The 72,089-nt window shown below is 46.0% G+C and overlaps 2 protein-coding genes and 2 long non-coding RNA genes across 4 annotated transcripts; 3 read left to right on the top strand and 1 right to left on the bottom strand.

The window, feature by feature from the left end:
* Nucleotides 1-9,329: 9,329 nt before the first annotated feature.
* LOC136461956 (sugar transporter ERD6-like 8) lies at nt 9,330-15,066 on the bottom strand. The gene is made up of 9 exons (XM_066461353.1): nt 14,898-15,066; nt 14,706-14,768; nt 14,538-14,618; nt 13,998-14,347; nt 13,823-13,898; nt 13,567-13,631; nt 11,497-11,543; nt 11,364-11,426; nt 9,330-11,289 (listed from the first exon to the last, which is right to left on the bottom strand). The coding sequence occupies exons 1-4, from the start codon at nt 15,060-15,062 to the stop codon at nt 14,246-14,248; spliced, it is 411 nt and encodes a 136-aa protein (XP_066317450.1). The 5' UTR covers nt 15,063-15,066; the 3' UTR covers nt 9,330-11,289; nt 11,364-11,426; nt 11,497-11,543; nt 13,567-13,631; nt 13,823-13,898; nt 13,998-14,245.
* A 10,203-nt stretch (nt 15,067-25,269) lies between these two features.
* LOC136457971 (uncharacterized) lies at nt 25,270-26,903 on the top strand. Its single transcript, XR_010759858.1, has 3 exons — nt 25,270-25,736; nt 26,487-26,613; nt 26,884-26,903. It is a non-coding gene; the product is annotated as an uncharacterized lncRNA (long non-coding RNA).
* A 1,315-nt stretch (nt 26,904-28,218) lies between these two features.
* Nucleotides 28,219-30,606, top strand: LOC136460417 (uncharacterized). Its single transcript, XM_066460121.1, has 3 exons — nt 28,219-28,475; nt 28,977-29,305; nt 30,122-30,606. The coding sequence occupies exons 1-3, from the start codon at nt 28,219-28,221 to the stop codon at nt 30,604-30,606; spliced, it is 1,071 nt and encodes a 356-aa protein (XP_066316218.1).
* A 2,657-nt stretch (nt 30,607-33,263) lies between these two features.
* Nucleotides 33,264-35,357, top strand: LOC136457970 (uncharacterized). Its single transcript, XR_010759857.1, has 3 exons — nt 33,264-33,440; nt 34,652-34,819; nt 34,907-35,357. It is a non-coding gene; the product is annotated as an uncharacterized lncRNA (long non-coding RNA).
* Nucleotides 35,358-72,089: the final 36,732 nt, after the last annotated feature.

A 72,089-nucleotide genomic window follows, 5' to 3' on the forward strand; every position in this document is an offset into this window, starting at 1 on the left:
ATGCAGCGCCTGGTGGCTGCCACGACACACGTGCCACGAGCTTGCCGCGCTCACTGAGCTGGAGTAGCCGGCGCAGGCGCCAGCGCCAGCGACGCTGCATCAGGGAGCAGCAGGGCTGAGTGCGCGCGTCGCGTGGCTAGGCAGAAAGTGGAGCGCCTCCGCGTGTCCGTCATGTGGATGAGAAGGAGCCACGTTGCTAATTAAAGCACGGTGTGGACAAAGTGAACGTGGAAGCAGGCCAGTGGGTTGGTCAGCAGGCCCAGCTAGGAGCGTCTAGGGGCGCAGACATGGGATAGACGCCCGCGGAGGAGTATTAGCGAATATAGTATTATGGAGAAAATGCCATGTATTTTTTCCCTCTGTGTACAATGAACTGTATTCGTGACACGAATCACTGAAACTTGACATACAGTATGCAGGGAACCTACTATTTCAGCTAAACAATGCAAGCAAAACTAGCATTTGTGGAAGGGTGTCAAGGACGAGTTCATGGAGGCTTGGATCTCCTCCGAGGTTCGTCCTTTCGTCTCTGGCACTAACCGATGCACAAATACGACTGTGAGTCCGCAAATGGTCGCGAAGATGAAAAATGTGCCTGCATCATCCAAGGTACATACAAACATACATCAGCAAAGTCGTGGAGTAGAACAAATTTGTTTGGTGATACTAAAATTTGACCGAAATTGTCTTGTGCTTCCCGCCTTAATTTGAATTACCGTAAGAGCTCCGTATCAGGAGAAAGTTGAAGGCGTACGAGACAACCCACGATCCGAGCCAACTTACTAAGGTCACTAGGCTTCCTGCTGATCCTTTCATGTTTATAGGAAAGATCTGCAAGTTCAGAGACGAGTGTGGTCAGACTCGTCGCTACTACAAGTATTCTGTGTGGTCCGTCGGTTCTAAATGTTCTGTTTTGGTCAGCAACTAATCTCATGTGTGATATATAAGTTAGGGTAGAAAATTTACCTCTGACATTATAACCCACAGTATTCCCCCCATACCCAGTGAAAAAGAGCCGATGAAAACCTGATTTGCAGACGACAAAAGGCTTCAGAACAACAGCTCTGAGTGTGTGTTTGTGTGCGTCGGAGAAACCTCTCTTTGACGGTAATGGTGAATAGCAGTCACCAGTGTTTACTGTTAAAATAATCTAATGCTTCCTTGTGTGAATACACAGCAATGGAAAGACGATGCCGAAAAGGCTCTCTGCTGTGATACTGTAGCCGCTGTAGGGACAGACGTCGAACGGCTCACCTGCAGCACTGTAGCCACATGCAGAGACCGACGCAGAGTCAGCCCTGTATTTATCTAGTTACGGTTACAACATGTGCGTTGTACTAGGACAAGATGGATAGAGTTGTATAAATAGATTACCACGACAACTCAGTAAAGAGAGTTTAGATTTGTCATCTCTCATATAGGGCTTTGGCCAACGCTGGTGTCTTTGTACTGTGTGTGTATGCTCTGTTCTCCCTCTTCTTCAATCTCTAGCCATAGTGTGTGGGACGGACAACGCTTGTTCGTGGTCGGATTAGCTAGTGGGTGCTTGGCAACACTAGCAGGTGCTCGGTAAGACTGGTGAGTGGTTCACTCACCTGAGCCGATGATCCTATAGGCCAACAAGTGGTATCAGAGCCGTACAAGCGTCGTCGCCAGACTAAACGCTAACGATGACAGGCGGTTTGGAGATGGGCGACAGCAGTGGCACTGCTGTGGCTGCCCAGCCACAACCGGAGGTCGTTGTTTGCACGGTGCGAGAGGTCAGCGGCACTAGTTGACCGACGATGACTCGCACCAACTATGCAGAGTGGTCGGTGACCATGAAGATCAAGCTCAGAGCCCGATGGCTCTGGAATGTAGTTGACAAGAGCACCAACAATGAAGAAGATGACATGTCAGCATTGGAGGCTATCCTTGCTGCTGTACCGACGGAGTATAAGGAGCCGTTGGGGGGAAGAGCTCGGCTAAGGAGGCGTGGGAGGCTATTGCGGCGATGCGCGTCGGTTCTGACCGCGCAAAGAAGGCGACGGTCCAGCTTCTGAAGCAGGAGTATGCCAACCTCAAGTTTAAGGATGGTAAAATGATGGAGGACTTCTCCCTCCGCCTGCAGACGCTCATCAACAAGCTGAAGAGCCATGGCGTCACCATCGACGAAGAGAAGGCAGTCTCCAAGTACGTCCACTCTATGCCGACAAAGTACATCTAGATCGCTCTCTCTATAGAGACGATGCTGGACTTGTCCACCGTCACCATTAAGGATGTGACAGGCCGTCTATGGGCGGTGGACGAGCGCCTAGAGCAGGCAACACAACAAAGGACAGTGGCAAACTGTTGCTGATGGAAGAGGAGTGGGCTGCTCGGAGGAACTCCGGGAAGGCAGCCTCCTCCAGTCGCGGTGGCAATGGCAAGCGCCGCGGCAAGGCTTCTTCGGAGAAGAAGAAGCAGGTGGACCCCAACGCCTGCCGGCGCTATGGGAAGATGGGCCATTAGGCACGGGAGTGCCCAAATCGCAAGCAGAAGAAGAAGGCTGAGGCTCATCTGGCGCAAGCTGATGATGAAGATGAGGCCACTATTCTGATGGCGACATTCTGTAAACTGCACGACGTTGAGACCGAGGAGAGGGAAGAGGCGATGACGGTGGAAGGACCTAGGAAGGCCCTAAAGACTGCCAACCTCGACGAACCACGCGCCCAAGTTCACCTCGAATGTGTGGGTGCCGACCAGGAGCAGCGGTGGTATCTGGACTCTGGTGCTAGCAACCACATGATGGGCTCCAAGGCATCCTTCTCCGAGCTCGACGACGATGTTACCGGTACGGTGAAGTTTGGTGACGGCTCAAGGGTGTCTATCCAAGGGCGCGGCACCATCGTCTTCAGGTGCCAGAATAGGGAACACCACACGCTAACGGATGTATATTACATCCCGCAGCTGCGTTCTAGCATCATCAGCATTGGTCAGCTGGATGAGCGCGGTAGCGAGGTATTGATCAAGGACAGAGTCTATAGGATCAACGACCGGGAGCAGCGACTTCTCGCTAAGGTGAATAGATCTATAAACCGGTTGTACCTACTCGACCTGAAGGTAGAGCAGCTGGTGCGTGGATGTGGCATGCCTGGTTCGGACATCTCAGCTTCGACACGCTTGGTCGGCTGGAGAAGACGGTCCAAGGGCTACCCCCACATCAAGCATGGAGGCGAGCTGTGTGACAGATGTCTGGCCGGGAAGTAGAGGAGGCTACCATTCCCAAAGGCGGCCAAGTATCGCGCGAAGGACGCTCTCGAGCTTGTCCACGGTGACCTCTATGGGACGATCACGCCTGCTACAAATGGTGGTCGGTAGTACTTCCTCCTACTCGTGGATGATTGCAGTCGCTACATGTGGCTACAACTCCTGACGAGCAAGGACAAAGCGGCGGCGGCAATCAAGAAGTTCAAGATGCGCGCGGAGGCTGAGAGCGGCAAGAAGCTCCGCGTGCTGAGGACTGATCACGGTGGCGAATTCACTTCTATGGAGTTCGCTGTTTACTGCGCAGATCAGAGTGTGGTGCGACACCACACCGCGCCGTACTAGCCACAACAGAATGGCGTGGTGGAGCGATGGAACCAGACAGTGGTCGGCATGGCCTAATCCATGATGAAGGCCAAAGGCATACCGACAAGGTTCTAGGGAGAGGCGATGACCACGGTGGTGTTCATCCTCAACCGTGCTCCTACCAAGGCCCTAACAGGCAAGACGTCGTTTGAAGCTTGGTATGGGTGCAAGCCGAGCGTGTCCTTCCTTTGGACATTTGGCTGCATCAGCCACATCAAGAAGACGAAGCCAAACCTCACCAAGCTGGAGGATAGGAGCACACCCATGGTATTCCTAGGCTACAAGGAGGGTACCAAGGCGTACCGGCTCTACAACCCACGCGGAGACAAGGTACTTGTCTCGCACAACGTCGTGTTCGATGAGAAGGCGGCTTGGGACTAGAGCAGTCCGAGCACGGGGGAAGCTGGCGGCTTCACTAGCACCTTCGTCATTGAGCACTTGGTCATCCACGGTGGTGGAGACGCTGGGGAAGAGGTGTCGAGCACTCCGGGAGGAGTGCCGAGCACTCCTAGGGCAGTGCTGAGCACTTTGGGAGGGATGTCAAGCACTTTGGGAGGAGTGCCGAACACTCATGGAGGGATGCCGAGCATGCCAGGAGTGGTGCCGAGAGGTTCTACAGTGGTGGCGACCACTCTAGGACAGGTGTCGAGCACTCCCATGGAGGGGCCAAGAGGTCTTGCAGTGGTGCCGACCACTCCAAGACTAAGGCTGAGAACTCCTACAGTGGTGCCAAGCACTACAGAAGTAGTGATGAGCTGTCCAAAAGTAGTGCCAAGCACTGCAACCAGGGTGCCGAGCACTCAAGGTGCTGTGTCAAGCACTTTAGTGGAACAGGAAACTTCGTCAACACTAATTGAGTTTGCCTCACCCCCAAGTGACATCACTGAGTTCGTGGATGCCTTCCACGAAGGTGAGGAGGTGCGGTTCTGTAGGCTCAACGACATCATCGACGGCATAGGACCCTCAGGACTGTCTGGTCAGCTGCTTAATGATGCAGAGCTGCTGCTCATCAATGTAGAGGAACTACCCACGTTCGCGCTAGCCGAGTGGGATGGAAACTGGCGATGAGCGATGCTGGAGGAGATAAAGGCGATTGAGGAAAATGAGACATGGCAGCTCGTCGATCCACCTCTAGGATGCCATCCGATCAGCCTAAAGTGGGTGTACAAGGTCAAGCTGGATGAGCTCAGCGCCATTGTCAAGCACAAGGCGCGCCTCATCACTTGAGGCTTTGTTCAATGCGAGGGCATAGACTTCGAGGAGGCCTTTACGCCAGTAGCACGCATGGAGCCGGCCCGTTTGCTACTAGCCTTGGCAGCAGCAAAGGACTGGCGTGTCCATCACTTGGACGTTGAATCGGCCTTCCTCAACGGTGAGCTAGCGAAGACGGTCTTCGTCAGGCAACCTCCAGGTTTCGCCGCCATGGGAGAGGAGCACATGGTGCTCTAACTGCGCAAGGTGCTCTACAGGCTGCGACAGGCCCCACAAGCATGGAACGCCAAGCTTGACGCCACGCTAGGTGAGCTTGGGTTTCAGCGATGCGCAACCAAGCACGCGCTTTACATGTAGAGATGGGGAAGGAGGAGCTCGTTGTTGCCGTGTATGTGGATGACTTAATCATCACCAGTGCGCACACGGATGACATCAACAGCTTCAAGCATGAGATGGTGGCTCGTTTTCGTATGAGCGATCTTGGTGCACTCACCTACTATCTCGGCATTGAGGTGAGATAGGGGAAGGAGAAACTCATGCTCGGTCAGAGCGTGTATGCCTCCAAGCTATTGGAGTGGAGCGGCATGGCTGAGTGCAAGTCATGCGTAACTCCGATGGAGGAGCGGCTGAAGCTGACAAAGGCCAGCACCATGGTGAAGGTGGATGCAAAACTCTACCAGAGCATTGTCAGCGGTCTGTGCTACCTAGTCCACATGAGGCTGGACATTGCGTTCGCCGTGGGCTACGTTAGTCGCTTCATGGAGGATCCTAGCGAGGGTCACTGGGCTACGGTGAAGCGGCTACTGTGCTACATCAAAGGGACGGTGGATCATGGAATCATCTTCCCAAAAACCGGCAGGAGTAGGCTGCACCTCACTGTGTTCAGCGATGCAAACATGGCGGGGGACATCGACGGATGATGGAGCACCTCTGGCATGCTCGTCTTCCTCGGGTCAGCCCCAATTTCATGGTTGTTGCTGAAATAGAAGGTGGTGGTGCTATCTACGTGCGAGGCAGAGTACGTAGCGGTGGCCATAGCAGCGTGCCAAGTTGTGTGGCTGTGCCGACTGCTGGGTGAGCTGACCGGCATGGAAACTCACCCACCAGCACTAATGGTGGACAACTAGCCCGTCATCTTCCTCACGAAGAATCTGGTTCAACACGACCAGAGCGAACACATCGATGTGAAGTTCCACTTTCTCAGGGACTGTGTCGATGGAGGGCAGATCGTCATCGAGTTCGTCGAAACTAGTTGGCAACTCGCGGACGTCCTTGCCAAGCCGCTTGGACGTCTTCAACTCACGAAGCTAAAGGAGATGATCGGCATGGAGGGGGTACAAGGGATAGCAGTAGGATTAGGGAAAGATTGTTAGATTAATCTACTGCTTTTATATGTGAACACACAGCAAGGGGAAGGTAGCGCCGAAAAGGCTCCTTGCTGTGATACTGTAGCCGCGATAGGTGCAGACGCTGAATGGCTCACCTGCAGCACTATAGCCACATGTAGAGGCCGACGCAGAGTCAGCCCTGTATGTTATCTAGTTACTGTTATAGCATGTGCGCTGTATTAGGACTAGATGGATAGAGTTGTATAAATAGATTACCACGGCAACTTAGTAAAGATAGTTCAGATTTGCCATCTCCCATACAGGGCTTTGACCAACGCTGGTGTCTTGTACTATGTGTGTATGCTCTATTCTCCCTCTTCTTCAACCTCTAGCCATAGTGTGTGGGGACGGACATTGCTTGTTCGTGGTCAGATTAGCTAGTGGATGCTCGGCAACACTAGCGCGTGCTCAGCAAAACTAGTGAGTAGTTCAGTCACCTGAGCCGGTGATCATGTGGGCCAACATTTACCAGAAGTCTGGCCAAAGCCAACACGTTCAGGTCCCTTTCCCATTGCTGTTCCTATTCAATGAAGAGAGATATCACTGGTTCAGCGTAAAGATGGCAACGGGGCCTCGATACCCGATACCCGACGGGTATTTGACCCATTAGGGGACAGGGATGGGACGATCTCTCTCCCCATGGGTACGTAAATAGGCAAGAATCCATACCCAATGGGGATGACGGGTATGAGAACGTTCTCTATATATCCGTACCCGTTACCCATTGGGGAACCCGCTATGATGCTATTATACAAATTTACCGAGGCAAACAACGGCTGCGTGCGCCTATTTTCCCGCGCCGATGGCGACATCCGCTGCAGCACCGGCCCCACCTCACCTCATTCACGGAACCGATCTTATACCACTGGCGCCACCCATAGTTTGGGCAAAATAGCCGACACGTGGCACAAAACCAGTGGCCACACCCTCCTACTGCCGCACAAATGGCCATAGAGACACTCCTCTGTCTCTTGTCTTCGTCTCGTCTCTCATCTCGCGTACGCCAGAGTAGCTCCGGTCTCTACTCCTAGCCTCCTAGTGACCCAGCTTGTGTCGCTCATCTCCCTCTCCAGTCTCCACTCTCCACTTCACTGCTCGGCTGCTCGCGATGCTCGTCTCCACTACGGACCCGGGCACCCGGCTGTCGTCGCCGCTTGCCGCCATGGAAGTTGCCCGGTGAAGCCCTTCTTCCTCCTCGATGAATTAACCCCATCATTTGCAGTGTTCCTCTGCTGACCCCATCCCTCCTCAAGGGACGCCGCTGCTACTGAGCCACCGCCGCCGCCGGATCCGATCGTCTCCGACTCCCTACTGTCAGATCCGGTCATCATCGACTCCCTACTGTCGAATCCAACCCCCGGATCCAAGACCAACGAAGCTACAGCCGCATCCAAAGAGTTGGTGGATGCTCCATCTACACCTACAACCGGGAAGAAGAAAGTTCCCCCTACACCTGCTACCAAGAAGAAAAAAGCTCCCCCGCCGTCGTCGACCAAAGCTGCCTTCATAGCTGGAGACCCCAAGCAGCTTCTCCGACCACCACAGGCGAAAGGTTCTGACCCCAAGCGCCTCCGCTTGAAGATATCTGCAGCTGAGAAGCCTGGACGTAAAATTTTTAATTCTCCAGGGTCAGTACTCAGTAGACCTAAAGCTTTTAAACTTGATGAATATTATTTGTCTCATTATTATGTACAAGTTTAGTGCTAGAAGTTACCAATTTAGTGTTAGCAGTTAGCATTATTTGGAATTTAGTGTTAGCAGTTAGCAGCAAGCAATACTCAATAGACCATAAGCAAGTTTGATGTGTGATATACCATAAAAATATTTCCTGATTTATATACTATTTTGCAGTAGCTTATGTTTGAGGCTTTATGCACTTGTAACCTCATGTTGTACTAATTAAATATTTATGTGGTTAATTAACTACAGGCTGAAAAGAAATGTTAGAAGCTAGTGCAAACAGCAGCCAGGCTCCTATGTCTCAGGGCTCTCAGCCCGAGTCTAAATCGCATCTATAATCTGTCAATGAATCAGAAGCAATTGAAATAGATGATGATGAAGAGGAGATTGAAATTGAACCATCGGATGAGGAAGATGGTGCTAAGGTTGGGTCAAAGAGAAAGCTCACATCTGTTGTTTGGAAGGAGTTCAAGAGAGTTAGATGGCATGGCAAAATAAAGGCAAAATGCATTTACTGCAACACCAAGCTTGGAGGAGAAACAAGGTGTGGGACCAAGCACCTTCACTGTCACTTGAAGTCATGCACTCTTAGGAAGATTAAGTTGGGAGGAAAGAAGACACTGTCTCAAACATCATTGAGGTTTAGTGCCACAGATGCAGGGACAGTTTCTATAGAGAATTACACCTTTGATCAAGACATAGCTAGAAAGGAACTTGCTGCTATGATTGTGCTACATGAGTATCCCTTGAGCATGGTTGACCATGCTGGTTTTAGAAGATTTGTACATGCACTCCAACCCTTGTTCAAGATTGGCACCAGAAACACATTAAGGTATATATAGTGTACATGCTTTTGTATGTAGTGTGCTTATGCAAATTACAACCTGGTTTCTAATCTTGTGTGCATATATTTCATTTACTTTAGGAAGTACATACTTGAACAGTATGAAGCGGAGAGTAAGAAAGCCATTCGATATATAGCTGCAATCAAGTCTAAGGTGGCAATCACTAGTGACATGTGGACTTCTGATAACCAGAAAAGAGGATACATGGCTATCACAGCACACTTTATTGATGAGAGTTGGACTCTAAGAAATATTATCATGAGGTGGGCCTAATGATTGTTGGATCTGGTTGCATTTCTGTAGAGTGCTGTAATTTATAGATTTTTTGACATGCTGTTCATAAAGTCTGCTGGCCTTTTATAGGTTTATTTATGTGCCAAGTCCCCACACACATGAAGTCATTGGTGATGAACTGTATGACTCCCTTGTTGACTGGAATATTGATGAGAAGGTATCAACCATCACGCTCGACAATTGCAGTTCAAATGATGCTACAATTCCTTACCTTGTTAGAAAGATTGGCAAAACTAAGCTTATGGCTGATGGAAAGTTTTCACACATGCGTTGTTGCGCTCATATCCTTAATCTGATTGTTAATGATGGACTAGAAAAACTAAAAGATGCCATTGGAAACTTTCATGATAGTGTAGCTTACTGGACAGCCACCCCAAAAAGGGTAGAGAAATTTGAGGAGATAACTAAGTATGTGCATGTCAAAATTGAGAAGAAGATAGCACTGGATTGTAAGACAAGATGGAATTCAACTTACATAATGCTTAGTACTGCATTGCCCTACAAGGCTGTTTTCATGAGAGCAAGCCGTGTAGATAGGCAATATACTTGCTGCCCCACTGAGGAAGAATTTTAGTTTGCTGCTGATGTGATTGCAAGGCTTAGATTATTTAATGGCATTTCTGTCCTGTTCTCTAGAACCGACTATGTGACTGCAAATATGTTCTTCTACAAGATTTGTGAGGTTAGAAGTAAAATTAGGGAATGGTCATCTTGTGGCAACCCATTGATAGAAGAAATGTCAGATAACATGGAAGCCAAATTTAGGAAATATTGGACAGAAATTCAAGGTCTCATGGGCATTGCCACCCTTCTTGACCCTAGATTTAAAAATTAAATGCTTCTATACTGCTTTGAAGTGTTGCAAGTGACAAACTCTAATGAAGAGGTTGGTAAAGTGAAGGACACATTGAGTGATTTGATGCTAGAGTATCACATAGATGAGGATGCAGGTACAAGTAGCAGTACCATCAAACCCACAGTAGAGAACTCAGGATTTCTGTCATCCTTCACTGCACGTGTTGCAAATTCACAGCCATCAGCATTGAGGTTTAAATCTGAACTGGATCGGTACTTAGAGGATGAGATGGTGGACATACAAACCGAAGGCTGGAATGTTTTGGACTGGTGGAAGGTTGCAGGAACACGCTATCCTACTTTGAGGATGATAGCTAGGGATATTTTTGCAATTCCTATTACAACTGTTGCTTCAGAATCTGCGTTCAGCACAAGCGGGAGAGTACTTAGTGAGCACCGCAGCAGGCTCACCTCTCAGATGTTAGAGGCTCTAATGTGTTCACAGGACTGGATTAGAAACAAATACAAAGGTCTGTTGTTGAGCAATTTATAATTTCTTTCTCATGCAATTCAATGTTTTATAGGAAAAACATGAAAGTAATTATCTTTTTTGTAGGAGTCCTTACTGATGAAGGAAAACCTGCTAGCTTCTGGTCTTGTCTCAATGAAGTTCAAGAGGGGCGTCAGGTAATTGTTCTGGACTACAAAAATTACATTTCTGCTTTTCTGCTTTGTTTCATTGCATATACTTCATTGTTTAAGATTGCCTACTCAACTACTCATTTGTCATGCTCATGCAGGAGCTGAAACTCTGAGTCCATCGCTCCAACCTTCACTAGATGGTTCCCTTTGGCAAGATCAACAATCAAGCTGGCGTGCAATTGCAAGTGCATTTTGTTATGTGCTCACACAACCCAACCACTAACTATCTATGTAATAGTCTGGTTTGTAATGTGTGATAACAATGCGGTATTGTGTTGCTGCTTAGAATTTGATGGCATATGCCTACTGGCTGCTGCTATGACTGTGAGCGACTAAGCCTATGGGCTATAACTATGTCTGTATTTTGATGTTGAATTGTTGAAATGTTGATGCCTTGATGGGATCGAACTGTCAGTAATCAGTACTAGATAGTTTGTTGTGTTATTGTGGCATGTATTGTTGATTGTACATGGGTTTGTACTTGGGTATGGGTACCCGGTGGGTATGAAATCCCCGGTCAGGGACGTTAACGGGGAAAATCTGTCCCCGCGAGCGGGGACGGGGACGAGGACGGGATATATTTCAGTTCGCGGGGATGAGAACGTTCTACCAATATCCGTCGGGGATGTATCCGTTGCCATCTTTAGTTCAGCGAGCCCAAGAACGGCAACTTGTTGTCGACCTTCTTACAAAGACGCAAGCAATATCATAAAAATTCAGACCTTAGACAAGAATGACAAACCAACTAGTAGGCAACCCCGGCATGTCCCAGCTGCAGAGATCTGGAATGTCACAACATACATATTACTGTCATAACTCATTGTCGATTATCAAGTTTCAAGCACAGCTTTGTTACCATCAAAAGTGGCCTCCTTCCGGCCCTGTCCATCAGAAGCACCCCTAGTCCGACCATTGGAACCTGAAAATTCAAAACTCTAAACAGACGCCTGAATTCGGCAACAAGCATGGATAGGGTCTGATGAAGAAACCTGTACTACTGCCATGGCGATTGTTCCTGTGTTTCCTGACGAGAAACCTGATTGATCAATCATGAATGTTAGTGCAGTGCCCCAGTATGACCCCTGTCAAACATTTCTTTTGTGATAACAGAACCCTTTTTTTTTTGGGCGAAAGATAACAGAACAAGCTGTCATCAGGGGCGGACACAGCGGTGGGGTGGGGGCTCAAGCCTCCCCTACCCATTTCGCAGCAGTGGAACCTCTGTGGAGCCCTCATGAATTTTTAGGTAAAATTCTATATTGTAGGGGGGCTGAGACTTAAGATCGAATAGTAGTGTTGTTCAGCCCCCCTGAAATATTTTCTGGGTCCGCCGCTGGCTGTCATTGTTCATATCATTACCGGCCGAAACGAATACTTCACTAGCGTAGAAGAGAATGCCATTTACACCCCCAAGCTGCTGAAGGGCCATAAGCCCAACTCCAGCCTGAGCATGGAGCCCAACTTTAGAAAACAAGAGAATCTATGTAGAACAGGACAGCAGGTTTTTTAGATGCGCACTGTAACAGCACGAATGTAATCCTTCTAAAACAGATCTAGCATCTTTGACTTTGGTAGGCGCTGAAGCTTTTCTGTGAAAACCTGGATAAATAGACTATAGAATTAACAAGGGAACATGGTCAAAGAATTAATTGAAGGACTGTTTCTAACTCTTGACATGTTCTTGCTTTTATTTCTGAGGCCTCTTCAGAGATATCAGTTCCATGTCCCCTTAGCGTCTGCAGCGCTACTACAAATGCACCTTGGTGTCCAAACCTAGCCTGAAATGCTTCATTTTTCTATCAAAGTTCATCCCAAGGCAAGAACTTATACTCTTGTGCTAATGAAAAAAGAGCTTAGAGAAGAGGCTGGGCGTACAGGAAGAAGGTGAAACTAGGGAGATGACCTTGCTGCGCTACGTCAACCTCTTCAAAGGCTCGATGTCTGACCTTGTCATCAAGTCGCTAGAGGATCTTAGTGGCCTCGACGGACCAGCCATGTTGGACCAGATCATGACGTGATGCTTCCTTGCACCATCTGCGCTGCTCGAGGACTCGTTCACACCATGCTAGGCCAAGTTGTTATAGAGGGGATACTGAATGACTATGAGAACTCGAAGCTGCTCTTCTCCTGTTTGTGATAAGCTCGGCAATGAGAACATGCGGTGAGTGGGGTTGTTTTCTGTGTTGCCTTGTGTGTAAAAGGGTTGTCGTGGGGTAGTCGTAAGAGCTTTTATGTTCTAGGGGGATCAGTGGGTCTGTAAGTTTTTTAGGCCTGGTTTTTCCTTAAAAACTAGGCCAATTCTATTCTAATTAATTGAAGGCAAAGCTCTTGCCATTACATTAAAAAAACAACAACCATGATCACTAGGAGCAAAATTCTACATTTTATCGGTAGGTCTCTGCCCAAATCTTATCATGCCTGCTTCTGAATTAGGGCTGGCTAAAAAATTATACTACACAACCATGTGTTTTATGCAGTTTCAACACATGAATTTTTTTGCACCATGGGATTAAGATCCAATAACCTCTACCCTTCTTCTACCTCCAGCCTCCAGCCTCCAGCCTCCATAGATTACAGATCACAAATTATAATTTTTTTTTCCTATGGAAGGACAAATCACAGATCCGCCGCCACCGCCACTGCCATGGCCGGCGCGGGCGTAGGTGCCGGGGCGAGCTCGCCGGTCACCGTCGCCGGCACCGGTGGTCACCGGTGAGAAAGAGAGAGGGAGAGAGATAAAAAAATCCATGTGTTTTTTTGTGCTAAAACACATGTGTGTTGTATAGCATTTCTGAAAATTATATGTAATAATTCCTTAAAGTCCAAAAGTATGTTCCTTTGCATATGACCCTTGTGTAATGTTCAAATGAGCGATCACCATGACCAAATGACCATCTTAATTCTTAAGTTTGTCAGTGCCACCAAAAACTTGTCTCTTCTATTAAGAGTGGTCTTTGAATTACAAATGGGAATCTAAGAGTGGTCTTTGAATTACAAATGGGAATCGAAGTGAAACTAAACTTTAAACAAGTAGTAAAAGTTAAAATGAGGCAACTTACCAGCCATGTAGGGGATTCATGTATCAAAAGAAGGCCAAACAGCTGCAACAAACATGGTGCCACTCCTACATGCATACATAGTAGTTCACATGTGCATATTTTGAAGCAGATACTATATTAGAAAAATAAAGGTGAACTAAATTGGCTCTTCATATACAAGTGGACTAGTACTATGTATTCTCATTTTAATTGCAGGAATTGTAGACAGGTATACCTAAACAAACTACTTTACATACAACCAAACAAAATAATTTACCAACAATCGCCAAGGTACGCCAGGCGATAAAGGTCCCAAGAACAAATGCAAGCGAGCCTCCACAACATATCATAAACTGCATGTGAATGGATGAGTTTAGTTTGTGTTTTCTTTCTCTTGAAATAAACCATTCTCTGAACAATCAGTATTACTTTCCCTCGAGTACAGAAAAAACCTGGTTTACAGTTGCAAAGCCTCCTCTAAGGTTCTTTGGCGTTATCTCTGATATATAGACCGGAACTTGTTCAGATACAACAAAGTTCAAACTAAATTCGTTAAGAAAAAATGTAACAACATGGAGTTGCTTATTGGAATCACCACATATGATAGAATCCCAATTCCACATCCGATAAGCACCCTTCCAATGTCAAGCCACCAATAGTTCTACCGGGGAAAAAAGGCAAACACAAAATATCAGATGAACTAATAAGCAAAATGATACATCCGAGATAAATGAGGGTTGAGCAGAACCTGGGAAAATCCTAGATACCCAAGAGCGCAGAGAACATCTGATATCGCCATTGCCTGCGCACCGTGATGTTGAAGAAGTTATATGAAAATGGTCGACCGATGGAGAACATATATACATACAAATGAAAACAATCTCTCTGGTTGGCTGTTTGGCTTTGGCATTTCAAGCAGGTGAAGTTTACTGGTGCACCTAGCTCAGTTCTAGCAGAATATGGGGGGGTGCTGGAATTGGATTAACACTTACGCCTCTTCGACCTGCTATGGAGCCACAGACAATGGCACACAGCACTGCTCCGATGGTCAGGATCGAGCCAAATACAGAGTACTGCATCAGGTGTGCATGTGCATGAGCAGGTCAGCATATCATACTCCTATCCCATACTCAAGAGTGAGCTCGATCAGCTGTGGGCACCTCAGCTAATGAGAGGTGGAGATCACGCATGATGCCCAGCCGAGTCGGTGATGAGTAGCTGATCTGCAGCGCACAGCGTATTTAATTAAGCAGCCGAAATGAAACATCAAATGTTCGGAGAAAATTCTAAAAATTAACGGTAATGTAATCTCAAACATAACACAGAATTGATAAACGCAGGGCCGGGCTTACCGATACTCCGAACTCAAAGGACCCGGTCACGGCGATGGCGGTGCAGCCGACCACCACGGCAACCGAAGAAGAGGAGCCGCTGCCGCCCTGGCTGTCACCGCTGCCGCTGCCGACCACCCTTACCAAGAGAGGCTTCTCGGCCGCGTCTCGTCCCTCTCGCTCCATCGGACTGGCCATGCATTGTTTCTCCCTCTCAGCCGGTCCTCGTTCGTTTGGTTTTGTTTGGAGCTGCTCTGAGCGGGACCAGTGGACCACCAGCGGCTGCCCGGGCGGATCGGTCCAGCGCGTGGCAGTGAGTGACCAACCAAGCAAACTGCATGCTTCTTCCGGCCATGCTGATGCTTTATCCCCTTGTTCCTCCCTTGTCCTTTCTCTGTCACTTGCACTCTCACGAATCACGATCATCCATCCAAACTTCAGCAATTTTGGGGGTAAAGAAAAGCACTTGGCACACCACATTAATTAAGCAAAGATAAAATAGGTTGGGGGTTATACAAGCCTAGGGATATACTTTGTGCATGGTAAGTGAATACTTCCGAGCTTGACCTGCAGCTGTTGGAGCTGTGCGCGAGTGAGGAGCCTCCCGCGTGGGTCGACCCAATACTGGAGGAGCTCGTCGCCTTGCTCGTCATGAGCCGGCCAGTTGGAGCACCGGCGACTAGGTGCCCACCGCCTCTGGCGACTGCCTCCTAGGATGCTGAAGCTTCATTGGTGGACACCTGTTCTCCGGCGAAGACTACCCAGGGGACGACGGACTCGCCTCCATTGTCGCCTGTGCAGGGGCAGTCACTTGTCACGCCACCGCAGGAGCGACAGGCTGACGTCGTGGATGCCGAGGCGTGTCCAGAGAGGTCCGATGCCATTGCTCTAGGCGCGGATGCCACCACCCCTCCCCGACGAACGATCGTGGTTGCGGCGGGCGATGTCAACCGCACCCCTTCGCCTCAGACAACCTCAGCCGATAGACGCCTCAAGCACTTCACTGAACGAGATACAAAAGCGAGGCAGCCGCCACTTCTCGAGCTGCCCGGAGATGAGGCGGCACTCAACGGACGTGCACCGCCTTCGCTCTCGCTCCCCAAGCGAAGCAGACGGATAGCGGCATAGGCCACAACTCATATCCCGGCAGCCAAGTGAGGTGAGTATGTTGTCATGAAGCGCCTGGGACTCTCGAGCGGGATGCCGCCTCCGTCGGAGTCGGCGATGACGTACGATGAGGTATTCAATAGCGACCCCGCTCATATGCAGGTGTTGCTTGAGTTGTTCCCTCCGGTTGGCGACGTAGGCCCGCACAAGCGGCGCCGCTGCCCGGCATCTAGGGCATAGGCCTCCTTGCCGGCGTCGTAAATTTGGTTTGATATGTGTCCAATATAACAAGTTAGCTCGCAGTACACTAGAGATGGTCTGAGCTTTCATGTAAATCCTTAGAGACCTCCTAGGGCGTCCGAAGGCGTGTTGTATTGAATTTTTTCTCTACCATAATACAAAGACGCGCAAACCTTTTGCGTGATCGAGAAAAAATTTGATTATTTTGAATAGTAAAATCTACCTTTTCATTTTATATGCCGTACAAAAAAAGAGATAGGTAATAATTGGCTTGTTCTCTACGTGGAGTTGATTGCCACTTTGCAAGATTTATTTGGAATACCGTTTATATCATCTTTGGAGTTCAGCCTCCTTCTAGCTTTGCGAACATGTTTGATTCTTGGTCGAATGCCATTCAGCCGAAACTTAGAAATCAAATATTTGAAGGAGCTACTGCTTTATGCTGAACTATGGTTGAATAGAAATGATATGGTATTTAATAATTCTAAATCTAATACATTTCTGCAGGTTATCTTTATAGGGCAACATATTAGATTCGATAATGGTCCCTACACATAAATAAGAGGTGAGATCAAACCTCGAGAATGGATGCAAATTGTTGGAGACGGTTGTTTTTTGTTAAGTTCGGTTGGAAATTTAGGAATAGAATTGAAGCATAGCTTCTTTATTCTCCTTTTTATTTGCAGTTTGAACTCTTGTGGAGTTGGAGCTTATGTGTTTAGTTTTGTATTGAAAAGCTGTGTACTTTCTCATCAGAAAGTAGAAGCTGGAACTTTGTTCTATTATTAGAAAAAAGATAGGAATATTTTTGTCAGTGCCACCATGTGATTATTCAACCGTGCTCATTTCAAAACTCCATGCTACGTAAATCAGTTTTAGTACTAGTTTCAACCATGGCTAGTTCCTTTTCCTTCCCCGTTGCAACTCACTCAACTCCTCGTGTGCTAGGTAAGGCCTCAATTGACACGACTTCATTTCAACAGTGGAGCCGTTTTTTAAGCTTCAGCTTCACGAACAACTCTCTCAATAAAACTGAAGCTGTTTTGGTAAATCGTTTGGCAAAAACAGCTCCTCATAGTACATGAAATTGCTAAAATGTCTATAATAACCTTACTCCTCTCTTTCTTCTTTCTCCCCTCATCTTCTTTCTCTTGGAGTATGCAACCTCAAGCTCTCTATCTCTCTCCTGGCGGCCTACACTCCCTCCCTTAGCAGCCCATGCTCCCTACCCCAGTGGCTATGCCCCTCCCTCAACGGTCATCCGCCATGGCGGTCGCACCCCGACAGCCGTGCCCTGGCGCTGCACACTCTCCGTGGCTTGGGGCAAATCCAACATACTCACACGATGGGGCCCACGGGCGTGGGTTGGACCCAAATGAAACCACTATTGTTGCATCTCGATATCTGTTCTATCGGGAACCAATACCGAAGCCGATGGGGTTGTTGAATCAACAACACAAGACCCCCAGGAGCGCACATAGCAACTCCTCTTCAAGACCTTTGCGCTGAGTTACACACAAATTTCTAGTACAATGCAAACCAGACAACTTAATCACATACACACTTCAATCTCCCACTCACGCAGAAAACATAGTTAATAAGATATAGGATTCAGAAGCATAAGATTACCGCTAAGTCTACTACTTCATAACTATACTTCTATACTAGGTTGCCACTCTTATCACTCATCTACTCGTCGAGTTACACGTAGCTTATCTTGGAGAACGCCTGCTCCAAGGTCTGCTAACTGTCGTCTTCACCGAAGCTAGATCCGAGAAGATGCTCCGACTACCTGCAAAAACAACTTAACGGTTGCACCGTGAGTACATTGCGAACTCGCAGGACTTAATTCCAACATATAGTACTTGGTGGATGCACAAGATAATTATCAGGCATTTGTATAAGTGCGGAAAGCAATGATGTTCGTTAAGAGTATGACATGTTATGCTCAACATTAGAAATAAAAGGTATTCATCATTATAAGAAAGTGCTCATAGTCCATTACTCATGCTACCATGGGTATAGAAAGAAAGAACAACCAAATAGTTTTGTCCCAAAGGACTCCATGCTTTCAAGACTCTACAGAGGTGTACAAACTGTACCACACGGAAAACAGGACTAACCACCATACACCGGGTCCGGTAGTAAGGGTTGCCTCACATTCTGCAACCTTTTCCTAATCCGACCTGATTGTCCAACGAAAGGTTCGAGCGGTTGCCCGGTCAATGTCCCGAACATTCCCGACCGACGCCAACCCCCTTGCTAGTTTCATGGATAAACAGGTCGCAACTAGTTACTTGGCTTGTCGACCCCATTCATGACATGTGGTCTTTACAGGTGGTTACTAGGACTTACATATCCCAATACACGGTCCTTATTGCTCCATGAGCTACGTTGCCTGAGATCCCACACTCACGACGACCTACCCCTCACATGAGCAAGATATCCAAGTTATCCTCAAGATTACCATATTAGGAGTATTAGTCCTTAGCCAGATTAGTTAGGTAAGTCAAGTTGTATCCTCATTGGTTTTAGTAGTTAATTATCTAGGTGTAGCATCCTACACACGCGAGTATGAGTTCCCTTCTCATGCTCGACTTCTACCATTGCCCAAGCAACTAAGCAATAAGCATTAAGCATTCCCATTCCCATTGTTTAGATGAGAGGCTTCTACAGATTATTAAGCTACTCTAGGTGTAGTATAAGAGTGATCATTATCCAAGACTACATGTAATGCATAACTCATAATGCAACTTGATAAGTATCTAAAGTAGGGTTTATAATAGTGGGGTGCCTACCTGATAGTGCTGTCATTCAGACAGCTAGGGACTGACAACGATATCCTAGACATGCTTCACACTGAGATGATTCCTGAAAAGGACGAGGGAGATCTGATTGGAAAGATTCACCAACGGTTCGGAACGATGCTAAGGAACATGAATAGATCACCGTTGGATTCTAGGATGAGTCATCTAACAGTAATCCTACCACTGGGTTGTTGGCTTGGGTTACTTACTAGTAGGGTTGACTGTTGGGTAACTTGTTGGTTAAACTCACACTCTCTGTGACTGTTGGATACTCTGTTATGACTGACAGACATTCCGCTATACTGGGTACCAAGGTGGGTTGACTTTGGGTGACTCTGTTCGGCTCTAGCGGATGCTCCGTGGGTTTTATGGATACTTCAATGGGTTTTGGGCACTCTTGGGTTACTAGGTTACTCCATGTATATAATTCCTTGGATGCCCCAAAGTGTGTGACAGACGATCCAGTAGGAACTAAGTTCTCTCGGGTTCTCTGGCTGTGAGTCTTTATAATTCAGCGGATACTCCGATCGATAGTCGATCCTTTCATTGTTCACGCTCAAAGTAGTCTAGGTGCCTCTACTGGGAGATTTACTAGATTAGGGAGGTTTATCGGACACTCCACCGTATCGGCGGACACTCCGCCAACTGGGCGACAGAACCTATGCTCTATGTCTTAGGGTTGGTTAATTGCTATTTTGGGGTGGTGAACATCCATGCATGTGTGCTAGACTTCTAGGAGGGTCTTAGGGATATGCTAGGGTAAGGCTAGTTGAGTTCTTGGCTAACTAGTGCATCTAGTGGCTTGGCTAAATCTCTTCCCATGATCCACTTGTGACCAATACATGTGATTGAGTAAGAAAGCTTACTCCAAGATTGGGATTCTTGAGATGCTAGACTCCATGATAAGGGCTTGAACACATCTTGCCTTTGTGGTGAATGAGAGGTCACCACACTCCATGATCCATACATGCATGAGACATTGAGATTAGGGTTTGAGAGAAATCTTCATCTAAAGAGATGAGAGCTCATGAGCTAAGCATGATCATGAGATAAGGATGGCTTGACCTTGATGAGTTGATGGCCTTGGGTTGAATTCCTTCACTTCATCTTCCACCTTCATCTCCACTTCCACCTTCATCTTTGAAAGCTCTAGTTTGGTTTTGGTGAATTGATGAAACCCTATGTGCTAACCTAATTTATCAAAGTGATTATGAGATAGGTGGCACATTCCAAGTGGTGAAGCAAATGAAGATCATGATGTGATCATGGTGTGGACATGATGATCAAGTGCTTGGACTTGGAAAACAAGAAAGAGAAAAACAAAAAGCTCAAGACAAAGGTGAAACTTGATAGGAGCTTTTTGGTTTGGTGATCGAGACACTTAGCGAGTGTGGTCATATTTAGGATCGATAGCGGTACTCTTAAGAGGGGTAAAACTCGTATCGAAATGCGGTTATCAAAGTGCCACTAGATGCTCTAACTCATTGCATATGCATTTAGGATTTAGTGGAGTGCTAACACCCTTGAAAATGTCTGTGAAAATATGCTCACACATGTGCACAAGGTGATACACTTGGTGGTTGGCACATTTGAGCAAGGGTGGAGAAGTTGGTGAAGTGAAGGAGGTGATCGTCATAGTCTAACAGTGACTAGACGCTGCTCTCGATGTGACCGGACATAGGATCGATAAGTCCGGTCATTTATAAATCAAGGTTGGAGCACTCGAGCTATGACTTGGGCAGTGATCGGACACTGGGTCAACATGTGACCTGATGCGCAGAGGGTGCGTCTGGTCATTCATGACGTACGATGATGTAAGCGGCTGAGTGAGCGCTGTGAAGATCTAACGCGGTGGCGCATCCGGTCGCGTACACCTGACGTGTCCGGTCATGATTTTGGCGTATGGGGAGCTCTCTAGAAATGACCTAACACTGGGAGGCCGAGTTGATCGGCACATCCAGTCATCTGTTGGTTGCGTGCGTGGTTTTGTTGATCTAACATGGTCGCGGCATGTCTGGTCTCTAGATCGGCGCGTCTGGTCCTTCATTAACTCGCGCGAGGAACTCAGTCGACTGTTGGCACTCAACGACTAACGTTAAATGAAGGTGACACATGGATGGCATCGGATGACCAAACGCTGAGGTGTGCGTCCGATCACATCTGATCGGCAGATCCGGTCACCCTGAGAAGTGTGCAGTGAGGAGCCCAATGGCTCTATTCATGTGGGCTCTCTAATTAAGCCCTATGGTTGGCTCAAGCTCACTCTCTTGGCCATTTGCATTGGCATAGTAACCTTGTGAGCTTAGCCAAAGTCCTCCCACTTATCTCCATCATTGATTCATCATCTTTGTGAGGTTGGGAGAGAATCCAAGTGCATTGCTTGAGTGATTGCTTCTAGAGGCACTTGGTGTTCATATTTCACTGCGGGATTCGCTTGTTACTCTTGGTGGTTACCTAGACGACTTAGAGCATCGAGGATCATCGAGCGGAGGTTGGTGATTGTCTCTGGCTCCGATCGTGGTGATTGTGAGGGGTTCTTGACCTTTCCCTGGCAGAGAGTCAAAAGATACTCTAGTGGATTGCTAGTGGCTTGTGTGATCCTCATCTTGTGTTGGTTGTGCGGCACCCTATTGAGGGTTTGGCGTGTGATGCCAATTAGCGTGTGAACCTCTAAGTGAGTGAATCGCTACAACGAGGATTAGCTTGCCGACAAGCAAGTGAACCTCGGTAAAAAATCATTGTGTCATCATTTGATTCTGAGATAATTTGTCTTCATTGGCATTCATTCTTTGTGATTGATTGGCTCATTCCTCTATACGGCGGTATAAACACTCCATCCTTCCTGTGTATTTACGTTTCTTAGTGTAGCTTAGCCCTTTAGTGTAACTAGTTTTGAGGGCAAGGAAGTGTCGGTCTAGTGGTTAGTGAGGCTCTTTAGTTAGCCTTTGAGAGCTCACTAACTTAGTGTAGTGACTTAGCAAATTGTGTGCTTAGTGATCATAGTCACTGGAATTGTGGTAGGTGGCTTGCTCTTTTAGTAGGCTAGCGCAACACTCGCTTCGCCGTTTAATTGTCTAACATATTTGCTAAGTGTTGTTATAGAAATTTTCAATAGGTTATTCAACCCCCCTCTAGCCATTAGAACCTTTCAATCTTCTCTCTAGTTCTTCCTCACTCTTGTTCTTCTAGAGAGAGATAGATGATGAGAAATGGGAGAATGAAATGAGTTGGTGTTGCATTAGCTGAGACTTGATATTTCCTTTTCGTGCATATGATAGGTGGGGCCAAGGGTTGAGTGAAGGACAACTCATTCCCCACTCACCGCATGCAATTCAGTTACCGGTGGATGATCCGGTATCACATCAGGTTGTCCGTTGGTCTCTAAACTCATGGACTTGATCCAAGCACTCAAGGTTTGATGATTAGGGTTACTTCCATTGTTCCAAGGGTTAACAACCTGACCAATGACAACTTAGGTTATGATAATGTGCTTCCTAGTGAGTGCGCTGACTATTATTAACTTCATGCTCGTTCGATTTGTGCAAGGACTCTATCAATTATCCAAGATTGAGGGTCTGGGTGGTTGTACCGAATTCGGGTCGTTACAACTATTTTCAGCTCCATCTCACCCGAACCCATGTGAGACCAAGATTTATTGTTTTACCCCGTTTGGCACTAATGACTAACAACTCCAGGAGCTTGTAGAGTTGTGCCAAATAGGGCATAAATATATGTGAAATCTCAATAGGAACACGCCTTGTGTAAAAAACCTAAAGTTTATTACTCCCTCTATTCCAAATTATAAGACGTTTTGGCTTAAAGTTTGATCTTGATCTAATCTCTACTGTTAGGTAATTGCAATCTAAAATTGTGCATACACCATAATCTAAAATTGAGTTGGATTCCTACCTTATTTGGAATTTGATCTTGATCTAATCTCTACCGTTAGGTAATAGCAATCTAATTAAAAAATTAGAGTTTAAATTGAACGATGACCAACTATTGAACTAACACTTGCCATGTTACTGCATCACTACCAGATTCAGATCCGGCAGAGATCAATAAAAATACATATTTCCACTACACCACAACACCGCTTTACCATCAGACATCTGACGCTAAAAATTATATTTGGCGATGGATGATCTGACGCTAAAGATAACTCAGAGACCATCTGACGCTAAATCCTCATTTAGCGATTTGTTGTCTGTCGCTATAGATGTTCATGTTTAGCGTTAGCCCATTTGTCGCTAAAACCAAATATAGCGTTGATCTGTCTGACGCTAAAAAAATGGGCCCCACGCCCAGCTCACGCGCTATGTCTCCATAAGCAATTCGTGCACAAATTTTTGCCTAGCCCACAGTACAGTGACAAACCCTAGACTCTTCCCCCAGATCCCAAATCCAAGAGCGCCATCGCCTGTTCTTTACCCTCTCCCACGGGCCACCGCCCAATCTTTTCACTCTCCCGCCGTGCTCCGCTCTCTCCCTGCCCTTCAGATTCCAATTCGTGCCGCCAGTCTTCATCCAGCACGATCGACCGCATGCCTATCCCTCCCAAATCCATTGACACCCACCCAAATCCCCTCGCGCCCACCTCGCCCCCCAGTCCCCACGCCACTCGCCCTCACTGCTCCCCGTGCTGCATGTTATGCACAACAGAGCACCGCCCAGTCCTCCACTCCGATAGCGCCTTGCACACCCCTAAATCCCCCGCCCTCTAGCTCCCGCTCGCAATCTCCTATAGCTCGCCCGCCCTGCCCACCTCCTGTTTCGCTGCGGCCTAGGCGCATCGGCTAGCGGCTTCGTCGGCGTGGACCCCGCGCGGTGGCACGCCAAGTACTGCCTGGTCAGTCCCCTGCCCACGATGTCCTTCCCCTCCATCTGGTGCCGGTGGATCGAGAATCCCCATCCCTGGAGTACGCAATGGTGGACAACGCCGCCCCCTAGAGCACGCCGCCCCCAAAGCTGACCACGCCACCTGGAGCACGCAAGCAGGAGTGCTTCGACGGTGGTGCGACAGCGCCCACAGGCAATGTGTCGATGCCTAGTTCAAGATCAGAGGCAACAAGTAAGTCCCAGTCCATGAAACTCTTGGCGATTCAGTCGGATTCAATTAGTTCATTAGGAGCAATGTGCAAATTCATCATTTTCTTTTCCTTCTGAATTTGCCCTCCTAATTTCTAAGTAGGAGATACACAATGCAGACACAATACATTAAGCGCATGCTAACCAACACCCACCAGCCCTGCCGGCCTACACCCTATGAACGCAACACAGATTTTCAGGGTTTACTGACGGCAGATATAGGTTTTATCTGAAAGGTAATGCATTTGGTGGTGCATGAACACATGGTTAAGGAATCTTAGCAGGTGGCGGTTGTTTTCATTCGCTTTAGGTGGCCAAAGGTAAAGGCAACAGATGGGGGAGGAAAAGGCTAAGTAAATGATTAATTAGTAGGCTTGTAGGATTCCGGAATGTTGAGTTGTTGAAAAGGGTAAAGTTAGCATTTGTTCTTTCAGTCTGTTTTCTCACAGATTGTGTGCATTATCTGTTTGCTCTTGGAGTGCTCTGTTTTTCTTTAAAAATCTGTAGAGCTTATGGAGTGTTGTGTTGACCAAGTGTGCTCTTGATAGATTGTCGTGGTCTGGTTTGAGTACTTGTGATATGGGTTTTTTGTTTGGTGCCATAGGGGGTAGTGTAGTTGTGTCACTTTGCACTACAGAAGGTATATGCTTTCATGAAATTGTTGTGGGCAGACATCAACAGTCAGCAATCATAAAGTGTTGCTAAGTGCTGAAAAATAAGCTTCTTCAATTTCTTTTGGTGGTGATTGGTGATTCTGTGCAGCGGTTATATTCCTAGCTATTTATTAGAGATTGTTAGTTCTGAATGTATGTACGTATGGTAGCAATTCTGAGGCTGCATCACACATGCAGCTATGTGCAGCTTTGGCTGGAATCAGTAGCTAGTTTGTGTGTTCTTTTGTTAAAAAAAATCTTGTTGACGACGTAATGATCACCAACTTTAGTTGGCTGCTATCTGTTTCTGTCAAGTTCAGTTCGGTCACTCTATGCAGCCAGAGTCAAGAGTCAGACATGAGTTTTGTTACTTTGTCCTTCATTGCTGAGACTTTTCTCTTCCTATATGTTGTTTGAGCTATCCTTACATGGTTTTGAGTTTATGCTAATGTTGAGTTATGCTTCCGCTTTCCAATGCAGGTGGCATGGAGATTTTCGCTGCCAATGTTGTCGACCTTGACCTGAACTTAGAAGCTCCTGATTACCCACACCTATAAACCTACCAAGACATTACTCAGAAGCTGTTGACCTTCAGAATTTTTAGCAAGTCTTGATCTGAATTATACTAGTCTGTATTTTTAGAAAGTCATTTTTTAGTACTGAAAATTAGCAAACTTGTCTCGGTTTTGCATAATCATTTAATTACAAGATAGACCTTTGTTACATATCGGCCACCATTAATTCCATAATCACTTAATTAATACTAGCTGTTTATTTTGAACTCATGTTGCTTGTCTGGGTTTTGCATTGAATTGGCTTCTTTGTTAGTAGCAGTATGTTCTTTTACATATGCAGTCTGTATGCACACATGAGTATTTAATTCACTGAAATTTTATAAACCTGACAGATGCTTGGATCTGAAATTTTATAAACCCCAAGTGGATGCTAGTTTGTCATACTGCGAGGTAATTGCATGTCCTCAGCCCTCCCTTGAAGCCTCCCCTTTCTTCTTGCATGGATCTTTCTTCTTGCATGGATCTGATGACCTCCCCTTTGGCTGAATCAACATACTTTTTAGTGATTAAATAGGAAACCTGAAAAGAGAAGGCTGTGAAGATATAATTATAATTAGTGTTGCTCTTGGGTTTATTTTTCCACATGTTAACTAGCTTTCATTAGCTAGTTAATTAGTTAGCGTTCATTTCCTTAGCTATCAGAAGATTAGCACTAGTCCTTTCATTAGCTTACCAACATGTTTATGCTTCCTTCAGTGATCAAAAGGCTTACAGTGTTCAGTCTCTAAACCATGTGAGCTGTAACTGAACATTATTAGTGGGCTGAATTTTGCTTTATTGTCTTTATAATTTTTTCTATTTAATTTTCTAGTCCAATGAGTGAATTCAAAGATGAGAAACATTATCCTGTAGAGTAGTGTGTGTATTATGTGGTAAGCTATGCAAAAGCACATAGATCATTACTTCTGTTTGGCCAAGTAACCAATTATCACGGTTGTGTTATATATTTTGATCAAGACAGTTCGAAGTTGAATGCAATATTATTTTCTATACAGAACTATTCTTCTGTCTGCCATTTCCTTTCTTAAACTTTTATTATTTTGAACTAGCATGCTCCCTAATCTCTTCATAGCATGTAATCTCTACATTTTCCCTTTGCCTTTCTCAAACTTTGTGTGATTGTTCTTGTAACGATTTCAGCTCCTGCACTGCTGGGAAAGACCCATGATCCAGCTTTCAAATGGAAGTTCTATGGCTTCTCAGCTCTACTTGATAGGGGGGCTGTATCAGCCAATTCTGCCATTTTTCGCTGTTGTGGATATGGTTGGTATGTACCATACTCGAAATGAATCCATATTAAGCAGGCACCATGCACACACTCAAAATCTTATCTAGTTTATTTGGGAAGATAACATAGTTGTCTGTCAAAAATATTAATTAGACAGTCAGGTAGTCACAAATGATGTTTTAGTAAATGTAAACCTCATGGCTGTAAAGTTTCAAACTCCCCTTCACAGTCCTCAAGAAAAGCCTTTTGTTTTCTGTAGCATTGATTACTAATCTGAGTAACATATCTGCTCATTAATTCATTTAACAGGTTCCTGCAAGTGAGCCCAACGTTAGCTAATCTACTGTTACCTTGTGTGAACACAGCAAGAGAAGGCGGCGCCGAAAGGGCCCCCTGCTGTGATACTGTAGCCGCTGCAGGTGCAGGCGCCACACGGCTCACCTGCAGCACTGTAGCCATGCAGTGGCCGGCGCAAAGTCAGCCATGTATGTTATCTAGTTACTGTTACAGCATATGGGTTGTACTAGAACTAGATAGATAGAGTTATATAAATAGACTATCACGGCAACTCAGTAAAGAGAATTCAAATTTGCCATCACACAGACAGGGCTTCAGCCAACGCTGGTGTCTTGTATTGTGCGTGCTTGCTCTGTTCTCCCTTCTTCTTCCAGCTCTGGTCGTAGTGCGTGGCACGGACAACGTCTACTCATGGTCGGCACGGCTAGTGGGTGCTCGGCAAGATCGGCTGAGTGGTTCACTCGCCTGAGCCAGTGATCCTGTGGGCCAACAAGTGGTATCAGAGCGGTACAAGCGCCGTCACCAAACTAACCGCTGGCGATGACGGGCAGTTCTGAGTTGGGCGACAGCAGTGGCACTGTTGTGGCTGCCCAGCCACGAGAGGAGGTGGTTGTTCGCACGGTGCGGGAGGTCAGCGGTGCCAGTTGGCCGACGCTGACTCGCACCAACTATGGATACTGGTCGGTGACCATGAAGGTCAAGCTCAGAGCCCGACGGCTCAGGAATGCTGTTGACAAGGGCACCGACAATGAGGAGGATGACATGTCAGCGTTGGAGGCTATCATCGCTGTTGTACCGGCGGAGTACAGGGAGCTATTGGGGACGAAGAGCTCGGCTAAGGAGGCGTGGGAGACTATTGCGGCGATGCGTATCGGTTCCGACCGCGCAAAGAAGGCGACAACCCAGCTTCTGAAGCATGAGTACGCTATCCTCAAGTTCAAGGATGGGGAAACGGTGGAGGACTTCTCCCTCCGCCTACAGACGCTCATCAGCAAGCTGAAGAGCCACGGTGTCACCATCGACAAAGAGGAGGCGGTCTCCAAGTACCTCCACTCTATTCTGGCAAAGTACATCTAGATCGCTCTCTCCATAGAGACGATGCTGGACTTGTCCACCCTCACGATTGAGCATGTGACAGGCCATCTGCGAGCGGTGGACGAGCACCTGGAGCAGGCGACAGCAACGAAGGACAGCGGGAAACTCCTACTGACGGAAGAGGAGTGGGCTGCTTGGAGAAACTCCGGGAAGGCAGCCTCCTCCAGTCACGGTGGCAAGGGCAAGCACCGCAACAAGGCTTCTTCGAAGAAGAAGTAGGTCGACCCCAACACCTGTCGGCGTTGTGGGAAGATGGGCCATTGGGCACAAGAGTGCCCAAATCGCAAGCAGGAGAAGAAGGTTGAAGCTCACCTGGCGCGAGTCGATGATGAGGATGAGGCCACTATCCTGATGGCGATGTTCTGTGCACTGCACGACGTTGAGGCTGAGGAGAAGGAGGAGGCGACGATGGTGGAAGGACCTAGGAGGGCCCTGAAGACCGTCAACCTCGACAAACCATGCGCCCAAGTTCACCTCGGGCGTGTGGGCGCCGACCAGGAGCAGCGGTGGTATCTAGACTCTGGTGCTAGCAACCACATGATGGGCTCCAAGGAATCCTTCTCTGAGCTCGATGGTGATGTTACCGGTACGGTGAAGTTTGGTGATGGCTCAAGGGTGGCTATCCAAGGGCGTGGCACCATCATCTTCAGATGCTAGAACAGGGAGCACCGTGCGCTAACGGATGTATACTACATCCCGCAGCTGTGTTCCAGCATCATCAGCATTGGTCAGCTGGATGAGCGTGGTAGCAAAGTACTGATCAAGGACGGCGTCCTTAGGATCAGGGACCAGGAGCAGCGACTTCTTGCCAAAGTGAAGAGGTCCCTGAACCGGTTGTACCTGCTCGACCTGAAGGTAGAGCAGCCCATGTGCCTGGCGGCAAGGTACTCCGAGGAACCGTGGATGTGGCATGCCCAGTTTGGACATCTCAGCTTTGACGTGCTTGGTCGGCTGGAGAAGATGGTCCGAGGACTACCCCACATCAAGCACGGAGGCGAGCTGTGTGACAGCTGCCTGGCCGAGAAGCAGAGGAGGCTACCTTTCCCAAAGGTGGCCAAGTATCGCGCGGAGGAAGCTCTCGAGCTCGTTCATGGCAACCTCTACGGGCCGATCACGCCTACTACATGCGGTGGTCGGCGGTACTTCCTCCTGCTCGTGGATGATTGCAGTCGCTACATGTGGCTGCAACTCCTGATGAGCAAGGATGAAGCGGCGATGGCGATTAAGAAGTACAAGACATGTGCGGAGGCCGAGAGTGGCAAGAAGCCCCGTGTGCTGAGGACTGATCGCGGTGGTGAATTCACTTTGGTGGAGTTCGCTACGTACTGCATGGATCAGGGTGTGGGGCAACACCACACCACGCCATACTCGCCACAATAGAATGGCGTGGTGGAGAGGCGGAACCAGACGGTGGTCGGCATGGCCCAATTCATGATGAAGGCCAAAGGCATGCCGGCAAAGTTCTGGGGAGAGGCGGTGACCACGGCGATGTTCATCCTCAACCGCGCTCTGACCAAGGCCCCGATAGGCAAGACGTCGTTCAAAGCTTGGTACAGGTGCAAGCTGAACGTGTCATTCCTCTGGACATTCGGTTGTATCCGCCACGTTAGGAAGATGAAGCCAAACCTTACCAAACTGGAGGATAGGAGCACACCCATGGTGTTCCTGGGCTACACGGAGGGTACCAAGGCATACCGACTCTACGACCCACGCGGAGACAAAGTGCTTGTCTCGCACGACGTCATGTTCGATGAGAAGGCGGCTTGGGACTAGAGCAGTCCTAGCATGGGGGAAGCTAGCGGCTTCACCAACACCTTCGTCGTCAAGCACTTGGTCATCCACGGTGGTGGAGACGTTGCGGAACAGGTGCCGAGCACTGCGGGAGGAGAGCCGAGCACTCTGACGGTAGAGTCGAGCACTTCTGGGGCAGTGCCGAGTACTTCAGGAGGGATGCCGAGCACTCCAAGAGGAGTGTCGAGCACTTCTAGAGGGATGCCGAGCACGCTAGGAGTGGAGCCAGGAGGTTCTGTTGTGGTGGCGACCACTCCAGGATGGGTGCCGAGCACTCCCGTGGCGTAGCTAAGACGTCTTGCAGTGGTGCCGACCACTCTAAGACTGAGGCTAGACACTCCTACAGTGTGGCCAAACACTGCAGGAGTAATGACAAGCTATCCAGAAGCAGTGCCGAGCACTTTAGGTGCTATGCCGGGCACTCTGGCGGAACAGGGAGCTCCATCGACGCCGATCGAGTTCACCTCACCCCCAAGTGACATCACTGAGTTCGTGGATGCCTACCACGAAGGTGAGGAGGTGCGGTTCCACAGGCTGGACGACATCGTCAGCAACACAGGTCCCTCAGGTCTGGCAGGCGGGCTGCTCAACGATGCAAAGCTACTACTCATCAGCGCAGAGGAACCACCCACGTTCGCGCTAGCCGAGCACAATGGAAACTGGCGATGGGCGATGCTGGAGGAGATGAAGGTGATCGAAGAAAACGAGACTTGGCAGCTCGTTGATCCACCTCCAGGATGCCGTCCGATCAGCCTTAAGTGGGTGTACAAGGTCAAAAGGGACGAGCTCCGTGCCATTGTCAAGCACATCATTTGGACGTCCGCATGGAGTCGGTTTGTTTGCTACTAGCCTGGGCAGTAGCAAAGGACTGGAGCGTCCATCATTTGGACGTTAAATCAGCCTTCCTCAATGGTGAGCTGGCAGAAACGGTCTTCATCAGGCAACCTCTAGGGTTTGCTGTCAAAGGAGAGGAGCACATGGTGCTCCGACTGCGCAAGGTGCTCTACGGGCTGCGGCAAGCCCCTTGAGCATGGAACGCCAAGCTTGATGCCACGCTGGGCGAGCTTGGGTTTCAAAGGTGCGCAACCGAGCATGTGCTCTACACGCAACGATGGGGGAAGGAAGAGCTCGTGGTTGGCGTGTATGTGGATGACTTAATCATCACCGACGCATGCATGGAGGACATCAACAGCTTCAAGCGCGAGATGGCAGCCCGTTTTTGAATGAGCGACCTCGGCGCACTCTCCTACTACCTCGGCATCGACGTGAGACAGGGGAAGGAGGAACTCATGCTCAGTCAGAGTGTGTATGCCTCCAAGCTATTGGAGAGGAGCGGCATGGTAGAGTGCAAGCCATGCGTGACTCCGATGGAGGAGCGGCTGAAACTGACGAAGGCTAGTACCGCGGCGAAGATGGATGCAACACTCTACCGGAGCATTGTCGGCGGTCTACGCTACCTAGTCCACACGAGGCCGGACATTGCGTTCATCTTGGGCTACGTCAGTCGCTTCATGGAGGATCCCAGAGAGGATCACTAGGCTGTGGTGAAGCGGCTACTACGCTATGTCAAGGGGACAGTGAATCATGGGATCATCTTCCCAAAGACCGGCGGGAGTAGGGCGCAGCTCACAGTGTTCAGCGATGCAGACATGGCGGAGGACATCGATGGACGACAGAGCACCTCTGGCGTGCTTGTCTTCCTCGGGTCGGCCCCAATTTCATGGCTGTCGCTGAAACAGAAGGTGATGGCGCTATCTACGTGCGAGGCAGAGTACGTAGCGGCAGCCACAGCGGCGTGCCAAGTTGTGTGGCTACGCTGGCTGCTGGGCGAGCTGACCGGTGTAGAAGCTCACCCACCAGCACTGATGGTGGACAACCAGCCTGCCATCACCCTCGCGAAGAATCGGGTTCTGCACGACCGGAGTAAACACATCGACGTGAAGTTCCACTTCCTCAGGGAGTGCGTTGATGGAGGGCAGATCGTCTTTGAGTTCGTTGAAACTGGTCGGCAACTCGTGGACGTCCTCACCAAGCTGCTCGGATGACTTCGACTCACGGAGCTGAAGGAGATGATCGGCATAGAGGGGGTACAAGGGTTAGCAGTAGGATTAGGGGAAGATTGTTAGCTAATCTACTGTTACCTTGTGTGAACATAGCAAGGGAAGGCAGCGGCGAAAAGGCCCCCCTGCTGTGATACTGTAGCCGCTGCAGGTGCAGGCGCTGCATGGCTCACCTGCAGCACTGTAGCCATGCAGTGGCCGGCGCAGAGTCAGCCCTGTATGTTATCTAGTTACTGTTACAGCATATGGGCTGTATTAGAACTAGATAGATATAGTTGTATAAATAGACTATCACAGTAACTCAGTAAAGAGATTTCAGATTTGCCATCACACAGACAGGGCTTCGGCCAACGCTGGTGTCTTGTATTGTGCGTGCTTGCTCTGTTCTCCCTTCTTCTTCCAGCTCTGGTCGTAGTGCGTGGCACGGACAACGCCTACTCGTGGTCGGCACGGCTAGTGGGCGCTTGGCAACACTAGCGGGTGCTCGACAAGATCGGCTGAGTGGTTCACTCGCCTGAGCCGGTGATCCTGTGGGCCAACACCCAATGCATAAAAAATCTGGTCACAAGACTCCACATATTGCTCTTTCGCTCTCGGTGTACCAAAACGACTTAAAGTCAGGTGACATCTTGACCGCTGTGTTCGAGTTGTCAATGTGCAACCATTCAAAAGGGACATATCATGGATGCAAAGGTAGTTTCTGAAATTATGTCAAGCCCAAACATATTATTACAAATGGGAGTCCTTATCCATGCTCTATAAGCTTCGGCCATAGCTCCCTGAAACTGAAACTACTGAGCATCATATTATAATTTTCCCTTGCAACTCAATTGGTATGGAATTTGATATATGGTCAAATACTCACCACATTATCTTTTAGATTTTCTCACTATTTCATTCGCTTCATATTGTCTTCTTATTTGATCAATATTTCAGAGTAAATAGACATGCTGCTGTTACTATTTTGGTCATTCTGTAGTTGCAGTTCACAAAAAGCTAGCCCTGCATACCTGTTTATCTACTTTTTAAAAAAATGGCGTACCCAGTGCAAAGAGCTCCCGCTCTGTGCGGGGTCTGGGGAAGGGTGTTAGTGGCAAGCCTTACCCTCGCCTGTGCAATGCGAGGAGACCGCGACTCGAATCCGGGACCTTCCGGTCACAGGCGGTAAGACACTACCGCTTGAATTAATTAAAATAGTTAACTAGGAGTGGAAACAGATTGCATTGTGCTTGGGTAATTTGTAGATTACAGATTCATACGAGTACCTAATCTTCAATGCATATTTCTAATACTGTTATATTTCCTTTATCTATGAGCAGCTAGCTACCACTTCGATATCAAGAACAAGCGATCAGAGAAACAATGTTTGATTCCTCTTGAAGAACTACTGAAATTATCTGATTTTCTAGTTGATGATAGCTGTGTCTTTGGTGTGAGGATATTAAAGGCACATGTCTCTTCTCAGAATAAGCCTATTGTGATTCCAAAGAAGCCTATCACAGTTCAGAACATCTACCTCCAGAAAAAGGGGTTCATCAAAGGAACCTACACCTGGACCATGAACAACTTCCTTGACATGAAGGTCCCAGTCTGTTCTGCATTTGAAGCTGGTCGTCATAAATGGTATGCATCTATTTTTGTTCCAGTGTATTTGGTTCATATAATATGCATATGGCATTAATCATTCAGTGTGCAAGTATCCTTCCATTCAGGTGGTAGTAATAGTTATTCATGCCGGTTCTTTAAAAAATAAAGTTATTCATGCCACCAACATTATTACTTATTATTACTTACTCTCCCCCTTCCAAATTATAAAGTCATTCTGGCTTTTCTAGATACATAGCTTACCCTTTATTATGTATCTAGCCATAGCTTATATCTAGGTCCATAACAAAAATAATGTACCTAGAAAAGCCAGAATGACTTATAATTTGAAATGGAGGGAGTGCTAGTGAATGTTGTATACTATATAATCATGTGTGGGTTTCTTTTTGCAACAGAATATCTCTTGCTCCTTTAGATATTTTCACTACTCCTTTATTCCCAAATATAACGCGTGCACATATTTCAAGACTTGAACTTTGTTATCTTTGACAAAAAAAATTAGTCAAACATGTGAAAAGTGTGTACTACAAAAGTGGTTACACTGGATTCATATTTAGAAATCTATTGATCATAATTAATTTTAAAATCAAAGTGGATTCTTTGGTCCATCATATTTTACTTCCTACAATGCCCTCGTGCACCTCTCTTCTTTGTCCATGACCTAAACTTACGACATGTGCTCATACGAGTTAACAACACACGCCTAGCCACAGTATGGAGTCCAACTCCAAGATGTATTGGATTAGATGATGCGATAGTTGCATAAATCTCCTAGTCGTAAGTCTTCTAGGTGACCCTGAAACAAGCTGAATGTTCCATTACAAATCACGGTTATATTTGCTAGTACTTTCTAATGATTAAGCTTTTTAGCAGCAAAAATGTGATCTTTAATGGTTGTACCAAGTCAAACCACGCCTTTTATTTTGAGATAATGGGAGTCTTTTGTATTCTAGTTAAATTGTAGTGTTATCTCTATGTATGGAGCCAAACACTAGTACTGATATGTTTTGAACAGCACTAGTACTAGTATGTTTTGAACAGCCATTTATATTCCAGTCTATTAAATCTATTGTTTCTGGAAGCTTAATTTTGTTTAACTGTCACTTGGCTTGGGCACAAGTCCGCCAACAGCATCACCTTCCAAGGATCCTAGCATCATACTTTCTTCTTTTCTTTTCTTACCTGTCAAGCATTAATGGTAATGACAGATTGTGTTCATTCCTTCCCAGGTACATCATGCAACATGTACCCACTTGGTGACCAATACAGCACCAATTCACTTTCCCTCTACTTACACCTGCATGATCTGAACAAGATCCCTCTTGAGACTGGGATGGTGATTGAACTGACTCTCTCCATCTTGGACCAGAAGCATGAGGGGCACTACACAGTTACAGGTTCAACTCTCCATAATATCTATCAACATTACTATTGACTAGTGGCTACTTTTGTTTGGATACAACCTTACTTTGCCGCAAACGCAGGTCGCTTCGTGTTTGGAGTTGCAGCAAAGATTGGCTGGGGATGGTCCAACTTCATTCCACTCAAGACACTCATGGATCCATTTAGCTGCTATATTGTGGGATCAAACTGTATGCTGAAGGCAGATGTCACCATCATCGGGTCATCCAATGACGGTTAGACACGGATAGACCTTTGATGGACTTGGGAAGGAACAATGCCTTTGCGACTTAAACTATTTTCTGTGACACATATATAATGCATATGTGATACTAATGCTTAGACATTATCTTATTATGGTATTAGCACGTAATCTGAGCTATAGGGGTTCAGGAACTCTAAAAGGATAATGTGCCCCGTGTGCATATTATTGGCATGGGGAGTAATACAGGACATAGTTTATCTTGGCTTGTGTTTACCACTTGTTAACTTCTGTTATAAATCATAAAATAATTCTGCATATATGTTATTGCATTCAGCTTAATCAGACTGATTCATGACTGTGAGCTGGTCTCACTGGATCAGTTTGTCTTGTATTCTGTATAGTGCCGTTGATTTGCCTTGTGAATGCATGCCTGCAAATAATCAAAAGGTCTCATCATTTATGACCCAAACTAAGCACAAAATAGATGGTCCAGTTCCAGGCAAATTTTTAACTATATTTGTGAAACTATGTCATCTCATTCTCTCATTGTAAGTTGAAAGTTGCAATTTGTAACCGAGTTATATTTATCATTCTGTTATTGCACTGCAGTAAATCAATTGAAATAGCAGCAGCTCATCTCGCTCTGTTCGGCAACTTGGTCTTGGCTTGTTTCAGTTCAGCAACAGCTCAACCATGTGTTTCAGGTTCTGAATTTTTTAGTAGCAGGAGAAATGACAAGCCATCCTTGCTTTGCATCTAGTCAACTACTTAGAGGAAATCAATAATATTTATATCCTGTAGCAAAAGAGTATAGACTTGTTGATTGTGCAGGTTTACAATTTTTATAGGCATGTAACTTTGCTTCTTTTGAAAGCAGTGTTTATATGCATCTAAAATGGAGTGATTCCTACTTTTGTAATAATACATTCCTACTTTTATAATAATACATCATACTGAAGCATAGTAACTTTATCTGATCATGGATCTATATTTCAGGTTCATGAATGAATCTATTTGTATGAGAAATATGCACAATGATGTTATTTTTGTATTAATTTGCAACCAAATGGCCTTCTATTTTTTTAAATGCATTTAAATGATCTCGTCAAACCATTAGTCGCTAAAAACATTTGTAACTTCAAATTGTCTATCACTATAGAGTACCGGCAAGCTATCTATCGCTAAAGAGTAGCAGCAGACTATCTGTCGCTAAAAAAAATTCAAGGCAACGGACTATCTGTCGCTAAAAGTACTGTCTGACGCTAAAGATTTTTAGCGACAGGACTTACAGCGGCTACAGAAGCCTGTCGCTATAACCTTTTATCGTCAGATTATCTGTCGTTGTAGCCGCTTTTAACGTCAGACCGTCCATCGCTAATCTTGGTGTCGTGGTGTAGTGTTCTTGAATTCGAACTCAAGACACCTCAAAGTTCTCTTGAATATCCACACCAGCTGAGATACAAAACACTGGAAACTATATAACTTATGTCATTATTTCAACTATAAATTTGTGAATCTTATATTGTATATTTGACACTCTAAATGATCTCAAATGCTGCAAATTTGTAGATCTTGTCGAGTACTACAACTTTGAGGTTGACTTTGTATCCATTTGACATTGTTAACGATCTCAAATTCGATCCGTGAATTTATATTTAATGTTTGGACATTTAAACCATCTGGAATTAAAAAGTTGTCAACTACAAAATTTTAGATCTCTTTTAATTTTATAATTTTGGAGTAAAGTTTAGCTTGATGTTACCTCATATGAATAAGTTTTTAATTCTATAATTTCGGTGTAAAGTTTAGCTTGATGTTACTGTTGGAAATAAGTGCCTAATATACATTCCAGATTTTGTTTGGAGGAAAAACTCATAAATAAAAAATGATGCAAGCACATAACACAAGTAAACAGGCAACATATTGACTAGAACAGGATTGCGCAAGGAAATTACTCAATGATCCCGCGTAAAACGTAGTCGAACGTGTTGAAGTAGATGTTGCAGATCACCAAGCGGTTGCGTGTAGACGCTGCCCAAAAACCTGATTGCCGTCCCGTGCAGGAGTCTCGCGGCAGTGGTTTCGGAGATCCCGCTCTCTTCAAGTCCGGTGCACGCCGAACTCAAAGGTCGACGAGGCGCAGCAGCGAGAATCTCAGCACAGCGAGTGGGAAGGTGAGCGTGTGAATCCGTACCCTTCCAACCAGGACGTCTCCTGGTTTTATAGGCCTTCATAGTGCATCAATTCCCTTCATCAAGCAGTAAAAACTGCCCAATTTAATGACAGAAAATGTTGTAATCAAATAGTAGAAACTGACACACCTTATTACTGTTTAAAACGGCAGTTTTAATCACATTGAAGCGTCATTACGCTCAGCATAAAAAATAGAAAACTGCACAAATAATAGCCTGCTGTACACGTACGCGTCGCGCTCGTCGCAAGTCACAAGTCACGCGATTTTTCACGCGAAAAATGCGCGCGAGCTGCGCGTGCGTGTAGCAACAGTCTCCTTCTCTCTCATTTTCACCTATTTTGCATAGAGAGGAGACTCCCATATTTAAGCAAGGCAACCTCTCCTTGAATTAGCAATATGGGACTATAGGTTGTGCATGCTTTGGAATTTTCAGATTAGGCCAAACATGGGCCTAAATCCAACAATCCCCCACCAATTCCAAAGCTGCTGTACTGAACATTCTTTATATATACCAGATTTTCAGTATAAGTCCCGTACGGGTTGAACTTACACCTAGATCAACCAGGTCCATCTTCCAGCAGCTTGTGAATGGACTAAGCCTTGAATTCATAGCTTTTTGCTGTCAGATTTCTCTTGAAGATCCAACTGGTACTAGGCTGCAAGAACGCCAAGTCCAAACGGAGCTTTTAAAGGTCTTGCTCCTCGATCTTTTCATGAGCTTTCCAAAGAGTACCCCACTCTCATGAACTGCGGACCTAACAGTTTAGCTCACATAGGTGTATTCATTTTAGGTATCCTGTAGGACGATACCTTTTCCCTCGGTGGACACTAGAATACATTAAGGCATAATAGCCAGCCTTCCATACAGAAGAGAGTACATTTCATGGAACATGGGTAATTTTTTTATTATTATTCTTATTTTAACAATCTGTACTCCCTGTTACAACAGTAACTTGTTTTTCTCATTTTCCAAATCAGGGATCTCCTATCAAAGGAAATGAGTTGCCATTACTTTGCAACTAAATGGGTCTCAACCCCATGTCCATGTTTGCAACAGAAATCGCTGTCCGTGCAAGCCCTTTTGTAAAGGGATCTGCTAGATTTTTCTCACTGCGAATATAATTCACAGCAATTACTCCGGAGTTTTTTAGCTTTCTAACAGATTTAAGCCTCCGCTTCACATGTCTCGAGGACTTCGAATTATCCTTAGTACTCGTAACTTTGATCAGTACCGTTTGGTTGTCACAGTACATAAGGATTGCCGGAACTGGTTTCTCTACCAGTGGCAAGTCCATGAGTAGCTCTCTTAGCCACTCGGCCTCAACGGTAGCCGTGTCAAGTGCTACAAGCTCAGCTTCCATGGTCGACCGCGTCAAAATGGTCTGTTTACATGACCTCCAGGTAACTGCAGCACCTGCTAGTGTAAACACATAGCCACTCGTGGCTTTAATTGCATCCGCATCAGAAATCCAGTTGGAATCACTATATCCTTCCAATACAGATGGATAACCAGTATAGTGAATTCCATATTCGATTGTACCTCTCAGGTAACGTAGCACTCTCTCCAGTGCATCCCAATGATCCTTCCCTGGATTAGAAGTAAAACGACTTAATTTGCTCACAGCAAAAGATATATCGGGACGTGTTGCACCAGCAAGATACAAGAGAGACCCAATTATTTGTGAATATCTCAAATGGTCCAACCCTTCGCCTTTATTTGTCCTTAGCTTTACACTAGCATCATAGGGCGTAGGGGATACTTTGGCATTCTCAAAGCCAAAGCGACACAGTATTTTTTCCACATAATGAGATTGATTTAGAATAATCCCATTCTCATTTTTGATCAACTTAATATTCAGGATAACACTTGCTTCACCCAAATCCTTCATATCGAAGCATGAATATAAGAATGATTTGACCTCGTCAATCACGGCAGTGTTAGTCCCAAATATGAGTATATCATCCACATACAAGCACAAGATCACTGTTTGACCCCCACCATGGCGATAGTATACACACTTATCTGCTTCGTTTACAACAAAACCAGCAGAAGTTAAGGTTTGATCAAATTTTTCATGCCATTGTTTGGGTGCTTGTTTTAGGCCATATAATGATTTTAACAATCTGCAAACTTTACCCTCCTGTCCCTTAGCCACAAAACCATCAGGTTGCTCCATATAGATTTCTTCCTCCAACTCTCCGTTAAGAAAAGCTGTCTTTACATCCATTTGATGAATGTGTAGACCATAGGAAGCAGCTAATGCAATGAGCACCCTAATGGTGGTTAACCTGGCCACAGGTGAATAGGTGTCAAAATAATCTTCTCCTTCTTTCTGGGTAAAGCCTTTGGCCACAAGCCTCGCTTTATATTTTTCAATCGTGCCATCTGGTCTCATCTTTTTCTTGAAAATCCACTTACATCCAATAGGTTTGCACCCAACAGGACGTTCAGTGATTTCCCAAGTCTCATTTGTCATGATGGAGTCCATCTCGCTACGGACTGCCTCTTTCCAATAGTCAGCATCCGAAGACGCATAAGCATCAGCCAGAGTCGTAGGCACGTCATCCACAAGATATACAATAAAGTCATCTCCAAAAGATTTCTGAACCTTTTGTCTCTTACTCCTGCGCGGAGTGATGTCTGAATTGTTATCCTCCTCATTATTCTCTCGCAGAGGTATGTTCTCAACTTGTTCAGAGTTAGGAATGGTTGCATCCAGATTTTCTAAAGTACTGCTACTTGGTCTCATAGGAAAGATATCCTCAAAGAAAGTAACATCCTTAGACTCCATTATTGTATCTACTATAATCTCTGGAGTATCGGATTTAACTACCAAGAATCTATAGGCAGGACTATTCTGAGCGTATCCTATAAAAATGCAATCGACTGTTTTTGGCCCAAGTTTCCTTTTCTTCGGCTCTGGAATGTTGACTTTCGCCAGACATCCCCATGTTCGCAGAAAGCTAACATTGGGTTTTCTGCCCCTCCATGCCTCGTATGGAGTTATGTCACTTCTCTTGGTGATAACTCTATTGAGCACAAAATTTACAGTCAAGATTGCTTCCCCCCACCACATCTTTGGCATACCGGCACTCTCTAATAAGGCGTTCACCAAATCTGTAAGTGACCGGTTTTTCCTCTCAGCTACACCATTTGATTGTGGTGAATAGGGTGGTGTAAATTCATGGATAATCCCATGCTCAGAACAGAAATTAGAAAAATCATTAGAGATATACTCTCCTCCCCGATCATCTCTAAGTCTCTTAATCTTCTTTTCTAACTGGTTCTCAACCTCTGCCTTATATATTCTAAAATAGTTCAGCGCTTCATCCTTAGACTTCAGCAAGTAAACATAACAGTAACGTGTTGCATCATCAATAAAAGTAAGAAAATACTTTTTTCCTCCTTTAGTCAAAACACCATTCATCTCACATAAATCAGAATGGATCAAATCTAGTGGTGCCAGATTCTTCTCAGACTCTAATGCCTTAAAAGGTTTTCGAGGTTGTTTTGCTTGCACACAAGTTTGGCACTTAGAATTCTTGACTATGTCACATTTAGGAATTAACTCAGATCTGGACATTCTAGCAATTGTATCAAAACCAACATGACAGAACCTCGAATGCCATACATCAGCAGAATTTTTATTCAAACCAGTAGTAATATTCAAACTATAACAAGAATCCATAGTACTTAGGCGGAACAAGCCTCCGCTGTCATAGCCTTTTCCTATAAAAGCCCCAAATTTAGACACTACAACTTTATTCGACTCGAATACTAGCTTATAACCACTCCTACACAGGAGAGACCCACTCAGCAGGTTCTTGTTTATCGCAGGTGCGTGCTGGACATTCTTCAATTGGATGGTTTTCCCTGAAGTGAGCTTCAGATCTACCGTACCAACACCAAGAACAGAAGCACGCGTTCCGTTTCCCATTAGGACGCTGGAAGTCCCTGCTGCCTGATATGAAGAAAACAAGGAAGCATCAGAACACACGTGAACATTTGCACCAGTATCAACCCACCAGTCGATAGACTGAAATGCAGAATAAACAACAGGAGATTTACCGTACCCTCCTGAAGTCGAGGCCTCGCCAATGGTCACATTAGTGAACTTTTTGCTCAGTTCAGTGGTCCTGTCCTTGCGGTCGGGACAATCCTTGGCAAAGTGACCAGGATTACCGCACACAAAACAGGTGAGATTCTTCAGATCCTTCTTCTCTGTTTTCTTCTCTGTTTTCTTCTTTTTAAAGCTAGTAACCTTATTCGCCTTGGGACCCTTCTTCTTGTTAAATTGTTTCTTGTTTTGAACAAAATTGGCACTGTTCTGCACGTTCTTCACCTGCACATCTTTTGCCCTTGCCTTCTCTTCCACATCAAGAGCTGCAATGAGATCTTCAATAGAAATCTCTTCTCTTTTGTGCTTCAGAGCTGTAGCAAAATCACGCCACTCTGCAGGAAGTTTAGCAACAATCGCTGCTGCAACAAACTTTGGAGGTAAAGCACATCCCAAATGTGCAATCTCGCCAACCAGAAGCTGGAGGTCGTGTGCTTGAGTTACAATTGATTTAGCACTGTCCATGCTGAAATCAAAGAACTTTTCGCATACATACAGCCAGCGACCGGCTTCGGCTTCTGCATATTTTTGCTCCAAATCCTCCCACAGCATGGTGGCCGATGAGTAATTCATATACACATCATAGAGTTGATCCGCCAAAATGGTGAGGATGCAGCCCAATGCGGTGTTATTCGCATTCTCAAACTGCATGGTCTGTTCCTCTGTGATGGGAAACACAGGGTATATCACCCACCACAGCCCCAATGACATGAGCCAAAACTTGGCCCTTGTCTGCCATCTGCGGAAGTTCTCACCTCCAAACCTCTCAGGTTTCATGGCATCAGATGCATTATTTGCCATTGCTAGATCATAGAAATAGGCACAATCAGGTTTTTGGAATGTTGGAAATAAGTGCCTAATATACATTCCAGATTTTGTTTGGAGGAAAAACTCATATATAAAAAATGATGCAAGCACATAACACAAGTAAACAGGCAACATATTGACTAGAACAGGATTGCGCAAGGAAATTACTCAATGATCCCGCGCAAAACGTAGTCGAACGTGTTGAAGTAGATGTTGCAGATCACCAAGCGGTCGCGTGTAGACGCTGCCCAAAAACCTGATTGCCGCCCCGTGCAGGAGTCTCGCGGCAGTGGTTTCGGAGATCCCGCTCTCTTCAAGTCCGGTGCACGCCGAACTCAAAGGTCGACGAGGCGCAGCAGCGAGAATCTCAGCACAGCGAGTGGGAAGGTGAGCGTGTGAATCCGTACCCTTCAACCAGGACGTCTCCTGGTTTTATAGGCCTTCATAGTGCATCAATTCCCTTCATCAAGCAGTAAAAACTGCCCAATTTAATGACAGAAAATGCTGCAATCAAACAGCAGAAACTGACACACCTTATTACTGTTTAAAACGGCAGTTTCAATCACATTGAAGCGCCATTACGCTCAGCATAAAAAATAGAAACTGCACAAATAATAGCCTGCTGTACACGTACGCGTCGCGCTCGTCGCAAGTCACAAGTCACGCGATTTTTCACGCGAAAAATGCGCGCGAGCTGCGCGTGCGTGTAGCAACAGTCTCCTTCTCTCTCATTTTCACCTATTTTGCATAGAGAGGAGACTCCCATATTTAAGCAAGGCAACCTCTCCTTGAATTAGCAATATGGGACTATAGGTTGTGCATGCTTTGGAATTTTCAGATTAGGCCAAACATGGGCCTAAATCCAACAATCCCCCACCAATTCCAAAGCTGCTGTACTGAACATTCTTTATATATACCAGATTTTCAGTATAAGTCCCGTACGGGTTGAACTTACACCTAGATCAACCAGGTCCATCTTCCAGCAGCTTGTGAATGGACTAAGCCTTGAATTCATAGCTTTTTGCTGTCAGATTTCTCTTGAAGATCCAACTGGTACTAGGCTGCAAGAACGCCAAGTCCAAACGGAGCTTTTAAAGGTCTTGCTCCTCGATCTTTTCATGAGCTTTCCAAAGAGTACCCCACTCTCATGAACTGCGACCTAACAGTTTAGCTCACATAGGTGTATTCATTTTAGGTATCCTGTAGGACGATACCTTTTCCCTCGGTGGACACTAGAATACATTAAGGCATAATAGCCAGCCTTCCATACAGAAGAGAGTACATTTCATGGAACATGGGTAATTTTTTTTTATTATTCTTATTTTAACAATCTGTACTCCCTGTTACAACAGTAACTTGTTTTTCTCATTTTCCAAATCAGGGATCTCCTATCAAAGGAAATGAGTTGCCATTACTTTGCAACTAAATGGGTCTCAACCCCATGTCCATGTTTGCAACAGAAATCGCTGTCCGTGCAAGCCCTTTTGTAAAGGGATCTGCTAGATTTTTCTCACTGCGAATATAATTCACAGCAATTACTCCGGAGTTTTTTAGCTTTCTAACAGATTTAAGCCTCCGCTTCACATGTCTCGAGGACTTCGAATTATCCTTAGTACTCGTAACTTTGATCAGTACCGTTTGGTTGTCACAGTACATAAGGATTGCCGGAACTGGTTTCTCTACCAGTGGCAAGTCCATGAGTAGCTCTCTTAGCCACTCGGCCTCAACGGTAGCCGTGTCAAGTGCTACAAGCTCAGCTTCCATGGTCGACCGCGTCAAAATGGTCTGTTTACATGACCTCCAGGTAACTGCAGCACCTGCTAGTGTAAACACATAGCCACTCGTGGCTTTAATTGCATCCGCATCAGAAATCCAGTTGGAATCACTATATCCTTCCAATACAGATGGATAACCAGTATAGTGAATTCCATATTCGATTGTACCTCTCAGGTAACGTAGCACTCTCTCCAGTGCATCCCAATGATCCTTCCCTGGATTAGAAGTAAAACGACTTAATTTGCTCACAGCAAAAGATATATCGGGACGTGTTGCACCAGCAAGATACAAGAGGGACCCAATTATTTGTGAATATCTCAAATGGTCCAACCCTTCGCCTTTATTTGTCCTTAGCTTTACACTAGCATCATAGGGCGTAGGGGATACTTTGGCATTCTCAAAGCCAAAGCGACACAGTATTTTTTCCACATAATGAGATTGATTTAGAATAATCCCATTCTCATTTTTGATCAACTTAATATTCAGGATAACACTTGCTTCACCCAAATCCTTCATGTCGAAGCATGAAGATAAGAATGATTTGACCTCGTCAATCACGGCAGTGTTAGTCCCAAATATGAGTATATCATCCACATACAAGCACAAGATCACTGTTTGACCCCCACCATGGCGATAGTATACACACTTATCTGCTTCGTTTACAACAAAACCAGCAGAAGTTAAGGTTTGATCAAATTTTTCATGCCATTGTTTGGGTGCTTGTTTTAGGCCATATAATGATTTTAACAATCTGCAAACTTTACCCTCCTGTCCCTTAGCCACAAAACCATCAGGTTGCTCCATATAGATTTCTTCCTCCAACTCTCCGTTAAGAAAAGCTGTCTTTACATCCATTTGATGAATGTGTAGACCATAGGAAGCAGCTAATGCAATGAGCACCCTAATGGTGGTTAACCTGGCCACAGGTGAATAGGTGTCAAAATAATCTTCTCCTTCTTTCTGGGTAAAGCCTTTGGCCACAAGCCTCGCTTTATATTTTTCAATCGTGCCATCTGGTCTCATCTTTTTCTTGAAAATCCACTTACATCCAATAGGTTTGCACCCAACAGGACGTTCAGTGATTTCCCAAGTCTCATTTGTCATGATGGAGTCCATCTCGCTACGGACTGCCTCTTTCCAATAGTCAGCATCCGAAGACGCATAAGCATCAGCCAGAGTCGTAGGCACGTCATCCACAAGATATACAATAAAGTCATCTCCAAAAGATTTCTGAACCTTTTGTCTCTTACTCCTGCGCGGAGTGATGTCTGAATTGTTATCCTCCTCATTATTCTCTCGCAGAGGTATGTTCTCAACTTGTTCAGAGTTAGGAATGGTTGCATCCAGATTTTCTAAAGTACTGCTACTTGGTCTCATAGGAAAGATATCCTCAAAGAAAGTAACATCCTTAGACTCCATTATTGTATCTACTATAATCTCTGGAGTATCGGATTTAACTACCAAGAATCTATAGGCAGGACTATTCTGAGCGTATCCTATAAAAATGCAATCGACTGTTTTTGGCCCAAGTTTCCTTTTCTTCGGCTCTGGAATGTTGACTTTCGCCAAACATCCCCATGTTCGCAGAAAGCTAACATTGGGTTTTCTGCCCCTCCATGCCTCGTATGGAGTTATGTCACTTCTCTTGGTGATAACTCTATTGAGCACAAAATTTACAGTCAAGATTGCTTCCCCCCACCACATCTTTGGCATACCGGCACTCTCTAATAAGGCGTTCACCAAATCTGTAAGTGACCGGTTTTTCCTCTCAGCTACACCATTTGATTGTGGTGAATAGGGTGGTGTAAATTCATGGATAATCCCATGCTCAGAACAGAAATTAGAAAAATCATTAGAGATATACTCTCCTCCCCGATCATCTCTAAGTCTCTTAATCTTCTTTTCTAACTGGTTCTCAACCTCTGCCTTATATATTCTAAAATAGTTCAGCGCTTCATCCTTAGACTTCAGCAAGTAAACATAACAGTAACGTGTTGCATCATCAATAAAAGTAAGAAAATACTTTTTTCCTCCTTTAGTCAAAACACCATTCATCTCACATAAATCAGAATGGATCAAATCTAGTGGTGCCAGATTCTTCTCAGACTCTAATGCCTTAAAAGGTTTTCGAGGTTGTTTTGCTTGCACACAAGTTTGGCACTTAGAATTCTTGACTATGTCACATTTAGGAATTAACTCAGATCTGGACATTCTAGCAATTGTATCAAAACCAACATGACAGAACCTCGAATGCCATACATCAGCAGAATTTTTATTCAAACCAGTAGTAATATTCAAACTATAACAAGAATCCATAGTACTTAGGCGGAACAAGCCTCCGCTGTCATAGCCTTTTCCTATAAAAGCCCCAAATTTAGACACTACAACTTTATTCGACTCGAATACTAGCTTATAACCACTCCTACACAGGAGAGACCCACTCAGCAGGTTCTTGTTTATCGCAGGTGCGTGCTGGACATTCTTCAATTGGATGGTTTTCCCTGAAGTGAGCTTCAGATCTACCGTACCAACACCAAGAACAGAAGCACGCGTTCCGTTTCCCATTAGGACGCTGGAAGTCCCTGCTGCCTGATATGAAGAAAACAAGGAAGCATCAGAACACACGTGAACATTTGCACCAGTATCAACCCACCAGTCGATAGACTGAAATGCAGAATAAACAACAGGAGATTTACCGTACCCTCCTGAAGTCGAGGCCTCGCCAATGGTCACATTAGTGAACTTTTTGCTCAGTTCAGTGGTCCTGTCCTTGCGGTCGGGACAATCCTTGGCAAAGTGACCAGGATTACCGCACACAAAACAGGTGAGATTCTTCAGATCCTTCTTCTCTGTTTTCTTCTCTGTTTTCTTCTTTTTAAAGCTAGTAACCTTATTCGCCTTGGGACCCTTCTTCTTGTTAAATTGTTTCTTGTTTTGAACAAAATTGGCACTGTTCTGCACGTTCTTCACCTGCACATCTTTTGCCCTTGCCTTCTCTTCCACATCAAGAGCTGCAATGAGATCTTCAATAGAAATCTCTTCTCTTTTGTGCTTCAGAGCTGTAGCAAAATCACGCCACTCTGCAGGAAGTTTAGCAACAATCGCTGCTGCAACAAACTTTGGAGGTAAAGCACATCCCAAATGTGCAATCTCGCCAACCAGAAGCTGGAGGTCGTGTGCTTGAGTTACAATTGATTTAGCACTGTCCATGCTGAAATCAAAGAACTTTTCGCATACATACAGCCAGCGACCGGCTTCGGCTTCTGCATATTTTTGCTCCAAATCCTCCCACAGCATGGTGGCCGATGAGTAATTCATATACACATCATAGAGTTGATCCGCCAAAATGGTGAGGATGCAGCCCAATGCGGTGTTATTCGCATTCTCAAACTGCATGGTCTGTTCCTCTGTGATGGGAAACACAGGGTATATCACCCACCACAGCCCCAATGACATGAGCCAAAACTTGGCCCTTGTCTGCCATCTGCGGAAGTTCTCACCTCCAAACCTCTCAGGTTTCATGGCATCAGATGCATTATTTGCCATTGCTAGATCATAGAAATAGGCACAATCAGGTTTTTGGAATGTTGGAAATAAGTGCCTAATATACATTCCAGATTTTGTTTGGAGGAAAAACTCATATATAAAAAATGATGCAAGCACATAACACAAGTAAACAGGCAACATATTGACTAGAACAGGATTGCGCAAGGAAATTACTCAATGATCCCGCGCAAAACGTAGTCGAACGTGTTGAAGTAGATGTTGCAGATCACCAAGCGGTCGCGTGTAGACGCTGCCCAAAAACCTGATTGCCGCCCCGTGCAGGAGTCTCGCGGCAGTGGTTTCGGAGATCCCGCTCTCTTCAAGTCCGGTGCACGCCGAACTCAAAGGTCGACGAGGCGCAGCAGCGAGAATCTCAGCACAGCGAGTGGGAAGGTGAGCGTGTGAATCCGTACCCTTCAACCAGGACGTCTCCTGGTTTTATAGGCCTTCATAGTGCATCAATTCCCTTCATCAAGCAGTAAAAACTGCCCAATTTAATGACAGAAAATGCTGCAATCAAACAGCAGAAACTGACACACCTTATTACTGTTTAAAACGGCAGTTTCAATCACATTGAAGCGCCATTACGCTCAGCATAAAAAATAGAAACTGCACAAATAATAGCCTGCTGTACACGTACGCGTCGCGCTCGTCGCAAGTCACAAGTCACGCGATTTTTCACGCGAAAAATGCGCGCGAGCTGCGCGTGCGTGTAGCAACAGTCTCCTTCTCTCTCATTTTCACCTATTTTGCATAGAGAGGAGACTCCCATATTTAAGCAAGGCAACCTCTCCTTGAATTAGCAATATGGGACTATAGGTTGTGCATGCTTTGGAATTTTCAGATTAGGCCAAACATGGGCCTAAATCCAACAATCCCCCACCAATTCCAAAGCTGCTGTACTGAACATTCTTTATATATACCAGATTTTCAGTATAAGTCCCGTACGGGTTGAACTTACACCTAGATCAACCAGGTCCATCTTCCAGCAGCTTGTGAATGGACTAAGCCTTGAATTCATAGCTTTTTGCTGTCAGATTTCTCTTGAAGATCCAACTGGTACTAGGCTGCAAGAACGCCAAGTCCAAACGGAGCTTTTAAAGGTCTTGCTCCTCGATCTTTTCATGAGCTTTCCAAAGAGTACCCCACTCTCATGAACTGCGACCTAACAGTTTAGCTCACATAGGTGTATTCATTTTAGGTATCCTGTAGGACGATACCTTTTCCCTCGGTGGACACTAGAATACATTAAGGCATAATAGCCAGCCTTCCATACAGAAGAGAGTACATTTCATGGAACATGGGTAATTTTTTTTTATTATTCTTATTTTAACAATCTGTACTCCCTGTTACAACAGTAACTTGTTTTTCTCATTTTCCAAATCAGGGATCTCCTATCAAAGGAAATGAGTTGCCATTACTTTGCAACTAAATGGGTCTCAACCCCATGTCCATGTTTGCAACAGAAATCGCTGTCCGTGCAAGCCCTTTTGTAAAGGGATCTGCTAGATTTTTCTCACTGCGAATATAATTCACAGCAATTACTCCGGAGTTTTTTAGCTTTCTAACAGATTTAAGCCTCCGCTTCACATGTCTCGAGGACTTCGAATTATCCTTAGTACTCGTAACTTTGATCAGTACCGTTTGGTTGTCACAGTACATAAGGATTGCCGGAACTGGTTTCTCTACCAGTGGCAAGTCCATGAGTAGCTCTCTTAGCCACTCGGCCTCAACGGTAGCCGTGTCAAGTGCTACAAGCTCAGCTTCCATGGTCGACCGCGTCAAAATGGTCTGTTTACATGACCTCCAGGTAACTGCAGCACCTGCTAGTGTAAACACATAGCCACTCGTGGCTTTAATTGCATCCGCATCAGAAATCCAGTTGGAATCACTATATCCTTCCAATACAGATGGATAACCAGTATAGTGAATTCCATATTCGATTGTACCTCTCAGGTAACGTAGCACTCTCTCCAGTGCATCCCAATGATCCTTCCCTGGATTAGAAGTAAAACGACTTAATTTGCTCACAGCAAAAGATATATCGGGACGTGTTGCACCAGCAAGATACAAGAGGGACCCAATTATTTGTGAATATCTCAAATGGTCCAACCCTTCGCCTTTATTTGTCCTTAGCTTTACACTAGCATCATAGGGCGTAGGGGATACTTTGGCATTCTCAAAGCCAAAGCGACACAGTATTTTTTCCACATAATGAGATTGATTTAGAATAATCCCATTCTCATTTTTGATCAACTTAATATTCAGGATAACACTTGCTTCACCCAAATCCTTCATGTCGAAGCATGAAGATAAGAATGATTTGACCTCGTCAATCACGGCAGTGTTAGTCCCAAATATGAGTATATCATCCACATACAAGCACAAGATCACTGTTTGACCCCCACCATGGCGATAGTATACACACTTATCTGCTTCGTTTACAACAAAACCAGCAGAAGTTAAGGTTTGATCAAATTTTTCATGCCATTGTTTGGGTGCTTGTTTTAGGCCATATAATGATTTTAACAATCTGCAAACTTTACCCTCCTGTCCCTTAGCCACAAAACCATCAGGTTGCTCCATATAGATTTCTTCCTCCAACTCTCCGTTAAGAAAAGCTGTCTTTACATCCATTTGATGAATGTGTAGACCATAGGAAGCAGCTAATGCAATGAGCACCCTAATGGTGGTTAACCTGGCCACAGGTGAATAGGTGTCAAAATAATCTTCTCCTTCTTTCTGGGTAAAGCCTTTGGCCACAAGCCTCGCTTTATATTTTTCAATCGTGCCATCTGGTCTCATCTTTTTCTTGAAAATCCACTTACATCCAATAGGTTTGCACCCAACAGGACGTTCAGTGATTTCCCAAGTCTCATTTGTCATGATGGAGTCCATCTCGCTACGGACTGCCTCTTTCCAATAGTCAGCATCCGAAGACGCATAAGCATCAGCCAGAGTCGTAGGCACGTCATCCACAAGATATACAATAAAGTCATCTCCAAAAGATTTCTGAACCTTTTGTCTCTTACTCCTGCGCGGAGTGATGTCTGAATTGTTATCCTCCTCATTATTCTCTCGCAGAGGTATGTTCTCAACTTGTTCAGAGTTAGGAATGGTTGCATCCAGATTTTCTAAAGTACTGCTACTTGGTCTCATAGGAAAGATATCCTCAAAGAAAGTAACATCCTTAGACTCCATTATTGTATCTACTATAATCTCTGGAGTATCGGATTTAACTACCAAGAATCTATAGGCAGGACTATTCTGAGCGTATCCTATAAAAATGCAATCGACTGTTTTTGGCCCAAGTTTCCTTTTCTTCGGCTCTGGAATGTTGACTTTCGCCAAACATCCCCATGTTCGCAGAAAGCTAACATTGGGTTTTCTGCCCCTCCATGCCTCGTATGGAGTTATGTCACTTCTCTTGGTGATAACTCTATTGAGCACAAAATTTACAGTCAAGATTGCTTCCCCCCACCACATCTTTGGCATACCGGCACTCTCTAATAAGGCGTTCACCAAATCTGTAAGTGACCGGTTTTTCCTCTCAGCTACACCATTTGATTGTGGTGAATAGGGTGGTGTAAATTCATGGATAATCCCATGCTCAGAACAGAAATTAGAAAAATCATTAGAGATATACTCTCCTCCCCGATCATCTCTAAGTCTCTTAATCTTCTTTTCTAACTGGTTCTCAACCTCTGCCTTATATATTCTAAAATAGTTCAGCGCTTCATCCTTAGACTTCAGCAAGTAAACATAACAGTAACGTGTTGCATCATCAATAAAAGTAAGAAAATACTTTTTTCCTCCTTTAGTCAAAACACCATTCATCTCACATAAATCAGAATGGATCAAATCTAGTGGTGCCAGATTCTTCTCAGACTCTAATGCCTTAAAAGGTTTTCGAGGTTGTTTTGCTTGCACACAAGTTTGGCACTTAGAATTCTTGACTATGTCACATTTAGGAATTAACTCAGATCTGGACATTCTAGCAATTGTATCAAAACCAACATGACAGAACCTCGAATGCCATACATCAGCAGAATTTTTATTCAAACCAGTAGTAATATTCAAACTATAACAAGAATCCATAGTACTTAGGCGGAACAAGCCTCCGCTGTCATAGCCTTTTCCTATAAAAGCCCCAAATTTAGACACTACAACTTTATTCGACTCGAATACTAGCTTATAACCACTCCTACACAGGAGAGACCCACTCAGCAGGTTCTTGTTTATCGCAGGTGCGTGCTGGACATTCTTCAATTGGATGGTTTTCCCTGAAGTGAGCTTCAGATCTACCGTACCAACACCAAGAACAGAAGCACGCGTTCCGTTTCCCATTAGGACGCTGGAAGTCCCTGCTGCCTGATATGAAGAAAACAAGGAAGCATCAGAACACACGTGAACATTTGCACCAGTATCAACCCACCAGTCGATAGACTGAAATGCAGAATAAACAACAGGAGATTTACCGTACCCTCCTGAAGTCGAGGCCTCGCCAATGGTCACATTAGTGAACTTTTTGCTCAGTTCAGTGGTCCTGTCCTTGCGGTCGGGACAATCCTTGGCAAAGTGACCAGGATTACCGCACACAAAACAGGTGAGATTCTTCAGATCCTTCTTCTCTGTTTTCTTCTCTGTTTTCTTCTTTTTAAAGCTAGTAACCTTATTCGCCTTGGGACCCTTCTTCTTGTTAAATTGTTTCTTGTTTTGAACAAAATTGGCACTGTTCTGCACGTTCTTCACCTGCACATCTTTTGCCCTTGCCTTCTCTTCCACATCAAGAGCTGCAATGAGATCTTCAATAGAAATCTCTTCTCTTTTGTGCTTCAGAGCTGTAGCAAAATCACGCCACTCTGCAGGAAGTTTAGCAACAATCGCTGCTGCAACAAACTTTGGAGGTAAAGCACATCCCAAATGTGCAATCTCGCCAACCAGAAGCTGGAGGTCGTGTGCTTGAGTTACAATTGATTTAGCACTGTCCATGCTGAAATCAAAGAACTTTTCGCATACATACAGCCAGCGACCGGCTTCGGCTTCTGCATATTTTTGCTCCAAATCCTCCCACAGCATGGTGGCCGATGAGTAATTCATATACACATCATAGAGTTGATCCGCCAAAATGGTGAGGATGCAGCCCAATGCGGTGTTATTCGCATTCTCAAACTGCATGGTCTGTTCCTCTGTGATGGGAAACACAGGGTATATCACCCACCACAGCCCCAATGACATGAGCCAAAACTTGGCCCTTGTCTGCCATCTGCGGAAGTTCTCACCTCCAAACCTCTCAGGTTTCATGGCATCAGATGCATTATTTGCCATTGCTAGATCATAGAAATAGGCACAATCAGGTTTTTGGAATGTTGGAAATAAGTGCCTAATATACATTCCAGATTTTGTTTGGAGGAAAAACTCATATATAAAAAATGATGCAAGCACATAACACAAGTAAACAGGCAACATATTGACTAGAACAGGATTGCGCAAGGAAATTACTCAATGATCCCGCGCAAAACGTAGTCGAACGTGTTGAAGTAGATGTTGCAGATCACCAAGCGGTCGCGTGTAGACGCTGCCCAAAAACCTGATTGCCGCCCCGTGCAGGAGTCTCGCGGCAGTGGTTTCGGAGATCCCGCTCTCTTCAAGTCCGGTGCACGCCGAACTCAAAGGTCGACGAGGCGCAGCAGCGAGAATCTCAGCACAGCGAGTGGGAAGGTGAGCGTGTGAATCCGTACCCTTCAACCAGGACGTCTCCTGGTTTTATAGGCCTTCATAGTGCATCAATTCCCTTCATCAAGCAGTAAAAACTGCCCAATTTAATGACAGAAAATGCTGCAATCAAACAGCAGAAACTGACACACCTTATTACTGTTTAAAACGGCAGTTTCAATCACATTGAAGCGCCATTACGCTCAGCATAAAAAATAGAAACTGCACAAATAATAGCCTGCTGTACACGTACGCGTCGCGCTCGTCGCAAGTCACAAGTCACGCGATTTTTCACGCGAAAAATGCGCGCGAGCTGCGCGTGCGTGTAGCAACAGTCTCCTTCTCTCTCATTTTCACCTATTTTGCATAGAGAGGAGACTCCCATATTTAAGCAAGGCAACCTCTCCTTGAATTAGCAATATGGGACTATAGGTTGTGCATGCTTTGGAATTTTCAGATTAGGCCAAACATGGGCCTAAATCCAACAGTTACCTCATATGAATAAGTTTTTATTTTTGTACAAAACAACTTATCAATGTCGGATGTAGCCACGAACTCACAATGATACATTATAATTATTGGCTGAAGTCATGAACTCACAATGATACATTATACACTATCACTGACGATTCCAAAGCAGTCAATAGGAATTGTCTGTTTGGTAGTGTAAGGCTTTCATCATCGTTTGAGCCACAAGCCACATGGGTGAAGGAAAGTGCTCCTCTTTTGATATGTGCTGAAGCTCCACCAGTGATTAGCTTGTAATTTTGACGCGTCGAGGTGTAACTATCCATTTGAGTGACGGACAAATGGTGTTGTGGGGACCTTGACTACTGGCTAGTGTAAAAACTCTAGAGATATATAGGTTACTAGTGGCCCCCCGCGCGTTGCCGCTGGTGAGTGGTTGTAGTCATGATTTAATAATACAAACCATCTCAGGAGAGCGGTTTGAAATGTGTTTATGTGGACTGGCGATGACAGAGTGGATGGTGAGATGCGAAAGGACCATTATATATATATATATATATATATATATTAGAAAATAAGGATGATCAGAAACGAAAAGAAAACACTGCTGTATGTTTGGTATGCTCACTGTGAAGCAAGTCCATTGGAAAAAAAAAGGTAGAAGACATATAACTGAGCCTGTGCATCAGCCCCATGAAAAGAAAGTTTGCAGAGAAGCCTAGAGTATGTGCAGGGAGCTTGTGAAGTGCGCAACCCAGAGGTGAGGCTATGGATTCACGGCCTGTAACTTCGAGCTTAAGGCAACAATTCAAGATGTTCTAGTAATAAAGTATGCGCACAAAAACAAAGATTAATTGAAGGGCTGACCACATCAGCGGTTGGAATGGTTTGCAAGCATCAAGCAGCATCGCCATTTCATATGGCCATAGTCAGCCCCAAGATACCTTTACCTGCCTAAACCTGAAGGCCATACTCCAAAGATGGCCATACGAAAGTGGAGGCATATGCATGGTCATCGGACCAAAAGGAGCAATGATCTCCAAAATAGAGTAATATATAGAGTTGAAGGCTTGGTACCATGGACTTCTCATGTTATGTTGCTACGCAGTATGAACTCAGATAACACATAAAGAAAGCATATTTTTCTTCTTGGTAGGTCTGTATAATGGTCAATTAAATGTACAAAAGCAATATGTTAGCATATGGTCATATGAAATGTATCAAGAGCAACAGTTAAAGTACAGGCTAAGATTTTTTTGGCAACGTATCCATACTCAGTAGCAGTTAAATGCAGAAAGAAAAGAGGAAAAGTTAATTTAAATAGGTCCTTATACTAAGAACAGCAGGTATAACAGCCTTAGTACTCTAGGGACATCTGTTTTATTTTTTGACCAGTGAGTCTTTTATCCATCATCAGGAAGACTATAGGTAAGTTCACAGCTTGAGGATCACCATTGAGTATAGAAGCAGGGAGATCATTCACAGAAACAACTGGCACTGCTGTACAGTTGCGCCCTACAAAAATCGGTAACCTCAGTAGCAGGGACAAAACCAATTTTGAGTTTTGACATAAGAAAGCAAGTCGAACAATTTATAGAGATATCAGGTAAGGTGCAGGTCGTTGCCTAATTGTCGATGTAAATGCTAAAGGAATTGGCGGGGTAGCTTGTAGTCTTGCGTAAATACGGCACGATTGTTGTTATATCCACTAGATGTAGATGGGATATAGCCAAGTCAGCTAGTTTCTTTGCTGCACACAGCGTGGTTCAATGCATGCAATGGGTTTGAAAGGGGATTTTAAAAAAAAAAATAGCATGGAATCCTTAAACCTGTATAAGTAGCATCGATGAAATGACTTAAATTATTGTTGTACGCAAACCCAAAATATGCATCGAGCATTCATATACACAGGACTAACTATATTGTTGGCCTGCGAGTTCTGATAATCAAAGTGGCCGTGAATTGATGGTAACCTCCGATGGCAAAAAAAGGGGAGAAAAATAGGATTACACTAAATATTTTATCCTTGAACAACATCTGTTAATATCTTCAATTTCAAAATTAACCATCTAGGACTCAGTCTGGTACCCTAATGCTGCAACGAAATAATAGAATCTATGGAATCTTTTCTTCAAAAAAGATAGCATGATGTCATGAAAATAAAGTAGTAAGAACTGCATACAGGGTAACATGGAAACACATGGGAAGGGCATAAATAGACTAAAACATGAAGTGGAACAGTTATATGGAGGTCGCAGTATGAGTGACGATTTACCTTTTTAGATGCAGATATAATCTATAGCCAGCAACAATCAGCAACGTCAACCTGGAAGCATACGAGCCTGCTGTTGCTGTTGAGATGGGCATAATATAAGGATACATGCTAATTTCATACATGTAGGACACTGCATAACTAAATAGTAGCAAGATTGCTGGGCGGCACCACAAAGCAAAGGTAAACAGGGTAGCCGGACGCCATATAGCACAGAAAAGCATCGTAAACACATATAACACAATTGTTTGGGAAGTTCCACAGGACATCTTTAGCTTTTGTGTTTCATGCATCTTTGAATTTGGAGCTGTAAATGACTGTAATTTAAAGTACTACGATCGCCTGATGTATAGTTTAAGGGGCCTGGAATATAGATATAAATCCATATTCGAAATGTTGATGAACAAAAAACACATATATTGCTATTGATTATGACTACGGCAGGAAAGAAATTGAACTGAAAGCCCAGCATGGTTTCTTATAGAAGCAGAAACAATAGAGGGGATGGACAATGGCAAGAGGAATCTGTCCTGTGCCTCAATAGGCTGCTAAGGGATTCAAGAAAATTTTGTGTGCACTGCAAGAACAGAAATTATCATGTAACATACCATGAGAAGGTTTTTATGTTGAACCATCGGCATGATCTTCAGGTGTAGAAGCGAACTGCAGGCAAATAAAGCAATAGCAAGACAGCAGTCAGCAGATAAGCGAAGCATAAGGGGTGTCATGTGTTTCAGATGAGAGCACTTACCTATATGGACTATGAATTGTCCCCAGGCTCGCAGGGATTGGCGGAGAAGGCACAGTGCCACAATAGGTATTGTTGGGGACCGATATCAGGGTATCCGAATAGGAGGAGCTAATAACCATCAACATTGATTCGTCCGACCTTCAGGTGCACAAACTCCGCCTCGCCCGACCCCTGAGGGTTGGCTCCGCCTTAGTCACGAAAAGTGTCGATACGCATTTAAGAGTCTATCTGCCTAGTGAACATTCTCCATGCCTGACCCCCTCTCATGTTAAGACCTAGGAGCTAGGGCTGTGGTAACAAGCTCTGAGTGTAACTGGTCAGACTGCGAGAAACCTACACCTCAGCAGCTAATAAGAGCATATCCATCTGGGCCTCGGGGGCTAATAAGAGCATATCCATCCAGTAGACAGTCTCTACGTCTGACCCTTTCTCACGCACTTGGGGCTAATAAGAGCATATCCATCTAGTAGACAGTCTCTACGTCTGACCCTTTCTCACGATTAAGACCCAAAAGCAAAGTTTGTGAAAACAAACTTTGAGTAAAACTGGTCGGACTACGAGAAACCTACGCCTCAATGACTATGGTGCCTTTGCTCACTAGCGTGATCAGAGTTTTCTTTCCGTACCTAGGGCTTTTTTGCCTTAGTCATGAAAAGTGTCGATACGTGTTTAAGAGTCTATCTGCCTAGTGAACATTCTCCGTGCCTGACCCCCTCTCATGTTAAGACCTAGGAGCTAGGGTTGCGGAAACAAGCTCTAATTATAACTGGTCAGACTATGAGAAACCTACGCCTCAGCGGCTATGGCGCCTTTGCTCACTAGCATGATTAGAATTTGCTCACCCGCACCCCGAGCTTTATGATCATAATGACAGAAAGGGTCGGAGTGCACTAACCTTTTTTATACAAAAAAATTGTTTGGTTATAACAAAATTTAAGAGCTTGCCTATTTATTACATGTTCGCCGCCTGGCTTATCTACCTAAATTCTTGAGTGGGATGTTCTCATCCCCTATCTCCGCAGGTAAGTCCTATCCCAGCAGGGCAATACAAGTCGACCAAACGGCTTAGCCACTGCCGAGGGATGGGTAGGGAGCAGCAGGACCCCATTGTGAATGACAGACCCAGATTCTGCTCCAACATATCTGGTAATCACTCCCTAAACCCATCACATGTGCCATCAAGGAAATTCCTATGTCAGCGGGTCACCCTTTACGCACATTAATTTTGATATCGAGCTCCTGATCCCCGCAACAGCAAGGGGTCGGGACTCGCTCAGGGGCTGGCAAGAATATCTATTTTCTAGACATTCTTTATGCCCGACCCCTTCTCATGTCGCGCATAAAGATGCAATTATTGCATCACAATGCTTCGCGTCACGTCATTGCATCAGGGAGTGATTACCGGATACATCCACGCATTGCATATGCAGTTATTGCATCACAATGCTTCGCGTCGCGTCATGAAGTGGTAATCATCTCATTCAACATGAGCGGCGACCGACCGAGGTTTGAAGGCTGGCCCGCGAAGGGTTTGAGGCCGCCTCACGTCAAACAGAGCTAGGGGAGAAAAACTTAGATGAGCCCCAGCTGCCTTGCCCGACCCTGCTTAAAAGTGGATAGTGGGCCACCCAAGCTGAGCCGAGCCCATAGAATCTCCATCGAGTAGGGGCTAGTGGGCCACCCAAGCCAATCGAACGGCTCAGGGCATCTACCGAGAGGTAGGTTAAGGAGCAGTGGAATGCCACATAAGGGCTATGCTGACCTCGTCAATGAATGACAGACCCGGATTCCACTCGGACATACCCATTAGCAAGCTCACCGAGCACGACACTCGAGCCATCGAGGCAAGTGTCGTTAGCTCAGCCCCTCCGGTTGTAGAAATCGAGGATGGGGTGACCCATGAAATCTGGCCGACCCCTACCGACCCCCACGGGGCTCAGGGGCTCGAGCCGCCTGACCCAAAATCGGGAGATCGGTGTTCAAAGGTTGGCCCATGAAGGGCCTGAGGCCACCTTGCGTTGAACAAAGCCAGGGGAGAAAATGCAGATGAGCCCTAGCGACCTTTGCCCGACCCACTTAGAGGTGGACATGGTTATCTTGACCTTCTTGTTTGATCCTAACCTCAAGCCAAGCTCACAAAATCCCCATTAAGGGAAGGCCATCAAGCCACCTAAGTTGCCCTCCAGAACAGCTTAGGCATTTACTGGGAGGCGGGTTAAGGAGCAGTGGAATGCCACATGAGGGTTATGTTGACCCCATCACAAAAGACAGACTAGGATTCGACTCGAACATGCCCATTAGCGAGCTCACCAAGTGCGTCACTTGAGCTATCGAGGCAAGTGACATTAGCTCAACCCCTTCGGTTACGAAAACAATGGACAGGGCAACAATCACAAAGACAAGCCGACCCTCGATTGGACCCTTGCTACGCGTGGGGCTCAAGGAAAGTTGGTCTCGCAAGGAGACCGAATGCGCGGTCATAGAACGATGCCTCAGATACTAGGGAGGGGGTACACGTGAAAACAAGAGACATTTTCTCCTACTAGTTTTGCTATCCTCTCCTCGACCTTCAGTGACACCCGACCCCTAGCAATGGTAAGGGGTCAAGTCTCACTCGGGGGCTGATAAGGGTATACATACACCCTTTTTGAAATAGTCATCGTGCCCAACACCCTTCCTCACGTTAAACCTAGTAGCAAGGTCTGTAGAAACAAATGACTGAGCAAGGCTAGTCAGACAATGAGAAACCTACACCTCAGTGGCTATGGCACTCTTGCCTACCAACGTGATCAGAGTTTCCCTCCTACACCTTGAGCTCTACGGTCTTAACAAACAGAAGGGTCGAAACACACCAAAACAAAAGAATAGACTTGGTCAAACGAAACAAAATGACAAGTTTGTTTAATCATTATACAAAGGTCAACACTTGTCTACTGAGTACAAGAATGATTGATCTATTTCACTAACTAGCACCTCCGAGGGAGAACTATGCTTTCGATCTTGTCTGCCAAGTCCTATGAAAGGGGAGCCACCGCCACTTCCATCTCCTCTAGCTCATGGACTTCATAGCTTGGCGCGAAGATGTGGCTCATCGTCTCCAAGTCGATGTTGTCCCCGTAATGAGAACGAGCAATCACGAAGGATTGGTTGACCCCAGCGTGAAGCGCTTTCCTCTCGAGCTGGTGCACCCGAGCTATGATCTCAATGGCACAGGCCTCAAGCGAGCTGGTCCCTCGGACCGCACCACCTCAAGGTCATCACAGACCATTTTGAGGGCGGTGCTCAGGATACTAAGCTCGTTGCTCTCTGCGTGAAGATTCCTCCTCTCCTCGGTGAGATCCACAGCTAGCCCGACAGAAATGCTTTCGGACTCTAGCTTCTGGGCCATCACATTTCCAAGCTCAGCCTAGAGGGAGTCAACCTTCTGCTATGCATCATCGCACTTTAGGTAGGCCTGGTCATGCTCTTAGAGGGCCTGGTAGTGCTCCTCGTGAGCCATGCCACACTCCGAGCGGAGCCTCTCTGCGGTTTGGAGCAGCTCATCCTGCTCCTTGCGTAGCCGAGCGACCACCGTGGCAACTAGACTCACCCTCTTCTCTAGGGCCACGAGCTTCTCCTTGGCCCCCAGCTTCAGCTCCCATTCCCTCTTGACCTCAGCCAAAAGGTCGAGGATCTGCTAGCAAGTCTCAGCTTCCTTCTAGAGCAGCACATCCCACTCCATCTTGACCTTGGTGGCCTCATCGTCATCCCTCTGTGATCTCGTCGATAGGGCCTTGTACGCCCTCTCGGCCTCATCAGCATGCCGATGGCCCTTGGCCACCCACGACCGAAGACTGTCCACCTCCTTAGTGAGGGAAGTCAACTCAGCCATCCTCTATTGGGCAGCAACAAGCTAAGCAGTCACCTCCTTGCGCAGCCATGCCTCCTTAATGAGGTGGTCCTAGGTTTCTTTCTGCTTATGAAGGAACTAAGACTTCCCTCGGTTGCGAGTGATAAGGGACTAAAAGGAGACAATGGTCAGAATACAAAAAATACATAGAGAAAGAAAAGGGCAAGAAACAGGGTCAAGCGAATACCTAGCCGGAGGGAACAACAACATCGTGCAAGGCACCTCGGGCGTGGTCTAGGGCTTCAAGCATGGATGCATCTCCCACGTTGAGGCTCTCCCGCTCCATGCTCTCTATGGCGTCATCGAGAGTGAAGAGCATTGACGTTGGATCCTCCGGACTCACCCACTGGAGCAGAGGATCGCCTCACCTAGGCGAGTCGCTGCCCATCGACATTAGGGCTAGGGACGGCTCCCTACCGGCTCTAATCGCCCTCGACCCATCTCATCGTGACATCCCCACCGGGACACTCCCTCTGGCGATGAAAGGGGCTAGCGGTATAGACACTAACTCCTCTCCTAGCACCACGACCTCCGGGGACCCCTCGGCCGTGTCCTCCTCCATCTGGCCCATGACAAACACCATCACCTAGGCCGCTGATGGCACGGGTCACGTTGGTTCCTCAGGCACCGCCACGAGAGCGGCTGGCTGTGACCCACCTATCACAGCCACGGCCACCTCAGCCTATGTCAATGGCGTCCTGACTGGCTGCATCACGCCTACCACGGTCGGTGTCATGAGCACTGTTAGTAGCCCCGTCTACCCCATCGTTGGTAGCGGTATCACCGCCATCACCGGTTGTTCCACAACCTCCGAAGGTGCTCATTGAGCCCCCACGTCCGCTCGTCCCACCAAGGGCACGGGCAGCACTGTGGGTGGCACCTGACCGACCGGTGACGCAGTCACGCTAGTGCCGCTCCCACCTAAAATGGGCGTGATGCCAGCCAACGGCTACCACCTTGCTTGAAGGGCGATGCTCTTCTTTGGCACCAGCACTAAAGGATTACACTGCCTCCTGACCTGCAAGAGATGAAAAGCATAAATCACGATGAAATCCAACCAAAATAGGGAAAAATAGAGGAACGAACAACTCACCTGCTCCCAGGTAGATACGTTTTGGAGGCGAACCCCCCGATCCCTACTCCGCCTCATCGAGGCGAGGCCATTTTGAGCCCACCCTTGCTCCCGGGCAGAGGGGCTCGCTCCCCTTGGATCTTGGGGCACGATGGCAGAGCCACCCGCCTTTGTTGGCTCCTGGGGTAGGCCGATAGTATAGTCCATCTCCATCGGCTCCCTGAACATGCCCTCCCCTCCATAGAACGGGAAGGGTCTTGACTCCTGCAAGGACGAACTGATACCTATTAGCGCATCCTCGTTCTCCAGGATGTCCCACTCGACATCGTCAGCTACCTCAACATCATCACCATCATCATTATCATTGTTGCTATCGATGTCCTCTCCCCGTTCCCGTGCCAGTAGTTTCCGCTACTTCTTCTTCCTCTTATCCTCCTTCGCCTTCCTTAGCCACTTGCCCTCGACGTGATTTGTCACCCTCATGGATGAATCCCTTGGCAATGCCACCAGGTGGTCCATGAAGATGAGGTCCCTCGGCTGGTCCCATCCCTCTCAAAGTTAGTATCAAGAGGTCGGGATATCAATTAAAGAGGAGGTATGAGTAGAGGAAACTTACGAAGATGACATGGCCTGGTTTTAGCCGCATTAGAGGATGTCCTAGCACTAGGAAGACAAAATCGAGGGGGGCGCTCGCGTCATCCCACAAAGGCTCCATTGCCTCCTTGATGTGTTGCACGACCTCAGAGTGGGGGAGCGCTCCCTCGACCAGCGCCATTCCATCGAGTGATGCCTCGGGCATCATCGCGTATAGCGGGAGCACGCGCATCATCAACGGTGCCACCCTCCTTGCGTGGTAGGCCCCGATGATGCCCGACCCCTTCAGGACGTTCTCCTTAAGGATGTGGATGGAAGCGATGTGGTACTAGATCTTCTTTTTGTCCTTCTCCGGGATGCCCCACTTCCTCCATGACTCCGGGGCCTCTTCGATCAGGCGCTCGGTGAACTCCGACAAAGGGGCAGCAGCATCATTCTTGAGGTAGAACCACTACGAATGCCACCCCTTATTGGACGTTGACAACCACATTGGCAGGTACTCGCCGACCCGGTTGTTCCAGAGTTGGATGCCAGCACACCCCATCAGCATGTGTAGCTCCTGCCTGCCGCTCTTCTCCCTCTTCTTCTGAAGGGTGATGGCGAAGAAGTACCTCCATAGGTCAAAGTGGGGGTAGATCCCTAGGAATCCTTTGCACAAGGCGACGAACACCACCATATGTTGGATCCCATTGGGATTGAGGTGCTGTAGCTTGATCTTGTAGTAGTGCAGCAACCCCCAAACAAATTCGTGGGTGGGGGTCACAAACCCATGCTCATGGAAGTGGGTGAATGACACCACATAGCTATCGGGCGGCGATGGTAGATCCTCCTCACCGAGCAGGAGCCACTCCTCGGCCGAAGTTTGCACATGGAGAAGATTACGACGGACAAGGCCCTCCATGCATTGGAAGGTGATGTCAGAGCGGCACCACGAATCCATTGGAGGTGGGGACAGTTGGTTGTGGGCTCGATGGCAGTGGGGATGCGAAGACAGGGAACCCCAGGCGATTAGTGGGGGCGGTCATGGCTGTAGAGGCAAGGATGCAAGGTATGAAACTCAGGGGTGAACCCTTTGGTATTATAGGGGCGATGGATGCGAGGAAACCAACTACCCGCCTGGATCTCCACGCCTACCATGATCAGCCACAATGTCTCACCATGAGAAGTGTGCACGCAATCTCTATCTATTCCCTCGAAAAACTCACCGGACATTTTGCCTCTCCGCACGGGCCACGACTTGTCACAAGTAAGAGGAATACGGATCAACTAACACCTCTATGGCCCGCTTGGGCCCAGGAGTTCAAAGGTTGGCCCATCGATAGGTTTGACAACCGCTCTGAGCGTCCTTAGGGTAAGGGATGGGCCTGCAAGTGGCCAGTACCTAGGTACACGAGTGCCATGGGCATCCCAGCCCACGATCGAGTCTTGGCCGGGTATGATCCATGGTTTTTCTTTGAAGAAAGTTAGAGAGCCCTCGGGACCAGTTGAACGGATCCAAGAACTATATGGATTGACCGCTAAGAATCTAAAGTCGGTGACCAAGCTAGCCCGATCTAGATCCCCACGAACGGGATGCCAGGACCCCACTCAAACTAGTGAAAGGTCCTAATATGGCTAGAGGGGGGTGAATAGCCTATTTAAAAAATCTACAACTCAACTAGAGCAATTTGATTAGTATGACAAACAATGAAATGCAAGCTTGCTCTAGCTCTACAAGGGTTGCAAGCCACCTATCCAACAATTCTAGTTGCAATGATTACTAGGCACACAACTTGCAATGTTACTACTCACTAAGAGCTCTCAATCTTGCTACTCTAAAGAGCTCCACTAGATGAACTTAAAATAACAAAGCAAGCTCTCAATTCTAATTACACTAAAGAGCTTGCCACAACTAGTTTGCAAGAATATAAATGAGCGAGTAGGGTGATTATACCGCCGTGTAGAGGAGTGAACCAATCACAAGATGAATACTAAATCAATCACCGGGAGAATACCAAAGGGCAAGAGACAACCAATTTTTCTCCCGAGGTTCACGTGCTTGCCGACACGCTAGTCCCCGTTGTGTCGACCAACACTTGCTAGTTCAGTGGCTAAGAGGTGTTGTATGAACCTCGTCCACATAATTGGACACCACAAGAACCTACCCACAAGTGAGGTAACTCAATGACACGAGCAATCCACTAGAGTTACCTTTCGGCTCTCCGCCGGGGAAGGCACAAGACCCTTCACAATCACCATGATCAGAGCCGGAGACAATCACCAACCTCCGCTCAATGATTCTCGCTGCTCCAAGCCGTTTAGGTGGCGACAACCACCAAGAGTAATAAGTGAATCCTACAGTGAAACATGAATGCCAAGTGCCACTAGATGCAATCACTCAAGCAATGCACTTGGATTCTCTCCCAATCTCACAATAATGATGAAACAATGATGGAGATGAATGGGAGGGCTTTGGCTAAGCTCACAAGGTTGCTATGTCAATGCAAATGTCCAAGAGAGTGAGCTTGACCCGGCCATGGGGCTTAAATAGAAGCCCCCATGAAATAAAGTCATTGTACCCCTTCACTGGGCACAACTCGGGGTGACCGGACGCTCTGGTTAGTTCGACCGGACATAGGACCCCAGCGTCCGGTCGTCCAATGCTTACCACGTGTCATCGGCTTCAAACACCGATCGCCTGATCTCAACGGTCAAGAGATGACCGAACGCGCTAGTTAGAAAGTGACCGGACACAGGACCCCAGCGTCTGGTCATTTCTAGTAAGGTTCCAAATGCAAAATTTCATGATCAGACGCGTCCGGTCATGCTCGACTGGACACACCTAGCGTCCGGTCATCTAAACATTTCCTCTGTGCGCCTCATGTCAGCGTACATCAGCACTGACCGGACGCACCCTGCCAGTGTCCGGTCACAAGACCAAGACGTGTGCTCACTACTGCTACTGACCGAACTCTAAACCCAGCGTCCGGTCACTACACCACCAGCGTTCGGTCACTCTGTGAACCCCTGTCTTTTCTGTCTAGGGCGCCGGTGGCACCATCGAACTATCTGCACTCTACGGGCGAACACTCCGCTGGTGAAGTTTCTAACCCTTGCTCAAATGTGCCAACCACCAAGTGTATCACCTTGTGCACGTGTTAGCATATTTTCAAGGGTGTTAGCACTCCACTAGATCCTAAATGCATATGCAATGAGTTAAAACATCTAGTGGCACTTTGATAACCATATTTTAATACAAGTTTCATCCCTCTTAATAGTATGTCTATCGATCCTAAATGTGATCACACTCACTAAGTGTCTCGATCACTTAAAACAAAATGGCTCCTACTATTTATACCTTTGCCTTGAGCCTTTTGTTTTTCTCTTTCTTCTTTTCCAAGTTCAAGCATTTGATCATCACCATGCCATCACCATCATCATGATCTTTACCATTGCTTCATCTCTTGGAGTAGTGCTACCTATCTCATAATCACTTTGATAAACTAGGTTAGCACTTAGGGTTTCATCAATTAACCAAAACCAAACTAGAGCTTTCAACTAGCCAGCTAACAAACCCACCAAATCTCATGGCCATACCCATGAAGAGTCTGACCTCAACGAGAGGGAAGCACCGTCCTTGGGACATGCCGTGGGCAACTAAAGGAGGCTAAGACCCTTAGAGTCCTCCTGTTCGAAAAAACCTCCAAAGGAGTATTTCTACTCCTCCGTAGGCTCAGGGGCTACTGTCGGGGACCGATACCAGGGTACCTAAAGAGCAGGAGCTAATAACCATCAACATTGATTCGTCGGAGCAGTCAAGAGTGCGACTATAGCTCCACCCGACCTCTAGGTGCACAAACTCCGCCTCGCTCGACCCCTGAGGGTTGGCTCTACCTCGCCCGACACTGAGGCCGCTGGCTCTGCCTTAATCGACCCTTGAGGGTGGCTCCACCTCGCTCAACCCCCGAGGGTGGCTCCACCTCATCCAACACCAAGGACATGGGCACCACCTCGCCCGACCCCCGAGGGTGGCTTTGCCTCACCCAACATCGAGGCCACAGGCTCCACCTCGCCTGACCCCCGAGGGTGGCTCCGCCTCACCCAACACTGAGGTCATGGGCTTCGCCTTGCCCAACCTCTGGGGGCAGGCTTTGCCTCGCCCTACACCGAGGCCACCGAGGGTGGCTCTGCCTCGCCTAACCTCTAGGGGTAGGCTCTGCCTCGCTCGACACCAAGGCTGCAGACACCGCCTCACCCGACCTCTAAGGGTGGGCTCTACCTCACTTGACCCTTGGGTTTGGGCTCCACCTCGTCTAAGGATTGGGTTCGCGCTTCTCCCTACCTGACCTCTAGGGAGGAACTTCGCCTCGCTCGACCCCGAGGCCGGGGGGCTCTGTCTCACCCAATGGAGACCCATACCGCCGCCAACCACACCAGGTCCAAGCGTATAGGCCTAACTCAAAGCTCTAATGTCAGGGAAGAGAATTACACGCCTCAATGTAGCCCATGACCCACGACGGGACATACCACGGGGTTCACATCATGAACAGCAGTGGGCGTACTGATACTATTCTACCTAACCCTCGTATGAACACTGACGGGCACGTCAGTTCGACATGATGGCCACCAGGATGGAGTAGAGAGCCATGACTAGTAGACGACGCCTGCACATGGCGCTAGTGATGGACAGGGCCGCGATGGGAAGCTATCCATGGTGACGTATACAGGGTCGAAGGGACCCGCATATAGGAGAAGAAGAACCCAGCGATTCTGAAGGACTTCTTCCTCTCGTTCTCTTCTTTTCCCTCGACTGTAACTCGTGCTTTCCCTTGCCTATAAAAGGAAAAGCAGGGCGTCCCACAAGGGGCATCGAACAAATGATCGTAACACATCGCATCGAACCATTGGACTCGAATCCGATTGATCCATCAAACCCCAAACACACAGCCAAGCGGCAATCGAGCTCTCGGCGCCCGTTCATCCTTTCCATTAGAGACTTGGGACATGTCCCTCTTTCGCCTATTTGTAACCCATACTATGAACTTTCAGTGCTAGTAACAAGAGCAGCAGCAACGAACTGGACGTATGGATATTCTGCCCGAACCAGTATAAACCTCGTGTCCTTTTAGCACACCATTCGAGCTAGACACGCAATATTAGAAATTTACTTGTTGGTGTTTACTCAAAACACCGATAGGTATGAAATGGCAAACACTATAATAGGAAACCAATTAATTTACATAATCCATCTATGCATACACAGTCATTAGGAGGGCAAAACCATATCTAGAAGCTTAGCACTGAGAAACAGAGGATGACGGCAAGGGGACGAAAGCGGCGTGGCTCGGCCCGGTGCATAACTTAGCACGCACGGGCAGCGTTGGCAGCCCGACAGCTGCTCGATCAGGGGCGCACAGCAGAGGGATCAGGGGGAGGCACCGGAGGAATCGCCGAGGGAGAGGGCTTGAAGGTATATGGAGGAAGAGCGCAGACGGAGGCTGGAAGAGAGAGTCAGGAGGAAGAAGGCGGTGACCTCGGAGGAGAAGGGGCGCAGCCGGTGGCTGGCAACACGCGCCCACCGCTACGACCGCGCATGGCAGGGATCCGACCACGTTGGGGCCCGTGGGCGTGCCGGCAGGATGGACGCGGGTGTTGGCGAGGAAGACGAAGACACAACTGGGCCTCCGAGCATTGGGGGTCGTCCGCAGGTGTAGCAAGGACGGAGGTGGAGCGGGCACAGCGTCGGCATAGGTGATGGGTAAGGGCGGCACTGGGGGAGGAGGAGGCAGAGCAGTGGCGTGGCGGAGGGAGCGAGATGCGGGTCGATGGGGATGGGGACATGGATGGTATTTGTTTTTTTCTACTATACGAGGGAAAGATTCGTGAACCAGGGAGAAAAGAAGGAAGCATACGACAAAGAGTTACAGGGTAACAGTATATACCCTGTTCGTTTGGCTGATAAGTCATGGCTAAAAGTACTGTTAGCTAATTTAATTTGAGAAGAAAATATTGTTCGTTCGCTGAAAAAATACGGATTATAAGCTAAACGAACAGGGCGATAGCAGTAGCTAACTGCCATACATCTTTATAGATTGATGATCTTTATATTTTTTATATTTTATATATATGCTTGGTTTCGCTTTTAAAAGAGATTTGGCTGCCAAAAAGTAGAAGAAAGCCAATCAAACGGCAGAATCAGAATTAGAAGTAGTTTTCGAGAAGCAGCTGCTTTCATGGCCCCATTTGGAACCTTGAAATTGAATTTATTTTAATAATCATAATTTAGATATATATTAATTAAGCTAATATGGTTGTATATGGATTATATTTTGTATATTGTTGTTGGCTATATGAGAGATACTTACGTGTTGCATTTCTACTGTAGGGGAGCGAGTTAAGAGCGTGTTATAAGTTGCAAAGTAGAAGCACAGAATTATGATCTATAGAATCAATTTTCATCTCCCACCCTATGAATTTGAGATAGACTTATATATGAGCTTTGAAAAGTGGTGGAATGTCAAATTTGAAGCCAAATAGAGCTACTTTATTAAATAGATTTCAATTCCTCCAAATGAAAGGATCCAAACAGTCTCTAATGGAATTTTTGTAGCACCTAGACCTGCTTTCGGCTTCCAGCTTTCTGCTTTTCTAAATGGGTAGAAATAAAGAGACGCTTTATAGTTGTTTTACTAAGAGAGATAAAGAGAGAGGGTAAGTTTTGTAGTTGTTTTAACCGAAAATAATAGCTTTTTCACAATACATGCTCCCTTTGTCCCAAAATAAGTGTTGCTATGATATTTGAGCCGGTCATTTTTTTTAAGTTTGACTAAATTTATAATAAAATATTACCAACATATGTATCTCCAAATAAGTTTATTATGAAAACGATCAATCTAATGATACTAATTATGTAATATAGATATTAATATTTTCTTGTATATATTTACTCAAAGTTAAAAGAGTTTGACTCCTTAGAAAGCAAGAATGATACTTATTTTGGGACGGAGGGAGTAACACCAATTTTTCATACTTTTTCGCATCTAGACCCGTATTGAGCTCTCAAGGAATCACTCACTACTAGAGAACAGATTTTAGAACGATGTCCCAATTTGGCATTAGCCTCAGCATTTTTTGCCTCTGTGACTAAAGAACCCTTTAGTCCCGGTTGATAATACCAACTGGGACTAAAGATCCCTGCCCAACGGTCATCCACGGAGCAGGGATTTTTAGTCCCGGCTGGTATTACCAACCGGGACTATTACCTTTAGTCCCGGTTGGTAATACCAGCCAGGACTAAAGCTTTTAGTCCTGGTTTGGGTGATACCCCAGAAATAAAGATTAATCTTTAGTCCCGGTTTAGCCCCCTAATCGGGACTAATTATCCCGGCCTATAATCTAGCTCATTTCTTCCTCTCCGAGCCCGAGCCATTCCATTCAAACTCACTACCTCTGTTCTTCAGCTTGCTGTTGTTCTTGCTCTCTCCCCCTCCATTGGTGTTGCTCTTCGATTTTAGAGGTAACAAACTTAATCCTCTTATGTTTTATCAGTAGCTTATCTCATTTTGCGATGTAGATGTATGTGTAACTTTATATGTTGGACTTTATTATGATTTTATGTCATTTTTAGCTCAAAATCATATGATGATTTGCATATATGTTTGGATAAACAAAAGTTAAATTAGTTCATCAAAATCACGCCTCGCTCGTCCTCGCTAGAGCACGCGCCATCCTCGTCCCCGGCGGCTTACGTGATCTTAGAATTAATTTTTCCATGAAATGAAAAACTTAGAAAATAGTTAGAAAATTGTAGAAAATCCATACTAGTTGAACTTGCGGACCGTGTTCAGCTCGACGAGCATGTTCTCTGCCGAGCGGTAACGGACGTCAAAGAGGAGCTTTGATTCTACGAGAGAGAGCGGCAACGGTCGTGGAAGACCGTGTTCCCTTTCTCGTAGAATCGGAGCTCTTCCTTGGCCAAGTACGGTGCCGTCCGGTGGAGAAATGCTCACCGAAATGATCACGTAAGCAAGGTCAACTAGTATGGATGGTTATTTATTGAAACATATTTTTGAGTAATAATTTGATGGATATTTGATAACTTCAGACCTACAAATGTCATCTACAAATGTTACTATCATCGGCAACCTAAACGCCAGCGAGCTCGCCGATATCGAGCAGATCACTTAGAATTATTTTTTCCATAAAATGAACTACTTAGAAATCATGCCTTTTATTTTTTAGAATTAAATTTTCCATGAAATGAAAAACTTAGAAAATAGTTAGAAAATTATAGAAAATCCATACTAGTTGAACTTGCGGACCGTGTTCATCTCGGCGAGCATGTTCTCTGCCGAGCGGTAACAGACGTCAAGGAGGAGCTTTGATTCTACGAGGGAGAGCGGCAACGGTCGTGGAAGACCGTGTTGTCTTCCTCGTAGAATCAAAGCTCTTCCTTGGCCAAGTATGGTGCCGTCCGGTGGAGAAATGCTCGCCGAGATGATCACGTAAGCAAGGTCAACTAGTACGGATGGTTATTTATTGAAACATGTTTTTGAGCTATATGATTTCTATGTCATTTTTAGCTCAAAATCACATGATGATTTACAATAGTAAAATCACTTGATAGTTTGGTATTTTACTATTATACATAGTACATATTTCATGGTTTAGTTAGATAAATAAATAATTTTAGTTTTGTTTAAATATATCATTTTAGAAAATGTGAAATTTACACTAGTTTGCAAAAATAAGTATAGAAAGTAGATGACAACCGGTACCGGATCCTCGGCCTCTCGTTCGGTTGTGAAACGACTAAGGCCAGAACTCCCTCTCATTATCTGCGGCAAGTGTAAGTAGAAGATTGTGATGGAGTATCGAGTTAAGAGACAGGGACCCAACAAGGGTCGTGTTTTCTATAAGTGCCCGGATCGCGATGTGAGTTTCTTACGCATTTGATTATTATGGCTAATTGACCTGCTTTTCTTGAATATTTTTTACTAAATATTTTTTGGCTTTAATTTCAGTGGGAGGGCAATGGATGCGATGGTTGGTACTAGGAGGAAGATTATGCTACATACGTGTAGAATTTGGGTGCGCTTGAGGTAGCGGCTGCTGATGATAAGGCAGTGAGCCAGCAGGAGAAGCTTATTGATATTCAATAGAAGAATAATTTATCTATTTTAGTTGCGTACGATCATGAAATAATTATGTTACTGAAGTGCATTGTAGTTTTAGTTTGTTTAGTGATAGTTGGGATTGCTTACGTTGTAGCCAGGCTTAGTTAATTAATCAACCGTGTGTGTGTCATCTATGTTGTGTAATAAAATACTTAATTATGTTCAAGGTTTTCATAATTTGTCGTGTAATGCAGATTATGTCACGTCATTGGATGCACAATGCCAATCGCCGCTCCCAAGACTTTATTGAGGGCGTGCATTATTTCTTAGGTGTGGCCGAGGCAAATAAGCAGGATGGTTTCATGTGCTGTCCATGTGCCATATGTAAGAATTTAAAGGAATATTCAAGCTCAATGAGTCTTCATTCACATTTGCTTAAGTCAGGTTTCATGTCAAACTATATATGTTGGACTAAGCATGGAGAAAGTGGGGTCATGATGGAAGAAGGTGAAGGAGAAGATTTAGACATTGATGACATTATTGCTCAATGACTAAGCATGGAGAAAGCGGGGTCATGATGGGAATATACAAACATATTATGGCCACATAGAAGATATATAGGAACTAGACTACGCACCTAATTTTAAAGTCTCTTTGTTTCGGTGCCAATGGGTGAAGCTAACCGGAGGAGGGGTAACAGTCGACAAAGAGTATGGAATGACAACAGTAGACCTCAATAATATTGGGTACAAAGACGAACCATT

This window comes from Miscanthus floridulus, chromosome 6 (genome assembly GCF_019320115.1).
Source record: "Miscanthus floridulus cultivar M001 chromosome 6, ASM1932011v1, whole genome shotgun sequence".
Taxonomy (NCBI): domain Eukaryota; kingdom Viridiplantae; phylum Streptophyta; class Magnoliopsida; order Poales; family Poaceae; genus Miscanthus; species Miscanthus floridulus.

Coding starts and splice junctions, on each gene's coding strand:
- LOC136460417 (XM_066460121.1), top strand. CDS start 28,219: ATGGGCCATTGGGCACAAGAGTGCCCAAATCGCAAGCAGGAGAAGAAG. Junction 28,476..28,976: donor GCCGACCAGGAGCAGCGGTG/GTATCTAGACTC, acceptor GCTGTGTGACAG/CTGCCTGGCCGAGAAGCAGA. Junction 29,306..30,121: donor TACGTACTGCATGGATCAGG/GTGTGGGGCAAC, acceptor CAAACACTGCAG/GAGTAATGACAAGCTATCCA.
- LOC136461956 (XM_066461353.1), bottom strand. CDS start 15,062: ATGGAGCGAGAGGGACGAGACGCGGCCGAGAAGCCTCTCTTGGTAAGG. Junction 14,769..14,897: donor CCTTTGAGTTCGGAGTATCG/GTAAGCCCGGCC, acceptor TGTGCGCTGCAG/ATCAGCTACTCATCACCGAC. Junction 14,619..14,705: donor TCCACCTCTCATTAGCTGAG/GTGCCCACAGCT, acceptor CACCTGATGCAG/TACTCTGTATTTGGCTCGAT.